This window comes from Ascaphus truei, chromosome 3 (assembly GCF_040206685.1).
Source record: "Ascaphus truei isolate aAscTru1 chromosome 3, aAscTru1.hap1, whole genome shotgun sequence".
NCBI lineage: Eukaryota > Metazoa > Chordata > Amphibia > Anura > Ascaphidae > Ascaphus > Ascaphus truei.
This window is the reverse complement of record NC_134485.1, coordinates 368,171,346-368,243,434: the sequence shown is the minus strand read 5'-3', so window position 1 is coordinate 368,243,434 and position 72,089 is coordinate 368,171,346. Positions and strand designations below refer to the sequence as shown.

The 72,089-nt window shown below is 46.2% G+C and overlaps 1 long non-coding RNA gene across 1 annotated transcript; it reads left to right on the top strand.

The window, feature by feature from the left end:
• Nucleotides 1–34,645: 34,645 nt before the first annotated feature.
• On the top strand, nt 34,646–62,740 carry LOC142491149 (uncharacterized). Its single transcript, XR_012800309.1, has 3 exons — nt 34,646–34,693; nt 35,930–36,168; nt 62,296–62,740. It is a non-coding gene; the product is annotated as an uncharacterized LOC142491149 (long non-coding RNA).
• Nucleotides 62,741–72,089: the final 9,349 nt, after the last annotated feature.

The following is a 72,089-nucleotide window of genomic DNA, read 5'->3' as shown; positions in this document are numbered from 1 at the left end:
AGAAGCGAGATAGAGAGAATGAGATGAGGTGATGGTCAGAGAGAGGAAAAGGGGAAATGTAGAAATCGGAGAGAGAGAAGTTTTTAGTGAAAACCAGGTCTAAGCAGTGGCCATCCTTGTGGGTGCTGGCTGCAGTCCACTGTTGAAGGCCAAAAGAAGAGGTTAGAGAGAGAAAGCGGGAAGCCCAAGGGAGAGAGGGGTCATCAATGTGGCAATTGAAGTCCCCAAGAAGAAGAACAGGGGAGTCTGAGGAGAGAAAGAAAGAGAGCCAGGATTCAAAGTGAGAGAGAAAGGCAGAAGGGGGATGAGTAGAGGTAGGTGGACGATAGATGACCGCCACATGGACAGGGAGAGGAGAGAAGATCTGGACAGTGTGAACCTCAAAGGAGGGAAAAGCAAGAGAGGGGGGAATAGGAAGGGTTCGGTAACGGCAGAGAGGAGAGCAGGAGCCCCACGCCTCCACCCCTGCCATCAGGGCGCGGAGTGTGGGAGAAGGAAAGGCCACCGTAGGAGAGGGCAGCTTCCAGAGCAGAGTCAGACTGAGTGAGCCAGGTCTCAGTTATAGCAAAGAGAACAGGGAGTGAGAGAGAAAGAAGTCATGCACAGAGATGAACTTGTTAGAGAGGGAGCGAGCATTCCAAAGGGCACAGGAGAATGGGAGAGAGGAGGGAGGGTGACAGGGGGTGGGTAGGAGGTTAGAGGGGTTAACACCAGAAGGAGTAGAAGTTGCATGTGGGAGGCGAGGACGAGAGTAAGTAGAAATAAGGCAGGGACCAGGATTGGGAGAGATATCCCCAGAAGCAAGGAGGAGAAGCATGGAAAGAAAGAGAATGTGTGAGGATGATTTGTAGGGGTGTGTTTTAGTGCAGGGTGTATAACTGTGTGGTGACAGAGGGCGCAGGTAAGAAAGGAGTTCATGTACACACACCTTCTCTCACCCACCTTTCCCTGCTAATGGTGTTAACCCATCTAATTTAATACCAACCAACATTAAAACTCACCTCTTAAAGATGCATCTCAATAGCCTGCACTTATGGCTACTGTTCCACACTCACTGTCCCTCCTATGGACCATTGTGGCCAAGCACTGCCATCTACAGCATTTACTGTATTCCCTCACCAGCTTTCTCTGTAAATTTCCCAACATATCACTTGCAGTGTAAGCTCTCTGGGGCAGTGATTTACTTTCATATTGTCTGACTTTGCTGCGCTTATTGTATTATTATAATTCCCTCTACTGTATTGTCCTGTAAAGCACTGAGTACACTGTTGGCACTATATAAATAAAGATATACATACATACATACATTCCTCCCCCTCTGTGATAGACTGAGCGGTCTCTCACTCACCCAGGAAACTGAAGGAGGGATTTTAATGGCAGTGGAGACAACAAGGAGGGGGGACAGGTGAGATGAGTAGGAGAGGGGGGAATGTAGTGTGCACAGAGAGGAGCAGGGAGTGCAAAGAGCAGAGGAGAGAGTGCAAAGAGGAGCAAGCCATGATGGAGGAGAGAGGGGAGGAGAGGCAGCAAGGAGAGGAGAACAGTGTGCGCATCGGCAGGAGGGAGTGCAAAGAGCGGGGGGAGAGACAGCAAGGTCCGTAGGGGGAGGAAACAGACAGCAAGGAGTGGAGGAGACAGATGAGATAAGTAGGAGAGGAGGGAGTGTAGTGTGAGAGTAGTGTGGATAGAGAGGATCAGACACAGTAAGGCATGGAATGCAAAGAGGATCAGGGTATGATGGAAGAGAGTAAGGTAGGGAAGAGGGGACAAGACAGTAAGGAGTTATAGGGAGGGGTGAAAACAAAGAGTAATTAATTAATTTATTTATAAAATGTTCTACCAGGAAGTAATACATTGAGAGTTACCTCTCGTTTTCAAGTATGTCCTGGGCATAGAGTTATGATGACAAATACATGGTTACATTAAGTTAATGTTGAATGAATAATCTTTCAGATCTCCTAGATCGGCGTATTGCCGGGTACAGCTAGTAATTTATATTACACTAGCTATACATACAAAAATATACATAATTCTCTTTTCATTTAAACTGTATCAATTATGACGCAATGCAGCAACATTTATTTCAAACAACAAACTGTTTCATATGTTTGATGCCTTCATACATATGACGCACATTTTATGAAAGTTTGTACTCTGGTTTGTCGCACAAAAAAACTCATATGATCTTAGTACATAAGCCCATGTTGCAGGTTGTTTATGTGTAGCCAGGTCCCCGTTCTTACCTCCGGTGAGCGCTGCGAGGTTACAAGGGGGACGGCTGTGTCGCCAAAGGCTCCTAGCGCTGTGTGACTCAGAGCACCGCCATCTTTAGGGCTCACGCATGCGCAGTAAGTGCGGTGTGCAACGGAGCCTGCAGACAGCTTGCGCATGCGCAGTGGTAAGGGCCCAAAGCTGGGCCAATCCTTTGGACACTATGGGCAGGAACTACATATCCCATGAGCCTCTGAGTGAGTCACCTGGCATGAGATAGCCAATAGGGTTAGGAGATCCCTGCTGACAGGATAGGGAAGTGATCAACGGAGACCATGCTAGTCAGTGGATGCTGGGATAGCAAGGGGAGAGGAGGTGTGTGTTCAGGCGTCAGTGATCCACTGCATTAGGCCAGTATTCCCCCCTAGGCCCCAGTGCAGGCCCTGTGACACCACTAGTTTGTGGCTGCTGCAGGGAACAGCCCTTTAGATAGGGACCTTGTCTGGTTAGTGATTAGTACCAGTCAGGGACACAGTACTGTGCTGAGGATCCTGTTACTTGTAGTCTGGGACCAGACTACGCTGCGGAGTCAAGGCACGTTGGAGATATCCCCTGCGGTGGGAACTCATCGTGAGAGACTGCGCTGGATCAGCGGATCCTTTTTGAAGTGTCAGCAGTCCGGGTGGTGGAGCGCCCGGCAGGTATTTCCATAAGTGCACCAACATACCGGTACCTTACGGGCGCTGATCCCTCATTGGGGGGGGGGGTTCCTTGGGGACACTCAGGGGTTAAGTGACCAAGGGACTGGTCCGTTACATTGGACACAGTGTGGGAAATACACGGTGGTGGGACAAAGCCTGCACGGTGAAGTGTGGCCGGGGCCACTGGTGTCAAAAGGTTATCTATGTTTATTTGTGTAACATATACAATAAAGGTTATCATTATAATCTGTGAGCTATTGTTACTGTTCTTGTTCTGGGGAATCTCACACTTTGGTGATCCTGGCCAAGTGGTGGCGCTGCTAGTTATTACATTGTTGCCCCAGGCTCCCAGTGGCGGAGGCTCAGATCTCTGTGAGACAGCAGGTAAAGCCAGCACCAGTAGACCCTTCTATGTCAGAGGGAAATAGGGCTACATATGCAAGGATGATGTACAGTATGCACACAGTTTTACTATTTCTATTGATTAAAAAAACTGTTTTGCAGATAGATTTTTGGATTTTAGTGACAGAAATTTTTTTTTATCAGAAACCCACAAAGTGAATTATGATCTTAATCTGGAGAAGTTCACATGGCTTTCAGTTAATAACAGTTTGGAAATAGAACTCATTGAACTCCAAGAAAATACCCTCTGGAAACAAAAGTTTATTTATCTCAATTTTGATCTTGAAAGAAATTGAGCTTGACAGATGCAAAGACATGAACTACTCAATTGCAGAAACGGTATTGTCGGTGTATCAAACTCTTTAGCAAACACTTTTCCTTCCCTGATACGTCAGTTATTTTGTTGACAATATTTGGATTCGAATTACACATAAAGAAAAAGATCTCAGTTAGATGAGCACTCAAGCAGCCCTTTCTGTAGAAGATGTAGATCAAGTGGAAATACTGTAAAACGTAGTATTTTAATTATTAATAGGTAAAATAAAGTATAGTGAGTAGACAAACACTAACCGGTGAACTAACACGTTGATTCAGCTAATTAAAATGTTGCCAGTGTCTGTGTTATATCAGTATGTAGACACAATATGTCACTTGATGGGTTAAATGGCTTCGTATAGGTTTTCGGGCTATAGCCAGTAACCTATGAATTCGTACTCTCTCGTATAGTTTAACGTGAGTTGTATGTTACTTTCAGGAATAATGTCTCTCAAAATATCTCAGAGGTAATGTTCACCAAGAATTTATCAGTCAAAACTTGTTTTTATATGTTGGTAGTGTAACCCCCTGTGTCTGCAAGCAGCACAGGACATGGCCCCTTTAAGAATTACTCCACAGGACCATGTGACTATGCTCAGCCAGTTGGAGAGTGAAGAGGCTGAGGGGAATGGAGGCCATTGGGTGACTGGGGAGTTCGGCATAGAGCTAATGGAGGGAGGTTGTGTGCAGATCTCTCCTGTACAAAGGGATCTGCATGAGCCCCTCATAGAGTTGGAGAGAAGAGGAACTCTGCAGAGAATAGTTTCTGTTATAAGCAGTATGTATGGATTGGGCTTCGGTCCCGCTCCCATGATACGTCCTGTGACATCTCGGGTGTTGCGCCCCACATGCAGGCAACGTGCAGGCGAAGCGCTACCCCTTCCAGGATTGGGCCTAGGCCACGCCCCCACAACGCGTCCCGTGACCCCACGTAGAAGCTCCCCCGCTCACCTACACACCAGCATCGCGTCACTAGGGACACACAAGGGGTTAATGCAGTATACAATTATCCCACACCTGCGGTACACTCCGCCCTGCTTACCAGTGGACAGAATACGTCTGATTATTCATCCATGACAGCCTGGTGCAGCTCTGCTTTTGGCTGCCACTTCCTTATATGCTCAGCCAGCCCTCCTCCAAGTTGGCTGAGCATAAACATAGTTTTGTGACTCGTGCTTGCCTCAAGCAACCTGCTGTTTCCTTGCCTTGTGCATCCTGCCTGCTGTCTCTCATTGAACCTGACCCCTGATTGTACCTGGACCTCTGCCTTCTCTGACCCTTGACCTCGGCTTGTATTTGGACCCCCACTTTCTGTGTTCCTGGACCCCGGCTACGCACAACGACTATCCGATTTCTCCAACCCCAGACCACGGCGAATACCACACCCATCCGACTTCTCAAACCCCAGACCACGGCGAGTATTACGACCACTCTGACCTCTCCTACCCTGACCCGGCTACATGAATACGACTCTGCAATCTGGACGCGGTTACGCGGTTGTAGGTCGGTCGTCACTAACATCCCCACCCCAGCCTCGTGGTCCCGTCCTGTTTGTGGTGAGCACCCGTTACAGTATTACCAGCCCCACAAACATGGACCCCGCTGAGGTGGGTCGGGTCTTGAACCTGCACTCTGACGTTTGCCAAGTTGGAGAAGTATCTTGACCAGAATAGTCAGCGTATGGACCAACTCCAACTGACAGTGCAAACCTTTACATATCAGGCAAAACATACCGCTGTTGATTCTGTTCCCTCAGCGGGGCCTGCTCCTGCAACTATTCCCATGAACGGTAGTAGAACAAAGTTCAACAATAGTGCTCAAATGGCTATAAGTAGACAGTCTTGTCAAAATCAATAATGGTTTCTTGATTGAAGAAGGCAATCACAACAGGCCAAATCCCAGTGAAGTGAGTAAAGGATATATAGGTGGGCGTAATGTATAGACATATATCTGAAGTCCTGGAGGTGTTGTGAATGGAGAATGATTAGCTCCACCACATCACTCCCAGTAAGGACAATGTCACACACGCTTGCAATCACCTAAAGAATACCTCCCAATATAATAAAATGGTATAGACTCACATACGAAATGCCTGTATTCTTCTTGTCTTTGGGCGTGCATCCGTGGTGACAGTTGATCAATGGAGATTCCGCTCGAGGCAGTGAGGCAGAGCACAGCCATGCCATAAGGAAGTATCAGGATCACAGCGTCAGGGTAAAAAACATCTTTATTTGAACACCATTGTGTAGACAGGAATGGAGGGTAGCTCTTACGCGTTTCACGCCTGTGTGGCGCTTCGTCAGAGAGTGGAAATAGTATACTGGGTCCCCCTTGATAGAGCCCATTTGATTGAGCTAAAATTGCAAACAGCCGTTACCCCATTGGGCCGGTGACGAAACCGGATATGTGCAAACCGGAAGTGACGTGATGGAGTACATGCCACGAGCAATTGTTTACTAACAAAAGTGGTTGTCATGGATATTACTGCATCACAACCCTTTGCCGATAGGGGGAAGTTTTAATCACAACGAGGACCCAGTATAGCATACCCCGCAATACAAACAATACATAAAAAATGGTGGTAAATTAAAAACACTGGTATGTATATAACACAGAATAATCTGAGGAGCTCTGTAAACAAATGTTAATATAACATTCTCTGCATTCTGAAATATGTAATATCAAGATAAAGAGACATATAGGGCCTCATGCAGTAAGCGTTGATAAGGGAAATATGGCCATGTTATAGCCAAAATTGGGTTTGAGATTCAGTAAGCGCCGATAAGTGCTTCATATCGCCAGGTTTCGGAGCCGATAATTTGGTTATGGCCAGTCGCCTGCCGATAAGCCTGTTTTCGACACTGATCGCCACTTTTTTAAATCGGCTGGATTCAACAAAAAAAAACAGCTTATCGGGGCTGATCGGCACTACGAAATTGAGATGTTATGGCCGATTTCTCCCGCCAACTAAAGTTGGCAGTTTGGACGGGAGAACGATCGCTAAGGCTGCCGGAACGGCACTTAGAAAAAAAAAATCTTCTGTACATCAATGGAAGTCAATGGAGCGGGGACGTATAACAGTATAGTACTGTTTACGTTTCATTGCTCACAATACAAGGGGGATTTGCATTACAGTGTGGGGGCATTCCCTGCATTGTGTCACAGCTGATGTGTCTTATTTGCATAACATTCGACTTTTACATGTTTTCAGCATTTGCGGGTCACATTACTCATCATGTGATGATGTGGCAAGGGAAAATACTATACTACACTCTTAAAGGAGAACCTCACATCATAGCACACATTTTACTCAACTCAGCGACAATTATTTACATGATGTTACACATGTCACACATGTCACACATACACAGTATATTCATCTTCCTTTACATTACACAATGCTTGTAATGTGACACGCATCTTTAAACGTTCATGTACATCTGTCTTCTCATGTTTACATATACTTTTGGGTCCTCCCTATTTTCATGACGTCACTTATTGGACGCTCAATCACATTGCATGTTTACATTGTAACCGTTGCATTACAAGCACTTCAACCTAACTTATACACACATGTACAGTAATTCATCATTGGGACACCTTGTAAACTCATTCTATACCAACTATCCTCCTTACACAAATGCATGCATATGCACACGACTATTCATTGTTGCCAACATGTCACAATAACATGGATAATTACACATGTTACACAAAACTTTTCCCACGTCAATCTCAGCCTTTTTGTCTCATTACATGACTGACTCTTGCGTTCACAAGTGTTACATGCATTGCACATGCAACTATTTATTTGCAAGCAATCTTTGTACAAAGCTTCACGTCACATCATTGCCAAATATCATCATTCCCTGCAGAATACACACAACAAATACTTAGAACAACAAGTGCACACAGCTTGCCACAGAAGTACTTTATTATGTTAATGTAACACCTTGCATTTTACTATGTCACCTGACATCATCACATACCTATTTAAAGGACGCACATTACCTGCTCATTCACAGCTACTCATTTCAAAATGTTGCGAATGTTTAGGAGACGCAGGAACATTCTTTTCTATGACATGCTTGCTGATCAAGAGAATGATATAGGGCAAGGTAGGGACACACCGAGGGACAGTGACAGTGACGCGGATACGACAGGGACAGGGAGAGGGACAGGCCGAGGGACAGGTAGAGGGACAGGAGATCAGAGGAGAAGACAGAGGAGACAACTTGTGCCTCGTCCGCGTCTGTACAGGGAGAGAACCCTGTTAGATGGGATGAGTGAGGAGGAGATTGTAAGTCGCTATCGTTTGAGTTCAGCAGCAATCTTAGCTCTTTATGAGGAGATAAGGGGGGATTTAGATTTTTTCACAGCCAGAGGTCGTGCAGTCCCTGGGCTTGTTAAAATGCTGTGCTCATTACATTATCTTGCTTCCGCGTCATACCAGACAACTGTGGGCATAGTGGGCGGGGTCTCGCAATCTACATTCTCGCGGGCCTTGACCCAGTTTCTCTATGCACTCAATAGACGCGCTAGGAATTATATTCATTTTCCTACAGAGGCAACAGAGTGGCTGGAAGTCAGGACTGGCTTTTATAATATAGCAGGGATACCATCTGTGCTGGGTGCAATCGATTGCACACATGTTGCTTTGATTGCACCTAGTCAGAGTGAGCATGTGTACCGCAATCGGAAGCACTACCATTCACTCAATGTACAGGTGGTATGTGATGCCACGATGAGGATAATGCATGTGGTACCCAAGTTCCCTGGTTCCAGTCACGATTCCTCTATCCTGAGGAACTCTTCAGTCTTCCATGCGTTCGAAGAGGGACATTTTGAACCTGGTTGGCTGCTGGGTGAGTACATATTTACATGTTCTAACACAAAACACATGTTGATTTAGGAATGTTGGCATTGTACAATTTGATCACTAATGTCAGCTTATGTGTGCTCCATTCATTATAGGTGACTCAGGATACGGAATTAGGCCGTGGCTCTTGACTCCGGTGCTAAACCCTCAAACTGAAGCAGAGGACAGGTACAATGCAGCCCATATATCTACAAGATCTGTTATAGAGAGGACATTTGGCCTACTCAAGACCAGGTTTAGGTGTCTGGACAGAACTGGTGGGGCTCTTCTATACAAGCCTCAAAAAGTGTCTGATATTATCCTTGCCTGTTGCATTTTGCACAATGTTGCACTCAGGCACAATGTACAGTCAGACCTAGCTGAGGCTTTGGTAGACGAGCATCCCACCCATGTAGCTGCTGAAAATGAACAAACAGCCAGTGGTGGCCAGACACGACAGAATCTCATCAATTCATTTTTTTCTTGTAAGTACAAACTCATATGTTCCTAGTACTACTTTTATAGTTTAATTATGTTATATTAACAATAATGTTTCTTTATATAACCTTCTGTTAGGACACAGATGAATATGGGTTGCACACCTTTCTTTTCTCTGCTGTGTGCACAAAGGGATGTGGCACCGGTATGTTATTGTTGCACAGGTTATATAATCCCTCTTCAATTGTACTTTAGTTGTGTGTATGTGAATACAACTTGGGTAACAAAGCAATAATATTTTAGCATTGTGTTATTCCTTATGCTAAGACAAAACACATATTATGCCCATAATCATTCATGCTTCTAGTATGCTTACATACAATGTTATTGGTGCAGTGTAACATGTACATCCATATGATGTGTACACCAGGCTGATTTACATTTTGAATGTCATGAAATATACATGGTGTTGTACATTTAACACCAAATACACACTTTGCTGTGTTGTTTACGGTACTGAAGATGGCATGTCAATGTTTGCAATTTATATATTGTTCCTTTGCATTATAGGTATATCTCCAGTATGACTGATCATGGTATGTATATTTGCTGACATCTCTCATAAGATGTGGCTACCTCAATCTTCCTATAATTATTGGAACTAAAAACCCAACATATTGGTTTAAACACAAATGTTACATATATGTACTTTCTGTATCATGTATATGCATTTAGCTACTCTTGAGCTTTCATGTGCATTGTATAACAAAATGATTACTCACATTTCATCACATTTTATGTATGTTTCCTTATAATTTCCATTAATGTAATATAGAGGTGGTTGGAGAAAAGGGGATAACTGTACTTATTTGTTTACTTACGGGAGCACATTCATCACTAGCATAGACACACTTTTTAAGACAACTGTTTGTGTCTCTATCAATTGGTGTAGGATCCATGTATAACACCGACAAATGATAACACCAGCTTTATTATGGTAGCTTATATCATCATATTGACTATACTATGTATTTCTAAACGATTAATAAACACAGTAAACTATAGTTAGTTAGGTTAATGAAATATACACAGAAACGTACTTCATAACATGATGGTGATGTCATATTCAGAACATCATGCATTGGAGGGGACCATAACATCTGGCCAGTAACATTATTTGCTACAGTCCCAAACCATTTTATCTACATACCCATGTAACAAGAGATTTTAAAAATAAATGGCTACTTGGTTGTAAGTGTCCTTTACATTGGGAGAAGGAGTGGCTCACTGAGTAAAGACACACACTGGCACTGATAGTTTGAAGCAGGGGAGTCTGGTTCAATTCCCGGTGTGGGCTCCTTGTGACCTTGGCCAAGTCACTTTATCTCCCTGTGCCTCATGCGGCAAAAAAACATTTGTACGTTCCACGGGCCAGGGACCTCAGGCTGAAACATGTGTCTGTAAATCGCTGCGTACAACTAGCAGCCCTATACATGAACATGCTCATATTATTATTATTATTGTTACATAGTTTCGACAGTCATACGTTCCATTACATATTAGAATACACAAATGTGTTAGCAGAGTGGGAATGGTTGTTATATATAAAACACACCATGTCATAAAATGTTAGTAGTCATTAAAGAACACTCAATAAAAATTCATGAGGCACTCTTTTGCAACATCATTATGTTAATTAAGTGCTTATGCAATATAGGCATAAGGGTATCACATTTTTAATTGTTTGTTAATAAGCGCTGCAAGCAATATAAAATTAGTTCCATATGTAGTATAGTAGTCGGTGGCTCCTCCTCACAATCATCTCATATAAAGGTAGACTCTTCTGAAATCATACATTGATCCGATTGTATCTTCCCCGACATCTCTGAAATACAGCAAACACATGATGGTCAAAGATGGCACCTTACTAGATATGCATCCGTGACAACGCGTTACGCAGCTCTATATGATTGTGTAGATACACACGTCACTCACTTATATGTTAGAAGTAAAACTGTTCATCAGTATGTAATGTTTCTTTAAATTTGTAGCAGGCATAACTATGTATAAGAAGTGAACGTTGCCTGTATACTGAAAGATGTGCGCGCACATCTTTGTGTGCGCACGCACTTCACGCTTGGCTCCACTAACTGTTAGCGCATGCGCAAAACAAAGCGTACGTTGTGCGTTCAATACATGTTGAAAATACCAGTAAACATAACATCTTTATTTCAAATACAATGAAGACGAAACTACATTCGTTCTAAACGAGTACATCTGTATTCTTTTTAAACAGACGTGTTTGAACAGAAAGCACGGCCGATAACACAATGCGCAAATGCAATACGTGTGACGTCATGTTAAGCCAGCGTGAAACGCACGCTAACACTCCTCCCACTCAATTAACATTCGGCTAACGCCCAGGGTACGCCTACAAACACTGAGCCGCACGCATCACACACTGCAGTTACCGTTACTATAACAAAACATGACAGCCAATAGGCTTTGAGGCGCGCACGTCGCTTGGGGGCGGGACTTACATCACTAATCCTTTTTAAGGACGCCTTGGCCCATGACAAGGGTCCCACGTCATACGTGGTGGACCCGGTTTTCAATGTTGTAGATGTTGCATGATAACAAAACAGGTATGTGTTAGAGTAATGGTAAAATGTTGCTAATATGTTTAAATGGATAGGAAAGTACGTATATTTATTCCGTCAGCAATGTGTACTACTCTTTCAGGTTCTACTATATTGTATTAGGAAACAATTTGTTTGTGATCGCTACATGTTATGCAGTCTGCAATGTTACGCTGTATCCACGCATTGAAAGTGAAAATGGTGGTTACAAAAAAAAAAAAAATTTAAACGCAGAGTCAACGCATAACGATTGTTATATTTACCATTCTTCTAGAATTAACTCTTCGCCTGGCTGTAACTGGTCGCTCCAGAAATGCAAGGCATTTTCATCCACGCTTAACCCAACCGCTGAATCCAGTATGGCACATATCTCCTCCAGGATGCGCTCATAGGAATCGCCACTGCTTTCTTCAAATAATTGGTCGGGAGGTAGGTTCATTTCTTCCGGTTCCCATTCCAATGCATTTTCAGCTGAAAGGCTTGGTACATAATCATAGTACTTTTGTTCTTGTACAATGTGGGTTTCAGGAATGGAGGCTGCAGATATTGCAGCACGTATCGATTCAAACGGATCAGTAGTAGCGGATACATTGCTATTGCCATTAGGAATAAATATGCCTTTCACGACAATATAAGTGCCGTCTTTCAGGAGAAATTGTTTTTCCGGGGCAATCTTCCAGAAACCATAGGTGTGTTGTAGCTTATCCTGGTCACGTTCAAAAAAGTCATTACTTGATAAAGTGAATCTTATTGAGGAATTAAAATTCCGTGCATGCTTACGGTCTTGGTAATAAGGATATTTTGCTCGAATGAAATCATCGATTTGGCGTGTGCTTGCTTTCTGTCCGCGACTGTTCAAGATGGCTTCACAGATCATGTACTTATACCCTAAAAGGGGATTAATATTGTTAACGAATTCATCAGCCATGTCTGAGTAGCACAAAAGCTGTGTGCAGGTCTGTGTTATTTGCTCATCAAAATGAATGTGCTGAATGGCTAACAAACTCCTGTTTTTCCTTGTCAAGGTCAACAAAACTAACTACTTTGACTCCTTATTTCAAACGCCAATTGGATTTGTTTGTCTAATTGGGTTAACAGTTGTGGTTCGTGATATGGGACTGTGGGAGAAACATTTCTCCTTCTTTTATCTCGTTTGTGAAAAACATCCCTACACTTTGAATGCGTTCACATAGTGTTTTTTTGAAAACTAACAAAGACCAGTGTGTGAAAATATTTCTTAGCCAGGCATATCAGTAAAAACACACATGCAAAAAGAAATGTTTTTTCCCCGCTTACATTTCTGTGTGTATGTGAAAGTCTGGTTAACTCCCTGTCTGCATGAGTTTAAATACGTGTGTATATATATATATATATATATATAAATATATCTCTTATAAAAATATATATATATTTATATATTATATTTAATTTTTTTTTATATTGCAGGAGTACACACAACATTGATGGCATTAAGTATACCTTGTATGAAACCTATTTAAATGGTGAGAAACATGATTGAATTAAGTAATAAACATTTGTTTAAGCACAATACTGTTAGAGTCTCATACTTAGGATATTTCTCAAACATTAGGCCTGTATTATTAAAATAGTGTTTTCACAAGGAAGCATGAAGTGTATTAGTTTGTGTATACCAGTTTATATAGTACTATATATATATATATATATATATATATATATATATATATATATATATATATACACATATATACATATATATATACACATATATACATATATATATACACATATATACATATATATATACACATATACATATATATATACACACTCACACACTCACACTCACACTCACTCAGTGTGTGTGTGTGTGTGTGTGTGTGTGTATATATATTATTATACATTCTGAGATGTTATAGAAACGAACACACAACTGATTAAAGGACAAAATTACAATGGCCAAGCAAGGCAAAGGTTAAGTAATAATTTACACATAATCCTGCTGTACACGTACAAGAAAGATGTTTGCACTTACTTAGGTGTTTTAATAATTGCATGTGACTAATATGCATATGCAATTCTTACATCAATTAACACACCCAAATGCAATGTTTTGCTGCAAAGTCAATGGCAGCTTCTCTAAACTTAGCAACTGGCTCCTGGTGGACCATTACTGAACAGACGATTACAACATAAATATTTATAACACAATTAATTATGAGTGTTAACATTTCCAAAACTTCACGTGTACAAGAACATAGTTGAAAGTTTGGAAACAACACAGTCTTCAGCATACATACAATAGTAATTAGATAATCTGAAGTCAACAAAACAAGGCCAAAGACATATTTTCTGAATTATAACATTTATTTTTTTTGTTCCTTTTGCGAGCGAGTAACAGGCCTGCTTGTTGTCTCTTGAATTTTCCTTTTTCTTTTGCCACCAACTTTAGGCACAACAGAGCCACTTTGAGTGGCCTCTGGCACTTCACGGGCAGGGCTTGTGGCCAGTGACTGTTCACCTACGGGGCTTGTGGCCAGTGACTCACCTACAGGGCTTGTGGCCAGTGACTCACCTACAGGGCTTTTGGGCAGTGATTCACCTACAGGGCTTTTGGGCAGCGATTCACCTACAGGGCTTTTGGGCAGCGATTCACCTACAGGGCTTTTGGGCAGCGACTCACCTACAGGGCTTTTGGGCAGCGATTCACCTACAGGGCTTTTGGGCAGCGACTCACCTACAGGGCTTTTGGGTAGTGACTGTTCACGGACAGGGCTTGTGCCCAGTGACACATGTGAGCAAGTTGGTAGACACTGCACAAGTGATGGTTGGTCTGTTTCATGTGTGTCTTGTTTTGTTTTTGTCGCCTCCTTTGTAGGTGTCTGCTGCTGAATTTGTACAGATGGCAGCGGTAGGATGTCATCAGGAACCTGCACAGCAATGTCTGCTACTTGACCGGTAACATTTGGGCCTGGTGAATGAATATCAGATGAATGTGGTGAAAACTGACCTGCATGAACAGATCCTGGCTGGGAGGTGTTGAATTGTGGTACATTAGTCATTCTCCAGTAATTAGCTTGTGTTTGCTGAACAACTAATGCTTCGAATGAGGTGTTGATTTTTTGCAACTGTTTAGGCACTTCAATGAAGACTCTGTGGAGATGTGCCAATTGTGATACTGTTTCTTCCTGCAGTCCAATCATCCTTTCCAGCACTGTCATCATGTCTGAATGGCGACGATTTTCTGCGTCCACTATTTTTCCCTCTGAAGCTACAATTGCATCGTATGTGGAAGTTGATGGACGATTTGGCGGTACAACAGTTTCTATTGGCACCTCTTCATGGTCACATGATTGTATTTCAGTCTCTTCTGTGGCGTCATCCTCATCATACTCATCATCCTCATCACCATGATGTTCTAAAAAGAAATGTACACATTATTAAATGGCATGTTAATGTATGCTGTGTTACTATGTAATTGTACTGTGTCCTAAGTAACACCTAACATGTTAGCATACGTTTTATAACCTCATTAAAAACTACCTTGACTTACGAATAATGTTTGGACTCAGTATGAAATATGAATGAATGAAAAGTTGCTCTAAACTCAGAAGTCCTACATGATAATTAACATCACTAACACAATACATGTTGCCTTACACTTAATTTTCACTGACACTAAGTAATCCTATTTAAAGAAGATGTGCAAAACAAATAATGCACATGACAACATAACATATAGAAGAGCACATATTATATGGCCAGCAAATGATACACTCACCTTCTAGTAGTGTTGAGCTGGCTGACCCAGGTGAAGACACTTGTTCCATCTCAGGTGACACATGTCCTCCAGGGGCAACTATATATAACAATAACATAAGTTTTACATTTACATGTGTAAATATTGAACAAACACTTATTGTATGTTCTGTATTTATGATTAACTAACAACATCAGTTCCTTAACCGAAAATGTGTGTGAAAGTGAACATAAATAGTTGTAATAACACTGTACATGCCTGTGTACTTAGAATTTTTGAGTTCCCTAACATACAACATACTATGTTTCTGCAGTAATGCGTGAGGATAAATAGATTAAATGAGTACATAAAAATCATATGTTGTGTAGTGATATCAGTATCATAATGTACATAACTATCATGAGATGACCATTCACAATGGTTATCATGAAGGTGGTCATATTGCAAAAAGTGTTGTTTTTGGTAGAGGATATGTGTGGTACATTAATCGAAGATGTGGCACACCTGAATGTGGCTGTGACTCAACAAGACAACACATGCAGTGTGTGATAATGTGTCTTTCATAGTAGTTCAACTATAGATATGAGTGAACTAATGTGTGACGTACGCTTTGATAAGTAATGAGTTGTTGGGGCATTTAGTAGCTAGAGTTAAGCTTTCAAATGAGTGTGATTAACTTCAGTTGTGCTATTCAGGTTGTAAGAAAGGTATTCCCTTCCCCAAAAAGCCTAATCAGCCACACCTTTCAATGACTTGAAACAGGTGCAAATGGTGTGAACTAAGTTGACCGTGAAATGAGGCTGTAATTAGTGTGTGTGCTGAACCCCACCCCCTCTGTTGAAGTGTATGCTGTGATGAGATATTAATTGCAGCTGCTTTAACACAATGGTAGATGAGCTAAGTAGTCATCTGCAGTGTTTAAGTTATGAAAACAATGACATAACATATGATACGTGTGCCTCATTATGCTGTCTGTATATGACATAAAGCAAAAATGGACCTTTTCATAAGCAACTATAGATGTGTTAGTGCCAGTGATGTTTGTAGGCCGTTACATGCAATTTCTTTGATGCATGCTTAAAATAGGCAGTAATGTCATGTTTGTCGGAGTAAAATCAATAAAATACACAATAATATGATACATATTTCTGTTCTGTACCTGTAGCTACTAATAATTTCTCATGAACATGTGTTACACATGTGTACTACCCTGTTGTTCCCCATCTTCGCCCACCATCAATTGCTTCCACTGCAGCTATGCATTTTGGGAATTCACATGTAAATGAGCACGCAATGGCACGTGCTATATTAGTTACTGCTTTTAGTAGGACTACTACATATATGTCTATTTTGAGATATATATATACAGAATCAGACATATACATATATAGATGCAGGTATGCTTATATTGTGAAGACAGTATAAAAAGCAGTGTAAATATGCAAAATAAGTGTAAGCAACGACACGCCTAGTACAGTAATATTTATCACCTGCTGGAAATTGTGACGGATAAATTCCAATGTCACGGTCACCAGCCAAGCCTTCCACGACGACGGTAAGTAATTTTGGCCGAAGCAGCTCCTCCAATGGAGTCAATATGAGACGTTGTGGTGTGGGCCCACCTCCAGTGCCAGTAGCATGCACGCGTTGGTCTTGTATTTTCTTTTTCAATTTGGACCTAATATCATCAAATCTTTTCCGACAATGATACTTGTCCCTGACACTATTCCCACAGGCATTGACACCAATGACTATTGTGTCCCACATTTCTTTTTTGCTTGCTGCACTTGTCCGCCCTTGAAAAACATATAAAAGATATGAGGTAAATTAATAATAATATAAGCACCAGTTTCCTACACTGCTAGCTGTTCCAAGAGATAGCAAACATGCTGTTTTATGTGTAATATGTGCAGCACATGAGCATTCACTACTAAACCTATACATGTAAGCAAGGTTGCATTCATATTGTATGCAGTTCTGGCAAATTGACCGCCTGTGTTTATTTGTCCTTGTAAGGCATGATAAAAAGCTGTGTTTCCACACTAATGAACATAGAAAGATATTGTGTACCCATATTTGCATATGAACAAAACTCAGATGACCTAGGATCACATGTATTTGAATAATAAATGTAAAGTTACACTTACCTACTAAATGTCCATAGAGACTGTCATAGTGCTCCAGAATGCCAGTGACAAGAGCCCTATTTTCCTGGTCATTGAAGCGAGGATTACGTGGCTTCTCCACACGTTTTTTCCGAGCAGGTTTAGGGTCAGAGCTTGGCTGGTGCTGACTGGACTCTCCTTCTTCCAATGGAAGAGCCTCCAAAAGCTGGCCACCAGCAAGCACGCCACCACCAGACACCCCATCAGCAACTGCGCCACCAGCAGCACTCCCAGCACCAGCACTCCCACTCCTAGCACCAGCACTCACACTCCTAGCACCAGCACTCACACTCCTAGCACCAGCACTCACACTCCTAGCACCAGCACTCCCAGCACCAGCACTCCCACTCACAGCAACAGCACTCCCACTCCCAGCACCAGCACTCCCACTCACAGCAACAGCACTCCCACTCCCAACAACAGCACTCCCACTCCCAACAACAGCACTCCCACTCCCAACAACAGCACTCCCACTCCCAGCAACACCACTCGCAGCACCAGCACTCCCACTCCCAACAACAGCACTCCCACTCCCAGCAACACCACTCGGTGCACCAGCAACATCACTCCCCTGAACAGAACGTTCACTCCGACGCGTACTCCCACGAGTAGCACTCCCACTCCCACCAGCATCACTCTTCCCACGCTTTGCGGGCATACTTCCAGCACTCACAAAAAACAGACAAGAAATGTACAGGCAATCACACGACCCACTTCCACATATAAAACAAGACAAAGATGTAAACAAAACAACAAAGGACAAAGCTCACCCAATACACAACAAGTCTCTCAGTCAATATGCAAATCTTCAATCGTCCAGCTCTGTGCGTCTCTCTCTCTCTCTCACTCCCAACAACACAGAGAATGATTAGCAGTACACGTTGCCTTTAAATATGGCGCGCAATCAAAAACATGCTTGTTTCGCCTGATTCAGCAAGATTTGTGATTGTGCAACCTAACAGCACCCCGCCACGCACGCCGATACACCTGTGTGTGATCGGCTCATCATCGTGAGAGTGGGCGGATTTGTTTTCTGGTTGATTTTGAATGTATTCGGCACTTACTGCATACGGAGAGGGAAAAACGCCAATAACATGACTAATCGATAAGCTTGCCGATTTCACATAATCGTCGCTTACTGCATGAGGCCCATAATGTCAATGATAAACAATCAGTTCAGATTATGGTAGAAAATACTGCAATTGCAGTGGAAACCAAAGTTCTATAATCCGTATTCATATTCATTAGTAATCAAATTGATATTTATGCAGGAAAAACCTATATTGCTGGACAATTAGGATAGAGAATAATAACCAAAGCCATGTATATCATGTTCATAACAACAATTACACAAATATTGATGAAAGAATGTTGCTCATGAATAAAAAGCTGTATAAACCAAAGCTGTATTAAGGTTAGAACAATGTACATACTGTGTGAGAGAGCATTTATATGTGACAATACATATATAACCAGAGAACTACTACAAAGACATAATCATAAAAAATGTTTTAGCTCCCAATCTGTATTTATACCCCCGGGTGATAATGACCCGAGGGTATAAATCCAAAACATTTCTCTTTTGTTCAAAATTGTTTCTCTATTACCTCCTCTGATATGTTTGGGAATGTGCTCTAAAGCACTGAAGGTAAATGTGTCACTAGAGCCTTTTGGACAATTATGAAAGTGTTTGGACACAGGTAGATTAAGGTCACTCTTTTTAATGGAACGTAAATGCTCTGAAATTCTAATTTTCAGAGGCCGAATTGTCCTACCAATATAAGTACTGCCACATGCACAATTGAGCCTATACACCACATAGTTAGTTGAACATGTCATAAAATGTTTAAGTTTATATTTTTGTCCAGTGTGTTTGCTGACAACAGATGACAATGGAGTCGCATATTTACAGTAAGTATAGTTCCCACACTTATAAAATCCTTTTGGGAATTTGTCATTGGATTTGTTTTGTCCTTTAGAAAATAAACTAGGTGACAGATGATAGCCAATAGTTTTAGCTTTTTTATATACACATTTAGGGAAATTGCATGTAACAGCTGCCAAACCCCTATCTAGTTGTAATACCCTCCAATGTTTTTCTATGATTGTTCTGATGTGACTAGCTTGATTGCTGAAGGTAGTAATAAAGAGAGGGGTCTCTGGGGCAATATCAGAAGTGTTGTTGTTTTTTAATTTTTTCTTATCTGATGTCATCTTAAGCAATTCTACACGGTCTATTTGTAACGCATGTATAAAGGCAGAATAGATATCTTGGTCAGAATAACCTCTACTTCTAAATCTATCATTTAATATTTCCGACTGTTGTATGAAGGCTTCTTCGGTGGAAAAAAACAGAGAAAATACTGTGCGCTACTATCTAACCCAGAATATGGAATATAAATAAAGTGCAGTGACTAAACCACATAGATAAGTGAACAAGAAATAAATCACAATAACCACAGTGAGGGTGTATATAAGAGGAAATTATATCACATAACCGTGTATTGGTAGAGGCGTCTGCTGCTATAAACACAGGGGGTGGCTCAGCAACCCCCACACTCTAAGAAAAGGAAACAAAAGAAACAGCGCAAATAGTGAAGCAAGTATTGCTATATATTAGTAATTACAGGGTAATAAATCTGCGTACATCAAAACAGTGGAATAGGTGCATTTAGTGTGTTTCACACAAGTTACCACTCAGCAACTGTTGTCAGAAGAGTCTGGAGCTTGCTTCTCTCAGCGGGGGCGCTACGTTGGTTCAGGAGCAGGATTAATGTCAAAAACCCCTCATCCCGCAGTACATCGCTCCCAAGGGGATTTCCCTTTACAGCAACCAGGCTCCGTTGCAGGTATTGGTGCTTGGTGGGACCGCTCGCGCTTCCAAGCCGTCTGGTGCAGCTCGTGTAGCTCAGCGAGCAGATCCACTGTGCGGGGGTGGGACCTCAGCTCTGCAAGGGTACACTCGGCGTGCCACATTAGATAAATTAAGAAAGTGAGTAATTGTTGAGATGCCCAGTTGGTGACTAATAATTGTATATAAAGATGACACATCTAATGTGACCCAAAAATAATTGTGACACCATGTGATATTTTTTAACATACTTAATAAATGTATGGAATCTCTGATATAGGAGGGGAGACCTGTCACCAGGGGTTGTAAATATACATCCACGTACCTAGATACACCATCTCCCAAAGATCCAATGCTAGAAATGATTGGTCTACCTGGTGGTCTACCTGCCTCGAGCGGAATCTCCATTCCCATGAACGCAGCCTCCGAACCCTGACTTCCTACACCCAACCGCTGTGGCAGTGAACCGTTTGGTTGCCGCGGATATTTCAATCAAAGTTTTATACAGTTCGAATTGATGCCCTCCCGTTTTTGTCCCAGCGATCCAACATAGCCTATATCATCTCCCTGCTCATTGATGACGCCTTGACGTGGGCTTCACCCATCTGGGAACAAAGGCCGGACCTCACCTGCATCATAGCCCGCTTCACCAAAGAATTCCGCAGAGTATTCGACACACCCGGACGCAAGGTAACAGCTGCTTCATTTCTCTTTCATATAATCCAAGGCTGTCGTCCTGTGGCCCAGTATGCAGTTGAATATCGGACCACAGCAGCAGAGACCGGCTAGAATGATGAGGCGTTAGCGGCAGCATTCTGGCAGGGTCTGTCCAAGACAAAACAAAGTAGGGGGAGCGAGGGATAAGTAGATGCACAGATAAAACAAATACAGACAATTTACCACAGAGTGATCCCAGTAAAGGGGGTAAGTGGGACGGTGAAAAATTAAAATAGATATGTACTATATAATAAATGCTTACACGGCCGTGTGTAAACCCAATCCCAAGATGGTATCTTTGTGGTAGATGGTGACCCTTCCGCAGTTGAGTGCAGGAGGGGTCGTTGTGGTTTACAATATAAATATAGAAATACTCACACGGCCCAGTGTGAGTAAAGTCGCAGGGCAGTTGTCTTTATGGTATACACCTAGGTTCCCCGTCAGAGATATTCCCAGGGGTGTTGTGTACGTTACTGCTGGCGGGCAGGGGGTTCAATGCAGGTCTCTATTTCAGTTCCCCCGTTCTGGGCTTCTTCCCCTCCCCGTTACAGAGAGGGGCGTGGGTGAGGCAAAATAATGTATTTGGATCAACAGTGCTCTTTAAAACTTCAACGTTTAATGCACATAAATAAAATCCACAATAAATGCACTCACATAGTATTACAATATGCTGGTGTGCTCCCGTGGCTGCGGTTTGCACCGGTCCCCGGCCACTCTCTCCTCCGCGTCTGGAGTTGGAATTGATGTCATTTCCTGGCGCGGCTGTATATACGTTTCTATAAGGGCTTTGGATCATCCCTTTATTAGGGGTAGAAGCAAAAGGGATCGCAAGAACAACTCCGCATCATTAGCAAATAACCACAATAATTGGTTTCATCGCTCTTCTGAAATTCTGTCACTTAAGGTAAGCGCCTGGTTCTTCCATAGGGTCTGTCCAAGAACCTTAATGATGAACTTGCCGCATTGGAACACCCCATAGAACTAGAGTAACTCATCAGCCTATGCATCCGAGTGGATCTGAGGTTACAGGATAGAAAGGCCGAAATAAATCATGGTAAGCAAGGGATGCAATCTCTCCACGACCATTACACAGGGGCCTTTAATCCTCCTTTTACGGACTTGGAAGAACCCATGCAGCTCGGAGGCAACAAACTTTCGCCCGGTGAAAAACAATGCAGACGTAATGCCGGACTCTGTCTTTATTGCAGTAATGTCTGATACCAGGTAACTTCCTGTCCCCATATGTCGGGAAACGCCAAAGTTCCTGTGAGACCCAGGAGAGTCACACTGGGAACTCTATCTGTCTCCCCTCCCAAGATGCCAAACCATGCTTCTGATACCCATCACACTTACCGGTGATACTTTCAAGGCCTCCACTCGGGCCTTTCTGGACTCTGGGTCAGGTGGGAATTTTATTGACCAGGGATTTGCAGAGAAAAATAAAATCCCTTTGGTACGCAAAAGTCACCCAATAGGTCTGGAGCTATTGACGGCCGTCCCTTACAACACGCCTTTATCTCTCTTCAAACTGTTCCATTCCAGTTGCACACAGGAGGACTTCATACCGAAAGGATCTCATTGGATGTCATCCATACTCCTACCGTCGACATCATCCTGGGACTCCCGTGGCTTCAATTACATAACCCTCGGATAGACTGGACAGAAACACAACCTTTCCAATGGAGTCCTCACTGCCTGCAGAACTGCTCCGTGCCATCCAAAGGCCTATGCGGGGCCTCAGTACCCAACCAGGTAACTGCTCTTCTACCTACAATTTACTCTGAATTTCAGGACGTATTCAATAATGCTCAATCCGAGGTGTTGCCACCCCAACGGCCATTCGACTGTCCCATTGATCTACTGCCCGGCTCAGCACCACGGCAAGGATGTTCCTACCCATTGTCACTTCCAGAGACCAAAGCCATGAAAGAATACATCCAAGAGAATGTACAAAGGGGTTTTATCTGGAAGTCTTCATCCCCTGCAGGTGCAGGGTTTTTCTTTGTTAAGAAAAAAGATGGATCTCTCAGACCATGCATTGATTATCGGGGACTTAATAAAATCACAATTAATAACCGGTACCCTTTACCACTTATTACCGAAATTTTCGACAGATTCCAGGGTTCCACCATTTTCACCAAACTATACTTACGAGGAGCTTACAACCTGATAAGAATTCGACAGGTTGATGAGTGGAACACATTGTTTAACACCTGGGATGGACATTACGAATGCCTTGTCATGCCGTTCGACCTTTGTAATGCCCCGCAGTATTACCGGACTTTGTTAACAAGGTTTTTAGGGATCTTCTCGATCAGTACGTCATTGTCTATTTAGATGATATACTAATCTTCTCCAAGACGGCACACGAGCATCCTGGCCACGTCAAACAGGTACTACAACGTCTGTGGGAGAATCACCTATTCACAAAATTGGAGAAGTGTCAGTTTCACCAGACCACAATGTCCTTTCTAGACTACATCATTTCTGACACAGGTCTGGCCATGGACCTAGCCTAAATGAAAGAGGTTATAGATTGGCCTCTTCACGCAACCCTGAAAGCCATACAACGGTCCCTAGGCTTCGCCAATTACTATCGGAGGTTCATACAGAACTTTTCGGTGGTAGTAGCGCCCATTGACGCAGAAAGGAGCCGACCCAGCACTGTGGCCTCCTGCAGCCATCCACGCTTTTGAGAAGCTGAAACAGCCTTTTTATCAGCCCCCATGCTTGTGCATCCTGATCCGGGGTTGCCCTTTACCCTTGAGGTGGATGCTTCTGATGTCGGAGCCGGATCAGTGTTGTCCCAAAGGAAGACTCCACAAGCCAAACTATACCCTTATGCCTTCTTTTCCAAGAAGTTCTCACCCGCCGAACAGAACTATGACGTTGGCAACCAAGAACTATTGGCCATCAAAATGGCCTTGGGGGAATGGAGACATTTGCTCGAGGGCACTGAAAATCCTGTTACTAGTCTGATGGACCATAAGACCCTTCTCTACATTGAAGGTGCACGTCGCCTAGGGTTGCGACAAGCCCGATGGTCACATTTTTTTTCTCGCTTCAATTTTATTATTTCATATTTACCAGGGTTTAAAAACATGAATAAACGTAAAGATTGACGCTCATACAAGTGTATAGACTCACAAGCTGTATTTCAGCATATAAGTAGATGGGAACTGCTATGAATAATTCCAGCATGTATATAATACTAGGTCAAGGGGGGACATGAACATGGGACCTAGCGGTCAGTCAGCGCAACTACCGCAGATATGGTTTACCCTGCTTACCCCCCTTCACATATACACTTCCCTAAATAGGGACCAAGGTAACATTGAATGAGGGCTACTGCCCATTACCTTTCCATTGAGTGTATAGGGAAACGAAATCCATCCAGGCGAAGTTCCACTGCGTGCAGTCCTGATCAGAAGAACCAGAGTGTAGAGAAGCAAGGAGCACAGCTGAAGTAGAAGTCTGCAGGGAGAATCCTGTAGAAAAAATGAATGAAGGGCACAACTCCGTGCTAAAACTGAGGGTGATTTATTGGATAAATGCACAGGGACAGAAACACAGCCCACACACCGACATGTTTCGTCCCACAGGACTTTATCAAATCCTGTTACTAGTCTGATGGACCATAAGACCCTTCTCTACATTGAAGGTGCACGTCGCCTAGGGTTGCGACAAGCCCGATGGTCACATTTTTTCTCTCGCTTCAATTTTATTATTTCATATTTACCAGGGTTTAAAAACATGAAGGCAGACACTCTCGCTCGTCAATTTCTCATGCAAGACAAGGCTGAGGACCGAGAAACCATACTTCCCCCATCTTGTATAATCTCCGCAAATACTTTTGACGCTTTAAAAGATATCGCACAAGGTCAGTCTGATATTCTGGAGGGCAGGGCTGCCAACAGCGGGGGGAGAAAGGGCACTGGTGTCCCGGGCCCCGTGGGTCAGGGGGGCCCGACCATCTGGCTCCCCTGTGCGGTCAGGCGCCAGTTAATTAAATAAATAAAAAAATATAAACGTTTTAAAAAAAATGGCGGCAATTCCCCCGCAGTCCCGGCGCGCATGCGCAGGGCAAGCAGGGCCTGCTCCCCTCACGCTCCCTCCCCCCACAATGTGGGATGGAGGAGGAAGGACCAGCTCCTCGTGCGGCCCGCATCTCCCCCACCCGCTCCCGTGGGACGGAGGGGGAAGGACCAGGTCCTCGTGCGGCCCGCATCTCCCCCACCCGCTCCCAACGTGGGACGGAGGGGGAAGGTCCAGCTCCTCGTGCGGCCCGCATCTCCCCCACCCGCTCCCAACGTGGGACGGAGGGGGAAGGACCAGCTCCTCGTGCGGCCCGCATCTCCCCTACCCGCTCCCAACGTGGGACGGAGGGGGAAGGACCAGCTCCTCTTGCGGCCTGCTTCCCCCCCGCTTTCCCCCACAGCCAGCTTTCTGCGCTCCCCCCGAGCCCACCTCCGGTGCCGCCCCCTCCCCTCCGAGCCCACCTCCCGCGCCCCCAAGCCCACCTCCCGTCCCGGGCAGCTGCCGCGGGGATATCGGGGGCAGGAGAGGAAAGCGTCCAGCAGCAAGCTCCACCCACCTGGTCAAGGTAAGTCACCCCCACCCACCCACTGTCACTGTCACCCACTGTCACCCACCCAGTCACTGTCACCCACCCAGTCACTGTCACCCACCCAGTCACTGTCTCCCACCCAGTCACTCAGTCACTGTCTCCCACCCACCCAGTCACTGTCACCCAGTCACTCTCCCACCCAGTCACTGTCTCCCACGACCCACTGTCACCCTGTCAATGTCACCAAGTCACTCTCTCCCACCCAGTCACTGTCACCCAGTCACGGTCTCCCTCCCACCCAGTCACTGTCTCCCTCCCATCCAGTCACTGTCATCCACCCACCCACCGTCTCTCACCCACCCAGTCACTGTCTCCCACCCACCCAGTCACTGTAAAGTAACCCACCCACCCAGTCACTGTCTCCCACCCACCAACCCAGTCACTGTCTAAGTCACTGTCAAGTCCCTGACAGGTCACTGTCTCCCAAGTCACTGTCTACCCAGTCACTGTCTCCCATCCAGTCACTGTCAACCGTCTAGTGTCATTATCTATCATGCCCACCCACCCAGTCACTGTCAAGCCACTGTCTCCCACCCACCCAGTAACTGTTTCCCACCCACCCAGTCACTGTCAAAGTCACTGTCCAAGACACGGTCTCCCACCCACCCAGTCACTGTCTCCCAACCGTCATTCACCCACCCACCTTCAACATTAACCCACCCACTGTCATTCACCCACCCACTGTCATTCAACTGTCATTCACCCACCCACCCACTGTCATTCACACCCACTGTCATTCACCCACCCGCCCACCCACTGTCATTCAAACCCACTGTCATTCACCCAACTGTCATTCACCCACCCACCCACTGTCATTCACCCACCCACCCACTGTCATTCAACCGTCATTCACCCACTGTCATTCCCCCACCCATTGTCATTCACCCACCGTCATTCACCCACCCACTGTCATTCTACTGTCATTCACCCACCCAGTCACTGTCATTCACCCACACACCCACCCAGGCAGGCTGTCACATGTCTTTTGTTGAAAATATAAAAATAAACAGGTTGCATTGCAATGTTTTTTTTGTATCACAATAAGAAAACAGTTAAGTAAAAGTTGCGCGCTAAAAGATATTTTTTCGTGGTAGGTGCGCTATGGGTTCGGGGGGGGTGGCCTGCTCCTTTCATTTGTCCCGGGCCCCATGATTTCTGTTGGCGGCCCTGCTGGAGGGTCTCGAAGTTCCAGCAAGGTGATGGAATGGGGTCACTCATCTGAAAGCTCCGGACACCCAGATACAATTAGAACTATCAACCTCCTGGGACTGACCTTTTGGTGGCCCGGGATACGTAAAGACATAAAGGAATTTGTCACCAAATGTTCGACATGTGCCCAAAACAAGACTCTCCATAACAGGCCATCAGGGTTGCTGCAACCCCTCCTGATTCCGGATCGCCCATGAACTCATCTTTCCATGGATTGCATCATAGAATTACCCGTATCCAAAGGCAGGAATACCATTCTGGTGGTGGTCGACCAGTTTTCTAAGCAGGATCATTTAATTCCCCTCAAGGGCCTACACAATGCCCTCAAATTATGGAAACTTTTCGTCAAGGAGGTCTTCCGTCTTCATGGGATTCCCCAAGTTATTGTGTCGGATCGAGAATCTCAATTTATTTCTACATTTTGGCGGGCCTTTTGCAAACAGTCGGGATTTCTCTTCACTTCTCTTCCGGCTATCATCCTAAAACTAATGGTCAGACGGAGCGGACAAACCAATCACTTGAACAGTTCATCTGCTGCTTCATTTCGGATACCCAGGGCAACTGGACTGATCTCTTGCCTTGTATGCTTAGTCAGCCCTCTTCCAAGTTGGCTGAGCACAACCATAGTTTTGTGACTTGTTCTTGCCTCAAGCAACCTGCTGTTTCCTTGCCTTGTGCATCCTGCCTGCTGTCTCTCAATGAACCTGACCCCTGACTGTACCTGGACCTCTGCCTTCTGTGACCTTTGACCTCGGCATGTATTTGGACCCCCACCTTTTGTATTCTTGGACCCCGGCTACGCACAACGACTATCCGATTTCTCCAACCCCAGACCACGGCGAGTACCACGACCATCCGACTTCTCCAACCCCAGACCACAGCGAGTATTATGACCACTCTGACCTCTCCTACCCTGACCCAGCTACACGACTTCGACTCTGCAATCCAGACGCGGTTACGCAGTTGTAGGTCGGTGGTCACTAACATCCCCACCTCAGCCTCGTGGTCCCGTCCTGTTTGTGGTGAGCACCCATGACACAGTAGCAGTAAGCAGTAGCAGACAGAGCAGCAGCCACAGCAGTAAGGCCTTGCCCCCGCTGCCTACTACAGCGTGCACGAGAGCCCTCCCCGCAATGGCGCCAGGCCCGCTGCTAGGGGGGGCCGCAGCGCTCGCGTGAGAGCTACTCCTGCTCTCAATAGAATTGAGAATTGAGAGCAGGACTCGCGTCGAGCGATTAGGCACGCCCCCCGACGGTTCAGCCAATGAGGGCGAACCTGCCGGGTGACGTCATGGCCGCGCCTCCGTCACTCCTCCGCCACGCCCCCCCCCGGTCTCTCCTCCTGCAGTGAGCTGCAGACCGGGGAATCGGCTGAACGCGCCGCCAAAAGCGTGGGCGCGCGTTACAGCGGCGTGACCGGGGCCTTAGCCTAAGCAGCAGCAGACAGCAGCTGCAGCAGCAGGCTGGCCAGTCTGAATACAGGCTCTTTGAGCAAAGTATCAGGGGATCATCAGCCTCTAGCCTAAGGCCGCATTCACACTGGGGGCTTGACGTTGCAGCGTGAGCGCCTCTGTCTGCTGGGTGATGTGTGATCATCCCCAGCAGACGGGATGGTCCGACAGAAGGCTACATCCTGTACATGTCATATCCTGCCTTCATAGAAACAAAAACAAAGATGGAGGTGCCGAGTGAAGTAAAGATGGCATTGTTATGTTGCATGGACAATGTGTACTTTAAATGTGCTCTTATGTCTAGACGACAGATTAAGCGCCACCCCATTAATAGAAACCGCGCTAAAATGGGAGAATTTGACACTTGTATGTGAACTTGCGTCAGCATGAATGCAAAATTTCTGAATATATGCGAATGAAACCAGCAACATTTGATTATATATTGTCAAAAATAAAAGACCAAATTAACTCTATCCAGAAGAATTTTGAAGAACCAATTCTCGCACAAGAAAGGCTCATGTTAACATTGAGGTTGGTTGTGATTATTATATGTTGCTAAATGTAATTCCATGTGATGCTCAAACTATGGATCTATTCAAAGTATAATCTGTCGTAATGTGACATACGAGGGGGAGAGTTTGTGTGTGTATCTGTACCTGTGTGTGCCTATCTATAATTGTATCTTTCTTTGTCCACCTGTGTACTTGTAGCTGTATGTGTCTACTTGTATGTCTGTCTTTGTTTGTCTGTGTCTATCTGTACGCATCTATCTGGTATTTTATTTTTATGTACCAAAGGTGTTGGGGGGAAGGGGGGTTGAGAATAGGAGATATACAGGTGGCACAGCTTGTCAAAATAGAGGGGTAGTTGGAGGAGGAGGGGGGGAGATAAACAAAAGGGGTGGTTGAGGAGGAGAGAGATGGGGAATGGTGATTTGTGTAGTGTTGTATAAAATATTTAATTATTTTTGTTTTAGAACCAAAAAATAATGTGCAAAACCAGTGACCTATGTAATCTATGTACTAATGATGTAGACAATCCTTGATAATTTCATGAACCTTGTTTGTTTTTCCTTTTTACAGGTTTCTTTCTACTGGAACGTCATTTCATGCACTGGCTTTTTCTTTTATGATGGGTAGCTCTACCATAGGAAAAATTGTTTATGAGACCTGCGATGCTATTCACAATGCATTACAAGCAATACATATGCCATTTCCCACCGTTGAAAACTTGAGTGCAGTGGCCAAAGATTATTATACCACCAAATTCCAAATTGTGTTAGTGCTATAGATGGTAAACACATCCGCATTAAAAACCCCAAAAATGCAGGCACTATGTTTTACAATTACAAACACTTTCATTCTGTAGTTTTGCAAGCTGTAGCAGACACAAAATATAAAGGTATAGCAATCGATGTGGGAGCTTTTGGGAAACAAAGTGATGGTGGTGTTTTCAGAGCGTAATTATTGTATAAACTCATTAAAGCAAGACCCTAGAGTTGCCTCAGGACCAAAGTTTGCCACAAACTACAACAAACATCTTGTTGCCGCATGTACTGTTAGCGGATGAGGCCTACGCTTTGCTCACATACATCATGAAGCCCTACAGCAGACAACGAATATCCAAGGAACAAGAAATATTTCATTACTAGCTGATATACCCGGCGTTGCCCGGAGGCAGGGAGGGAGGGCGTGAAAGGCAGGGGGGGCGTGAAAGGCAGGGGGGGCGTGAAAGGCAGGGGGGGAGTGAAAGGCAGGGGGGGGCATTAAAGGCAGGGGGGGCGGGCGTCAAAGGCAGGGGGGGTGGGCGTCAAAGGCAGGGGGGGCGGGCGTCAAAGGCAGGGGGGTGGGCGTCAAAGGCAGGGGGGGCAGGCATCAAAGGCAGGGGGGGCATCAAAGGCAGGGGGGGCATCAAAGGCAGGGAGGGGGGGCGTCAAAGGCAGGGGGGGCGTCAAAGGCAGGGGGGGCGTCAAAGGCAGGAGGGGGGCGTCAAAGGCAGGGGGGGGCGTCAAAGGCAGGGGGGCGTCAAAGGCAGGGGGTGCATCAAAGGCTGGGGGGGCGTCAAAGGCAGGAGGGGGGGCGTCAAAGGCAGGGGGGGCGTCAAAGGCAGGGGGGGCGTCAAAGGCAGGTGGGGGGTGTCAAAGGCGGGGGGTGTTAAAGGCAGGGGGGGCATCAAAGGCAGGGGGGCGTCAAAGGCAGGGGGGGGCGTCAAAGGCAGGGGGGCGTCAAAGGCAGGGGGGACGTCAAAGGCAGGGGGGGGGGCGTCAAAGGCATGGATTCCTCCCCCTGCATTTCCTTACCTGCCAGCATGCCGCGCTCCTCGGGCTGCCACTGGTTCTCTCCCCACTCGTGGCCTCCGCCGACTCCCGGTGGCACAAAGGAGGTATTAACTCCCTGCCGCCCTCCTCCTCGGGGATGTTGAGCCATAGAGAGCGTGCTCTGGGGGGAGGGGGGTAGTGGGAGAGCAACACACACGCGACACCTACCTCTACTTCCGGGCGCCGCCATCTTAGCACTCGGCACCGCGAGGGAGGAAGGGGGTCCTTCCGTGCACCGTCATCTTAGGTGCCGCGAGGCAGCTGCAGGCTGCCTGGCCACTGCCTGTTCCCCCGCCGGGAGGGAGGTGAGTGGAGCGCCGGGGAGGGAGGTGAGTGGAGCGCCAGGGAGGGAGGTGAGTGAGCGCCGGGGAGGGAGGTGAGTGAGCGCCGGAGAGGGAGGTGAGGGAGCGCCGGGGAGGCAGGTGAGTGAACGCCTGGGAGGCAGGTGAGTGAGCGCCGGAGAGGGAGGTGAGTGAGCGCCAGGGAGGGTGGTGAGTGAGTGTGATGGGGGGGGAGAGTGTGTGTGTGTGTGTGTGTGTGGCCGAGGGGGAAGACAGTGGCAGTTGGATGACATCAGACCCACCAATCTGATTGGCCAGAGGCTGAGGACCAATCAGATTCACCGCAGATAGCACTAACCTTTTGATTTTATATATTAAGATAGACTTTCCAGAGCAAGACGGTGCGGGGAGTGGGAATTCGGCATCATGACTGCGAAATGGAGAATACTGTTGAAAGCTATAGAAACAAATGTGCCAAATGCTAAGAGAATTGTTAATTGTGTGGCTACTGTATATTACATAGATTTGGAAGGCAGTCATGAAGGCGTCTACTGCTCCTCCTTCAGCTAACCATCTTCTCAGAAACAGGGTAAATAATTCAACTAGTGGTATGGCTAAAAACGTGCGCAATTCTTTTAAAGATTATTTTAATGGTGATGGCGCTGTACCATGGCAAACTAGTATTTAGGTATATTACAGGTAGTCTGTTTATGAGTCTCTGTAACAAGAGTTATGAGAATGTAAGAATGTTAGGGAATTTCGGTTTCTTTAAATCACTTAATAGGAACGTCGTCCTTCTAAATGTTCTTCTGTTGAATCTGTTTGACATATGTGATTGACTAAACTGTACTACTCCAATTGCTTTAAAAAAAGATTGAAAATATGTAATAAAACTGTTGTATTATTTATATACTGTATTGTAAATAAAGTCTTTTTTAGTGGCATCTACATATTATTAACATCTGACATTGACAAGGATAATCAGTTGCGTTGAAACAAAAAAACAAAACGTAATTGATGCCACAAGAGCCCATCAAATACGTCGGTGGGTGGAGAGGAAAGACAGTGAGTGACACACACACATACTGAAACACACACAAACACGCAGACTCACAGACATACTGACTGACACACACAAAGACTGACAGACACACATACCGACTGACTGACGGACACACACACACTGACGAACACACACAGACTGACAGACACACAGACCGACTGAGTGATACACACAGAGACTGACGGACACACAGGCCGGTTGACTGACTGACACACACAGAAAAATTATTATGTATACTATTGAGTTCAATGTTTACATATTGAACACGTTATGTAAAATAAATTGCACATACAAGTAATGCAAAATATAAAAGACTTTATTAACGCAAAACAAATTAGAATGCAAATGTTGAACTTTACACTCACACAAAACAATTCAAACTTTTTAACTAGGTGTTCTTCAAAATACACAAATTACAGGGGTTTCAAAAACTCCTCCTCCTCTTCTACTGCCATCAAGACATATGCTTGCAGTTCCTGTCTGAGTCGCAAATTTCTTGCAGGAGACAGGGTTTTCATAAATGGTACTAGGCTTTTAACAAAATCCATGTTGGAATCTAATGGGCCTTTGAACACATTTTCCATGATTTTCATCTTGTTTGGCGAGCATTTCCTTGTTAAAATTGCTTGAAACTTTCTTCTTCTTTGCCGTTGGCGCGCTGGAGGAGAAGATTTCACATACAGCGTCAGACACCTCACCCCCAGTACTCGTGTCCAAGGATGTCTGAGAATACATAATGGAATCCTGATCCACTTCAAAAGCATCTTCAATGCCCTGGGAAGAACTTGAAGGGCTAGACAAAGATGGTGAATAGACCGTAATCTGAGTTTGGGGCGGTGGTGACGGTGATGATCGCTCAAGGTTTGAATCTGTGACTGCTGGCGTCATCTGTTCCTTAAGGAATAATCATGCTGGGAAAAAAAAGGCCAGGAAGATGGGCGATTCATGCTGCTGGGTCCTGCATCACCAGAACGCACTGGCCTGATCTTTTTCAATTCGCGCCGGAAAGAAACACGCAGATTCTTCCACCTGGACTTCAAACTGTTAACTACAACAAAGATAACAAAAAATAAAATATTACATAAAGGACACGGTTGAACACTATTTGACAGAAATACATTTGAGAAGATGTATTCTTTGTTATGAACGCAGTATTTAATTTACCTTACATTTCACAGTTGAGATTACACCATGTTTAATCTGAGTCAGAATGATGGGTGAATGCGGGGGGCCCTGTGGCACGCCACAGCCCACACCTAGTGTCCACCACACCCCACCCCACCCACCTCATGCACCCACCAGCCACACCAGAGACCACCCCCTGGGTAAATGTGATTTTGATATGTATTTCAAGGTATATTGCTATAAAGTATTGTGCATCTTTTACCATTGTGTATTTTTGTAAAAGTCAACAGTCAACACTTTATATATATAATCAATCAATAAAATATAGACTTACTTGGCATGGACAAAATCTCTGCAATCTCTCGCCACAATTTGTCATTAACGTAACGATCATGGTAAGCACGACTGCGCTGGTTCCACAACGCATCACGCTGATATATCTCCGATATCAGTTGCTCGGTAGCAGAATTATCCATTGTAAAAAAAAAATATTACAGTCAATATGAATTTTTTTCAAAATAAAAAAAAACGATATTTAGACAGCTATAAAATATATATAGTTATAAACTGTAGTAACTATAATAATACTATGTATGTATATAAATAGTGACAATAATAAATCGTCTTAAACAATTCACAATTGCTGCTTTCACAATGAAATGAATACACAATGTGAGAAAGTTTATTTTGTGCTCTCGTGCAGACATGGGTTGGGCCTTTCAATGTTTACGTTACATTGATTGGCTGCTGAAATACACGTCATGCTGCTGCAGCCAGAAATCACAGGTTCACATGTCTCCCGCTAGTGCAGCCGCGTCAACGCTGTACTTCGCCGCCACTGGTAGTTTCAAGACTGAACACTACCATTGGCAAATGGGAAACTATGAGGAACGTGTGCGCGCATGTAAGCACGCGCACGTCGTGTAGTGCGCAGTGTGAGCGGGGCCTTAGGCTATGATTATACCAAGAGCTTCAGTGTAGCAGCGCTTATCTGTGGCTTATAAGTAGTGACGCTGCAGAGCTACATGTGCACATGCACAAGAGATTTAGCAAGCGACTGCAGGGGAGACATGCTCAGATTTCACTTCCTGTACCACACTTCCTGTTCCCCAATTCCTCACAGGATTCAGCAAAACAAACATGGAGAATCAAGAGAACATGATGTGGCTGTGGTTCATGGAAAATCCGTTTGTACAAATGATGACTTTTGGAGGTACACAAACAAATGATAATTAAAAATAATTTAATTAATTACTTTTTTATTTTTTTAAATAATTAATTAAGTCAGTCAATTATCTATGTTCTTCAATGTGTATGGTATGTTCTTCAAGGTATTTCCTATAAAGGCTTTTCAATAAAGAAACTGTATTTTGTATAAAATCCTGAGGTAAATTTTTTCTAGGATTTTCATTGGTTAGATTTTGGAGGAACATGATTGGTGTACTGAACTTCACTGTGATTGGACGGCTGCGTCATGTGACGTGGCTGTCGCTGTTTGAAAACAAATTTGCCTGTCTCCTCAACTGTCTCCTGCTTTGCAGTAGCAAGCGGGGAGACAGTTGAATTTGGTATAAGCAGTTTTCAGGTATGTATAACACTTGTTTTTGAGCGGTGTGGTGTCTCTACAGGAGACACCACGGGCGATTTTTGGTATAATCACAGTCTTAGGAAACAGTGAGTAACTACAAAGAGGATCTTCATCACCAAGACAAGTATAAGGGGTACTGAAGCTTTTGCGAAACACAGGCCTGCCACGGTACCACACTAACCACCATGAGCTCCAACGTTATGTGCTAGCACATATACCAGGATTCTCTATGACACAGGGTTGTCAGGGGTAACATAAGACTCTCCAATACTAAGAATTGTGCAGAGCTGGGGGTTTACTGCAAGTGTAACAATTGTGCTGTGGTGATCCACAACCAGCGAGGGTCACGTGATGGTTTAAAGAGTTGTGTTTATACCTGTTCTATTGTTCATAAAATTATTATAACTACCCTGGTGTTGTGCCCGGTTTGTCTGACATATGATCACATGTTCAGCTGGTAAATACACGCAGCACTAAAAGGGAGTAGAACTCAAGCCCCCGCCTCAGCAGTAACAGGATAGTCTGAGGTAGTTAATGGAGGGGTTACAGTAGGAACAACCCCATATGCTGACTGTGCTTCTTTGGGTGATCAGGCACACCTTTGTGAATCCTAGGTTGTGCGGTGTCCAAGTGTGGATGGACCGTACATCAGTATATATTACAATACCACTCACACAGGTATAACACCTTGCAGTAGTTAAGGTTGGATGAGGTCTGTGTCCAGATCTCAGGATGTTTGTAGGTGGATAGATTAAACTTTGATAACTATATGATATTTTGCCACCATTTAAAGTATATTACCTTGCAGTGCTGGAGACTGAAATAATATCCCAAATCTGGTCAGTGAAATAAGTTGTCAGACCTGGATATTGCATGCAATCTTTCAGCAGTATTTTTACTGAAGTGACAGCATGAGCGATACATAAGTGTCAGCATATAGTATATGGATGTAGACTTGACAATTAGTTACAAAGTATCAGCCGCCTGATACTATGTTAATTCAAATGACTGGCCTCCTAGTCTATTGGAGGTATGCTACAGGCCTCAAACGACCTTTATCCTCAGACCCTCCGGGCAACCGACATACAAATTAAAAAGAAACAACATCTAAAAATGAACAGTGACAGAGCTTGGATGTATGAGAGTTGTAATTCTATAATGTGGTGACAGGAACCACTTTCCTCGTATAATCGCAAAAGTATATTACTGACATCCTTTCTACTATTTGTTCAGTGCCTCAACATGCCGATGTACGTTCAGCGCATGCGCGCTTTCTCAAGGCTCTGATTGGTGACCAATATTTGGCTTAACCTATGCACATGAACCACCTCAATGAGTAAACTAGCTCAGCATGCATTGCATTTCATCATACTACTGATAGACCCAGGGTCACGGATTTGCAGAAACCATGCCGGAGCAACTATTGCACAAGAAAACAAGGCAAATAAACTCTTCTGTCAAAATACCTCAAGGTAAGCTTAATTTTTGGCACTCTTTGCTCAAAAGGTTTGTCATCACTGTCTAACGCACCCTGTTCTTACTAGATAAATTATCTATTTAATTAGAAATTAATAGTAGGCTGTACTTTTCCTTTCAGCATGAGGTAACGTTTCAAAATAATGTGAGTTCACGGCTGAGCCATTGTGAAAATGATGTGTAAAATCAGGTGACATGATGAGAAAATCCAGGCGGTTATGTAACTGGACAGGAAACATCTAAAAAGCAAAGTTTGTCTGCGTGTATCAAGAAGACCAGCCTCTTCAACCATATGCAGATTTCTTTGGGGATTTCTTTCTGGGTTGGTCCCAGCTCATGCGAAGAAAGATGAAACTACCATTCCTTGTTTTAAACACTTTATGGTACCTCATCTACTGTTGGTATTGTAAGTCTGAATTATCTACAGTCTAAGGACAGGATTGTTTTCTTCATACATTTCAAAGGAAACTAATTGAAATGAACCAGATCTTTCTGGTCTGACTTGTACTATGTGATGTATAGAGAATAATAGAAACTTCTAACAGTCAGAAGTGACCTTGGTCCCATTGAGGTGACATAGTCAGCATTATCTCTTGGCCTATCAAGTCTGTCCTTCCCACTCCAAGGTGAAACAGAGACAGGACCTATGTAAATAGAGCATTGCTGTTGAATTGAAGGGAAACCTTGTGTCATAAAGGTGGATGGTCAAGATTACCCTATTTAGCCCCCTCTTTGGGACTACTAGGGTTGTACAGGGTTGATTGCCTTAATAGGTTAACTCTGTGTGCTAACTCAGGTTACTCTCCCCCTTCCCATCATGTGATGTATGGTGTATAGCAGCCCCTTATGTTCTAGAAGAAGGTTCTTCAGAGTTCTGATGTGGGTGCTCACTGTGGGTGCGATGCACTAAGCAGTGATAACTGCTTTAATAGCGCAAAGAGGCTTTTAAGGCCGATACAGTCTGCTGCTCGATTCACTAAGCAGTGATAACAGCGCATTATCGGCCTTAAAAGTCATTTTTTCAGCCCTGTGAGATAAGCACGTCCGATAAGGCAAAAACCGGCAAAATGCGCCGTTTTTTGCCAGTCAGCGGGATTCACTAAACAGGGATAAGTCTTTGTTTTGTCGAAAATCTTTGTTTACCTTTTTCCAAGGACACCATTAATACAACAGGCCAGCTGATCCCCACGGGAGTCCCCAGGTGATCCCTGCGGGAGTCCGGGGCCCTTAGGGTGATCCCTGCGGGAATCCGGGGATCCCCGCTGGCCTGCGGTACTAATCGTGTGCCCCACAATAAATAAACAATACTTTAAAATAAATACACCCCCACTCCCCAACACATACAGTACAGTAATGGGCAAAATTACTATTATCCAGATATGAATAATAGTGCATTTGCCCATTAAAATACAACATTAAGCAGCATAAATAAAGTAAATAAATCTTGCAATCACCCCTGCCAGACTGCCACGATGAAGGCCGTCCTCATCCTCATCACCGTCCATGTCCTCCGTTGCTACAAACAACACAGAACAATAAAAAAAGACAATCTAATGTCCCCTAACCCCTTAATCACCTTAGCGGTTAGTAAACGCTATAGTAATTAAGGGGTTAATCCACCCTCCCCAACTACCCACCCGGTAGGCCTAAACACCCATCCTTTGGGACAATACCCCCTTCACCCACCCCCGCTACCCACAATAAAAAAAAATACACAACAGCCCCACTACCCACCTCTTAGGTCCCCAATAAACCATTATAATATTTAATAAACACCAATACACAACCCACCCCCTATGCCCCCACATAAAACCAACATTTATTTCTTTACACACAGGATTAATATTACAGGCCAACGGGTGTCTCCGGTGGTCACCACGGGTATCCGTGGGCCCCAACGGGGTCCCCGGGTCATCCCCTTGGGTGTCTGGGGGCCCTCGGGTGGTTCCCATGGGTGTTTGGGGGCCCTCGGATGGTTTCCACAGGTGTCTGGGGGCCCTCGGGTGGTCCCTGCGGGTCCCCCACAGCTGTGGGGCCCCCGGTTCTTCCCCGCAGGTGTCCGTGGGTCCTCAGGTGGTCCCCGTGGGCATCCGGGTGGTCCCCGTGGGTCCTTGAGTGGTCCCCGTGGGTCCCAGCTGGCCTGCGGTGCCATTCCTGTATTTAAAAAAATAAAACATGGACTATATTTCAATAAATACACCCCCCCCCCCAAAGACATACAGTACAGTAATGGCCAAAATAACTATTATCCAGATATGGATAATAACCGCTATAGTAATTAAGGGGTTAACCCACCCTCTGCCACTACCCACCCAGGAGGCCAAACCACCCTCCCCAGGCAACTACCCCCACCCTTCACCCATTCATTGATACAGCGGGTGGGTACATCATGCTCATATAATATGGGCATGATTTACCAATGGTGAAGGATTAAAAAAACAGGCCCAAATAAAAAACATTACATAGCACAATTTGCCTTGTAGCGTTTAAAGCCCCCAGTCACGTGACGTGGGACCTTTAAAAGCACAGGGGATACCGGCACTCCATAACGGGGCCTTTATCTCATGAAGTAGGGGTTCCCCGAGCCTGAAACTAATACAGTTCAACTCAGGAGACCCCCTACACATGTACACTATTATAAAAATGTATATTTATGCTTCACGAGCGCCTGTAAGAGCCGTGCATGGAGATGCAGCATCTCAATGCAGTTCTTACAGGTGGCTTTTTTTTCTATCAGCTATCGCGCTTTACATGTTTAAGCGCGATAGCAGGGGGGGGGAAGCTCGGGCGATCAGGCATATTGTAACGGCTGAGCAAAAATATTCCAAGCGGGCGCAAAAACGTGCTGCTTAGTGCATAGCCCCCTAAGACTTGCTGCTCAGTCGAAAGTCGGAATACTTGGACATGCAGAGTGGTAGCAAAGCTGGAGACTCGGTCACAGGCTGTATAAGCTCGTCATGAGGCCGAAAGATGGATCCGAATTTCTCCATAGGAGTTCCCGAGTACGAAGTAAGAAGCAGAGGGTTGGTCAGAATCATAAGGCAAAAGTTATAGTGAAGTAATTTTATTACTCTGATCAGCATGCAAACGATCATAAGACTGCTCTGCCACAGGTTGAATCTGGTCAAAGGACAGTGAGTGAAGGGGGCTCTATGAAAGGCTCAGATACAATCCTCTTTTCAAAGTCTAGTCCAGTTATACATAGCCACTTATATGTGACAGTTGAGGTGACTAAATAGTTTTCTGCCATTGGAATGGCCACAAGTAGGAGGCTAGTACCTTGGGGCAGTTGGGTGTCTGGATGCATCAATGCAGATGCCAGGGAATTTGTGAGTGACAAACTTGTCTTTGAAGTGGAGGGCATAGAACCAGCAAAAGATGCATCAGATACTGCAGGGAAATCAGAAATACAGTAAGTGCACTTGTCTTTTAAGTGGGTGCCATAGAATCGGCACAGATTATATCAGGTACTGAAATGCTTGTCTCTGAAGTAGGAGGCTGAGAATCAGTAATAGATATACTAAAAACTGTGGGAACAAGAAAATGGATATCAAACTTTGAAGCAGAAATCTTGGACTCGGAAACAGGTATAGCCTGGTTGGGAAGTCAGTGAAAGGTGAATCTGTCTTTAAAGCAAGAGTCTTAGGGGCCTATTCACTAAACATTGATAAGTGGTTTAATGTTTGATAAATGCCCTTATAGCGTGATACTGCCTGCTTTGCTATTCACTAAACAGTGATAACAGTGCAGTATTGTGCTATAACGGCTTTTCAACGACCTTTAACACTCTGAAGCAAAAAAGTAATCCGACAAGCCAAAAACGCCCCAAATCGCATTTGTTATGCCAGTAATAGCTATTCACTAAACAGTGATAAGCATATCGAACTTTAAAATCTTGCAATATTTTGTCCCCAGCTACACCCTGGCACTAAAGACATTGCAAGATTCATAAAAGCCTTTTCTTTCTGTACAGGATTGATACCGAATGCCGGCGGGGACCCCTTGGAGATCCCCAGTTTTCGGGTCTCAAAAAGTCAGACTGAAGTATGTGTTGAAGGTCAGAGAGGCTATGGCTGTGTGCATATAGGATTGTGTCATCTGCATACATGTGTATTGAGGCTTCCTTACAAGCTGTGGGAAGATCATTAATGAACACTGAGAAGAGTAGGGGCCCCAGAACAGAGCCTTGCGGGACACCACAGGTGATATCCAGGGGGTTGGAGTTAGAGCCTGAGATAGCCACATGTTGGGATCTTCCTGATAGGTAGGACTGAAACCAGTTTAAAGCATGTTTCCCTATTCCAGAGCTCTGGAGTTTGTTAAGCAGGATAACATGATCAACTGTGTCAAAAGCCTTTGCAAAATCTAGGCTATCTAGGTTAGTGGCTAACCGCTAAGGTAATGAAACGGTTAAAAAGGAGGCACTGCATCGTTGTTGGTACAGGGGGTGGGTGAAGCTTGTAGTTGCCCCAGGGTGGGTGTATAGGCCTTGTGGGATGGTGTCAGTAGAAGACAACCCCTTCATTACCTTAGCAGTTGCAACTGCTAAAGTAACGAAGGGGTTAACCCCTCACGCTACCCTCACGCAAGGCGTAAATACCACCCTGGGGCAACTACAAGCTTCACCCACCCTCTGTACCAACAATAGGAATGGGTAAAAGTGCTATTAACCAAATGTGGCTAATAGCACTTTTAATGGATTTATTATGTCAGAACAGCACGACGTTTCAACCTGCTATGAGGTCTTTTTCAAGTGACTGGTCATGCCAGTCACTTGAAAAAGACCTCATAGCAGGTTGAAACATCGTGCTGTTCTGACATAATAAATCCTTTGAAAAATCCGTAGTGCCCTGGATCATCAATTCTTATTCAAGTTTACATGTGCTGCGTCACACTGGGGACAGGGATGTGTACTGCCACAGCAACCCGTGAACAACTTAAAGAAGGTAGAGAGAAAGGAACATAGCGTAATACGTTTTAATAACAATAGGTAGATAAAAAAGAACGCACTCACAAACGGCTCATAAAAAATGCATAAGTGAATAGCTTCTCCGTCTTATTCTTATCCACTCCAGCTCTCCCACGTCTCTCCCTCTGCCCTGTCACTGTCCTTGTCCTCCGTTGGCAGCATCATAATAAAAAAATACAAACTAATGGTCACTAACCCCTTAAGTGCTGTTGCTCCTGCCCTGAATTTGTATCCTCTCTATCTGCCTATATAAACGTCCCCTTGCTGCTACTCAAGTGCTTGTTTATACTGGTTTTAACTGTACGTGCTACGGTTCCTGTTTTGTCCCTGAGTCCTGTCCCAGTCCTGTTCCTCTTCCTGCCTTTGACCTCTGCTTGTAACCCTGATGATGTCACTTTGCTCTCTGCTTGTGACATGACAACGCCACTTCGCGACCTGCCCTCAACCCTGCTTGTGACCCTGTTTACGTCTTCACTTTTGCCTCACTATTCCGGCCACTGGGACCCACTCCGGCAGTAGCTCCCCTTTTGACACTTCAGTAATAGGTATACCAAATATTGTGGGGCATTTTAAGGTAAGAGCCTTAGGGACCTATTCACTAAACTTCGATAAGTACATTTCTCCCAGGGCTCTAGGTTCTTTTTTTCTTGAATCGATAGGTGCATTAATGCTGGTTAAGTGCCATTTTCAAGTGATATTGCATGCGCAGCTATTCACAAAGCTTCAATAACAGGGCAATATTGATGTGCGTAGCCGAGGTCGAGGTATAGAGAACATGGGAGTCCAGGTACGAAGCCGAGGTCAAGGATACTAGGAGACAAGACAACGTTAGTAGAATTCCCCAAGGCAAAACAGGACACGGCAAGCGAGGTGCTTGTGGGTAGCATGTGGCTAATAGTGCTTTTGGAATATACTTCTTTTGGTGGTAATACCGCATTTTTAGGTTACTGCAGTTTGATGTATCCGGGCCTTAATTTGTGTGGTTTGTGAACAACCTATGCCCGACAAATCTAAAAATAAATATGTTTGGGCTGTGTAAAGAAGATTTCAGAAGAGAATCTTAATGTATTCTACCAAATCTACTAAATTTAACTAAATGTATGTGTTACAAATACAGTATGTAAAGGAGGATAAAAGCACACTTGTATTTGGGTCGAAGGTTCCTGAGCTTTCCTTGATATATGAAGATATTGAGGTACTATCTTCAGAAGTTTAAGGGGAATATTTTGTATATAATGTAGAATCCTCATTAGACGAAGAAGGCGAGTTAAAATCAGCCCCCCGATGAACTCACATCCAGTGTCGAAACGCACAGGGCGTTCTCTCCCTCTGGTGATCAGTTTGTTTTACCATCAAACTGTTATTCTTCCAATCCTTGAGGTTCACTGCTGTACATATACTCTCTGTTGTCTGGCCTTATTACTGACGATGTGCACGATGGTGTAGCTCTTGCCAGGACTCTTGCATGGAGCAGGAGCAGCCTGCTACACTGACTTTCCAACGCAAGGAGTATTAAGTGAGATGATAAGCATGGCAACTGGTTTTATTAATGAGTTTTTATATTCCCTCAGTATTGTGAGCGCAATGATTTTACCTTTTTTATATTTATGAATTATAGCGGAATTAATCTACGAGGCATGCGCTTTTTTTCCTCTAATTCCTAAGGTCCACTATTTATGTATGTGATCGATTCTCTGAAGCCACAAGGTAGCTCTATCCTGAGATTTATGATTTCCTTTGAGCATCTAACATTTCAGCAATAGCACTATTTGGTTTCCTTTGTTAAACCTGTTCAACTTTATGGTCTAATTTATGGACTTTAACACTGTGCTTAACTATCTAAGAAACAAACAGCACTCTGATCTCTGACAATTTCAGAGTAATTTCTTGTCATATGTACACTTATTTTGCTCACTGTTTAGATTTTTTTCGTTATCCCTAATCAATTTTTATTTTGAGCTTTTGTGGTTTCTGATATAGACGGGGGCAGCTGAAAATATAAAATACTTAGAGCCATTCAGAATTTTTAGAAGCCAGAGTTTTGTTAGGCGCACGCCATGGGGGAAGGGCGTTCCGGCTACCCCACTACCCCTCCCCACCCATCGTCAGCTCTGTGTCACTATGTGTGTATGTCACAATGTATCTGTGACACACTGACACACACATACAATGATAATCTCGCACACACACATTGATACTCTCACACAAACACACTGACACTCTCAAATCTCTGCTCTCAGCTCCGACGAGCCCTGCTCTCCTAACTGAGCTGTGCAGTGACACACACACACACACACACAGAAACTGACACTCTCTCACACAGACACACTAAATGCTACATATATCAACATGGCTGAGGAGGATTCCACCTCTGCTGCTGCTGACCTGATTGCTCGAAGGATCGGGAACACCAAATTTACGGAACAGGAATTAGGGATCCTCATTAATGGGATGGTGGATAACCACTCCAAGTTATTAAGGGTCCTGTGTCTAAAATTAGCACAGCTGAGAAAAAAAACCAACCCAATGTAATGCCCTAGGCCAGGGTTTCCCAAACTTTTTTTTCCGTGACCCGGTTATTTTTTGAACTTCTCCTTCGTGACCCACTAAAAAATTTATCGCCTATACTGGCCTATAGGGCCTGCACAGACACACACACAGCCACTGATACACACACACACAGCCACTGATACACACACACACAGCCACTGACAGACACGCAGCCACTGACACACACACTGATACATACACACAGCCTCTGATACACACACACGCAGCCACTGACACACACACGCAGCCACTGACACAAACACGCAGCCACTGACACACACACACGCAGCCACTGACACACACACACGCAGCCACTGACACACACGCAGCCACACAGATACACACGCAGCCACACAGATACACACACACACACACTCGCTCTCCCCTATACCCACACACACTCGCTCTCCCCTATACCCACACAGACACAAACAGTGAATTACAGGCAACGACGGATGTGAGTGACTGGAGAGGGGGCCAGGGGCACTTGGGTGGGAGGGAGGGAGGGGGCCAGGGGCACTTGGGTGGGAGGGAGGGAGGGGGCCAGGGGCACTTGGGTGGGAGGGAGGGGGCCAGGGGCACTTGGGTGGGAGGGAGGGGGCCAGGGGCACTTGGGTGGGAGGGTGGGAGGGTGACCAGGGGCACTTGGGTGGGAGGGGGACCAGGGACACTTGGGTGGGAGAGTGGGAGGGGGACCAGGGGCACTTGGGTGGGAGGGTGGGAGGGGGACCAGGGGCACTTGGGTGGGAGGGTGGGAGGGGGACCAGGGGCACTTGGGTGGGAGGGTGGGAGGGGGACCAGGGGCACTTGGGTGGGAGGGTGGGAGGGGGACCAGGGGCACTTGGGTGGGAGGGTGGGAGGGGGACCAGGGGCACTAGGGGGACCAGGGGCACTTGGGTGGGAGGGTGGGAGGGTGGGAGGGGGACCAGGGGCACTTGGGTGGGAGGGTGGGAGGGTGGGAGGGGGACCAGGGGCACTTGGGTGGGAGGGGGACCAGGGGCACTTGGGTGGGAGGGGGACCAGGGGCACTTGGGTGGGAGGGGGACCAGGGGCACTTGGCTGGGAGGGTGGGAGGGGGACCAGGGGCACTTGGGTGGGTGGGAGGGGGGACATGGGGCACTTGGGTGGGTGGGAGGGGGGACATGGGGCACTTGGGTGGGTGGGAGGGGGGACATGGGGCACTTGGGTGGGTGGGAGGGGGGACATGGGGCACTTGGGTGGGTGGGAGGGGGGACATGGGGCACTTGGGTGGGTGGGAGGGGGGACATGGGGCACTTGGGTGGGTGGGAGGGGGGACATGGGGCACTTGGGTGGGTGGGAGGGGGGACATGGGGCACTTGGGTGGGTGGGAGGGGGGACATGGGGCACTTGGGTGGGTGGGAGGGGGGACATGGGGCACTTGGGTGGGTGGGAGGGGGGACATGGGGCACTTGGGTGGGTGGGAGGGGGGACATGGGGCACTTGGGTGGGTGGGAGGGGGGACATGGGGCACTTGGGTGGGTGGGAGGGGGGACATGGGGCACTTGGGTGGGTGGGAGGGGGGACATGGGGCACTTGGGTGGGTGGGAGGGGGGACATGGGGCACTTGGGTGGGTGGGGGGACATGGGGCACTTGGGTGGGTGGGGGGACATGGGGCACTTGGGTGGGTGGGAGGGGGGACATGGGGCACTTGGGTGGGTGGGAGGGGGGACATGGGGCACTTGGGTGGGTGGGAGGGGGGACATGGGGCACTTGGGTGGGTGGGAGGGGGGACATGGGGCACTTGGGTGGGTGGGAGGGGGGACATGGGGCACTTGGGTGGGTGGGAGGGGGGACATGGGGCACTTGGGTGGGTGGGAGGGGGGACATGGGGCACTTGGGTGGGTGGGAGGGGGGACATGGGGCACTTGGGTGGGTGGGAGGGGGGACCAGGGGCACTTGGGTGGGTGGGAGGGGGGACCAGGGGCACTTGGGTGGGTGGGAGGGGGGACCAGGGGCACTTGGGTGGGTGGGAGGGGGACCAGGGGCACTTGGGTGGGTGGGAGGGGGGACCAGGGGCACTTGGGTGGGTGGGAGGGGGGACCAGGGGCACTTGGGTGGGTGGGAGGGGGGACCAGGGGCACTTGGGTGGGTGGGAGGGGGGACCAGGGGCACTTGGGTGGGTGGGAGGGGGGACCAAGGGCACTTGGGTGGGTGGGAGGGGGGACCAGGGGCACTTGGGTGGGTGGGAGGGGGACCAGGGGCACTTGGGTGGGTGGGAGGGGGACCAGGGGCACTTGGGTGGGTGGGAGGGGGACCAGGGGCACTTGGGTGGGTGGGAGGGGGACCAGGGGCACTTGGGTGGGTGGGAGGGGGACCAGGGGCACTTGGGTGGGAGGCAGTGACTGGGTGGGGTGACTTACCTTGCCGCCGGACGCTTTCCCCTGCTGCCCCCGATATCCCCTGCTGCCCGGGACGGGAGGTGGGCTTGGGGGGACGGGAGGTGGGCTCGGGAGGGGGTGCCACGGGAGGTGAGCTCGGGAAGCTGGCTGCGGGGGGAAGCTGGCTGCGGGGGGAAGCTGGCCGCGGGGGGAAGCGGGCCGCAGTAGGAGCTTGAACTTCCCCCTCCGTCCCACGTAACGTGCGGGACGCAGAGGAGCTGGTACTTCCTCCTCCGTCCCACGTTGGGAGCGGGGGGGGAGGAAGGGAGCAGGCCCTGCTTGCCCTGCGCAAGCGCGCGGGACCGCAGGGGGAAATCGCCGGCATTTTTTTTAAATTGAGCAGGGGGGACGGGAGACACCGCGCGGCGGGTGGGAGGGGGACCAGGGGCACTTGGGTGGGTGGGAGGGGGACCAGGGGCACTTGGGTGGGTGGGAGGGGGACCAGGGGCACTTGGGTGGGTGGGAGGGGGACCAGGGGCACTTGGGTGGGTGGGAGGGGGACCAGGGGCACTTGGGTGGGTGGGAGGGGGACCAGGGGCACTTGGGTGGGTGGGAGGGGGACCAGGGGCACTTGGGTGGGAGGCAGTGACTGGGTGGGGTGACTTACCTTGCCGCCGGACGCTTTCCCCTGCTGCCCCCGATATCCCCTGCTGCCCGGGACGGGAGGTGGGCTTGGGGGGACGGGAGGTGGGCTCGGGAGGGGGTGCCACGGGAGGTGAGCTCGGGAAGCTGGCTGCGGGGGGAAGCTGGCTGCGGGGGGAAGCTGGCCGCGGGGGGAAGCGGGCCGCAGTAGGAGCTTGAACTTCCCCCTCCGTCCCACGTAACGTGCGGGACGCAGAGGAGCTGGTACTTCCTCCTCCGTCCCACGTTGGGAGCGGGGGGGGGAGGAAGGGAGCAGGCCCTGCTTGCCCTGCGCAAGCGCGCGGGACCGCAGGGGGAAATCGCCGGCATTTTTTTAAAATTGAGCAGGGGGGACGGGAGACACCGCGCGGCCAGCCTCGCTGCGACCCGGCAATTTTGGTGCCGTGGCCCGGTGCCGGGTCGCGACCCACCGTTTGGGAAACGCTGCCCTAGGCAACACAGCTCGAACAGTGGACATGCTGAAAAAAAAGATGGGCTGATAGTAAGCGCAAGGTGAAATAAAAAATGGCTGACCATGCTGCACACACATGGCGCACTGGAGGGGAACCACCATCAGATTGCCAATTGATGGATTTGCAGGCCTGGTGTACACCGAAGATCTTGCACAGGATCAATCTGGTAAGTCAAAACATACTACATATATGTAACCCTTTCCCTATGCCCTAAACTGTGAGCGATAACGTGTGCTGCTGTTAACTGTATGCTTGCAGGAGGCCTGAGCCTCCGCTTCTGGGAGCCTGGGTGAGCTCTCTCTCTCTTTGTGCAGTGCCTCCACCTATGTATGAGGGATCCCAGCTTTGGTGGGATGATTCCTCATAAAACTCAATACACTCAGTAATAATAATACCACATATAACCCCACAGTATGCAACAACGCAATACACAAATACACTAACACACTGATACAATACCCCTGTGTGTCTTCTTCAAAGTACTGAGGGTGCCCTGGGCACCTAAACACCCTGTGTCCGCAGAACAATTCCCACCCAAATGTGAGGTAGCGCTACCCCCTTTGAAGTGGTGGTTCACGGTGGGTATCCTTCCTGGTCAATGGCCTAACCAGGGAATGCTTGATAATGGTGTTGGATCCTGTCCCACGCAGCAGGGCCTCCAACACAATTCCCCTCACACCTTATCCAGGAAGCGGTCTGCGGTGAAGTCTCCAGCCGGAGGGTTCCACCTCTCTGTTGCCACGTGCAGCTCCTGTCCCAGGCCGCAGGTCACCGCATGGACGTCCATCCACCTGCGCGGTAAGGTCTAACTGGGGCCTAGATGGCAAGGTCTGGCCTAGTCCAGGAAACTAATGCTTCCTGGACACTACCTTCCTCCTCAGTGCCTCCGTCAGCCTAGTTCGCAGGCTCTCTGCCTGCAGAGTATATCCTGCTATTCCAAGATGGCCGCCGCTCTGCCGACACTCCGCATGTGCTCCTTGCCACAAAATGACCGCCCCCACAAACTCCATTGTTATGCGGCGCTCCGCCAACCAGCTGAGCAGCGGAGCAGTTACTCCTCACCGGAGGTAAGGAGGGGGGACTCTGCTACATATACAGTGTATATCAAGCTCATGTATTCATGTAACATACCTTGGAGATTAGAACTAAGATTACTGTATTATTTGCACTGCAGTCAGTGGCGTAGCCAGACATGCGCGGGCCCCCAGGCAACATTTTTTTCAGGGCCCCATTATGAGTGACCATATTCTGTAGATTTAGCAGTTTCCATCGAGCCCCCCCCCCCCTCTTTTACACCTCCTCACGTATTTCTCCCCCCCTCGCTTACACTCCCTCCCTCACTACCCGTTTCCTCTCACACCCCCCCCCCCCCGCTATCACTCAGTAACTCCCCCCTGTCACGAGAGAACAGACAATATATAGAATAACCGGGCCAGATTGAACAAGATTAGGATATAGTAAACTGAATGAGTTTATTTCTTATGAGCAGAACAGACAATCCATGAAGCAAATAACAATACAGAAATATTCACACTTACTGGGGTTGGACAAGGAGATATTCAGCCGAATAGCAGCTCCTTAGTTGTTACAGTCACGAAAAAGCACAGGAATAGGGGGTGCAAGCAACTATATAGATGCAGGCCCCCATTCCTAAAATGGCAGTTCAGTTATTGGTGAACAGTTACCTTGTCCCAATCACAGGTTGACAGGTAACGCGAGAAGCAGGGTTTACCCAGCCCCTCATTAATACACCCCTCCCCTGTTCCTACTTGGCCAGCCCATTTATAAAAAAAATATGGCCACAGGCCTGGGTGCCGTTCTGTCTAGCAAAATGCTTATTGGACAGAGACCGTTCCTGAAAGGGTGTTATATTTAACAGGTCACAATGGTTAGTATCCATCTGTGAGAGCTGGCTGCATATGCAATGAGGCGAGTCACCTCCATTGATGTCAAGGTCTTTTCTCACCTCTAACTTCTCCACAGGGGACCTTTCAAGTATCTTCCTTTGATTGTACAATTACATATCAAAGCTGTCATCTGGCAAGCTTTTTGTCCTATGTCCAAAGTTATAGTAAAAACAGCGATAACTCATAACTATATTTCACATGTCATAAATCGGATTAACGATATGTATGCGACCTGTGTTCTTTGCATAGCAAAACATATCCAAATTTCACCTTCGTAGCATGTATATAGCAAAAGTTATAATTTTTTACACTTTATCCATTGTCAGGGATACAATACAATTCTCCTCCTCCCTCCATGTTAATACATAACATAGCAATTAATTCTGCTGAAGCGAGGAAATGCAGATCCACATATACACAATATGGTTAACACTTTCCCTCCCGACATGATTTATACACATACAGGAATATAACACAGACTGCTGGAAAAATAAATCTAAGACCTGGGACGATTCTGCTGAAGCAGGGGGATGCAGATCAACATATACACAGATCCCATTAACCCCTCATACCCCGATCATGACACCCCCCCACGCTCAATCCAGCTCCCTAAATCCTCCCCTCCTCACATTCATTTCCCCGTCACCCCTGGCCACACACTCATACAAATCCCCCCCTAAAATACAGTACCACCTTCCCGCCCCCACAATACACGTCAGAATAATCCCCTACACGCACACTACAATAACCTCCCCGCCACATACAAACACTACAATAACCTCCCCCCCACATTCACAATGCAACAACCCCCCCCCCCCCCCACATGCACACTGCAATAACCACACACTACAATAACCTCCCCCTCACACGCACACTACAATAACCACATGCACACACACACAATAACCTTCCCCCCACATGCACACTACAATAACCACACACACAACAATAACCTCCGCCCCCACACACACTACAATAACCACAAAACACAACAATTACCACTCACTCCCCACACGCACACTACAATAACCACACACACACACACTACAATAACCTCCCTGCCACATGCCACTACAATAACCTCCCCGCCACATGCACACTTCAATAAACCACATGCACACACACTACAATAACCTCCTCCCACACGCACACTTCAATAAACCACACACACACATGTAACCCTGCTTCCCCCCCTCCCCCAGACTCTACGGTGGTGTCTAGGGTGCATGACGCAGATTACATGCGGTGTGGTGCGTACCTGTGAGGAAAAGGAGGGCCTGAGCTTCCCGCGATGTTGTGGGGGAGCCAGGACTGGGCTTCTGGGGTGGTAGCCTCCATGATCTCTTAGTGGTGCAGCGCCTCCATCTTCTATACTCCCAGGAATATGGGACAGGACCGGTATAGAAGAACCCATTGGGTCCCAGGGTAGTACTTTCCAAGTCACACACAGTCTTTACGGATGAAGATTAGTCTCTTTATTTGACAAAGCAACAATATCCCAACGACAAGGGCTTCCAACAGCCGCAACACAATAGCCAGGACGGGTTATACACCACTCGCCTTCGCCCAGATAATTCCTCCTCTCCTTCCCTCCAAGTCACTCTTCCGGCAGGATGGTCTGAGCTAGAGCTTCAATACCCCGTGGCCCACCCCCAAGGTTAGCCTCGCGGTGGGTCTTTAATTCTCCCCATCACCCCTGGCAGTGGGGTGAGGGCATTGGTCCACCAAGTCTATAACTCTATCAGCTCTACTAAAGGACGTTGATTCTTTCCGCTCTCCTTTTGCCTGCACTCTGCGCAGGGGGAACCGTAGTTCTCTCCAAATCCTCGGTCCGATCCGCAGGATTTCTTGACTCATGGCCTGTTAGCGGCACTGCATACTCCCGGCATAACTAACCGGCAACTCCAGACTCTGACTAATCTCGAACGAAGAACAAACTACTCACCGGAGTTGGCTGCTAAATATAGAGCTAGCCCCGCCCCTCGTTATGTCAACAGGACCTCCCCTCGTGCTCACGCCTGCAGCAGAGTCCAGGCCTGCGTCTATCATTCAGGATAGGGCTATTAAGGGGGAAAACCCATGATGATTACTGGTGCCCGATCTTAACAGGACTTACCACAGCAGAAGGAAGATAGGTATAGCCTGTGCTGTTTACAGGGGCTACACACACTACAATAAACCCCCCACACTAAAAATAACCTCTCCACACATGCACACTGCAATAGCCCCCTGAGGATGAGGGGGGAGGGGCTAACTAGGAGGATGAGGAGCGGGGACGGGGGGGGGAGCAGCTGAGGAACAGAGGTGGGCTCTGACTGTGCATCTGAGGGGTGGAGATAAGACCTAGCTGCTGTTGAGGCGTCTGATAATGTAAATATGCGTAAACGAGGGGAATAATTTTGTCTTTTTGCACCCGAGGCAAGTTTCACCAACTGCGCCCCCCTCACTAGCACATTGACAGACACTGAGGCACACAGAGCATACTGACAGACACTGAGGAAATACAGTACACTGACACTGAGGCACATACAGCACACTGAATCACAAATAGCACACTGAATCACAAATAGCACACTAACAGACACTGAATCACACACAGCACACTAACAGAGTGTAGCCATGCCACCTGTGGCTACTAACCTGCCCTACTCCTGGTAGTAAGTCCTGGTACAATCAGGCTGCCAGTAGTCAATATGGGTTTCCCCCACTCACTGGAGCTGCACTTGAGTGACAGTGGGAGGCGGCGACATCCGGCCTGAGCATGTCCAATCATGGAATGGATGTGGTGCCCTACTCCTAGCTGTACTTAAGGGCAGTGTCGCCCCAAATTCAGTAGTGCCTCTACCTACTTGAGGGAGGCAGGTCACACAGCCAAGAGCCTGACTATTGGGCCTTCTCTGGTCCTCTTTCCCTCGGTGGAGAGTGAGTGTGTACCATACCTCTGCTCCTGCTAGAGGGGCAGAGAAGAGCTGGGACTGCTGCGGGTGCCCTTGGCCTGTAGTGAAGGTCCAGGGACCATACTTCAGTGAGAAACTGACAGTTGCTGCATTGGGCAGAACCCTGCCATGTACTGTGCTGCACAGAGAAAGAGAATAAACTGTTCCTGTTGTTATACTCCCGCCTAGTGTTTGATCTTACTGGGTGAGAGGTGACAGTTCTACTGTAGGAGATCATCTTCACCTACAGCAGATGGAGGCGCTGCACTGCTAGAGAACCATGTGGGTAATGTACCCCAGAAACGTGATCCTATGTCCCCACTACCATCGGCGGACAGCTCAGCCCTCCTATTACCAGCAGGTATCATGCACCACACGACCATAATGGCAGAATATCCCAGAGGGTGGGGGAAACACCGTTACAAGAGCAAACTGTAACTGGCAAATTTACACACAAACATACAACATACTGACAAACTGAAGCACACTGAGACTGACACACACACAGCAAACTAACACACAAATACACACACAGCAAACTGAAACACAAATACACACAGCAAACTGACACACAAATACACGCAGCATACCTTCCCACAGCAGCACATGCAGTAGTATCTCCTCCCCCTGATGTCAAGCAGAGCAGGGGCGTGCAGAGCTCGGCCTCAGTTCCACCCCCAGCTTCTGCTGCCTGCTCTCTCTCTCCCGCCGCTCACAGCTTCCGATCCAGCTTTGATGTTGTGCTGTGAGCACTGACTGAAGCTAAGTCACTGCCAGGAGTGGGCCTGCCGGCAAGCAGCTATTAAGGGGCCCGGAGGAGGAAGGGGGTCCTGACTTCAATGGTCGGTCGGCTACACAGCTGGGCCAAATGTCCTGGCTCTCCACCCCTGTCAGCGGGCCTCCCAAGAGTGCTTTGCCCTGGCTGTAGCTACGCTCCTGACTGCAGTTACACATACAGAGGAGACATGACTTTAGACCTCAATGTCGTTCCGCCCGAGAAGTATGCTGTTCCTGGGCCCTCACGTGCTGTACCAGCACCCTCACCTGCTATTACAGCATCCTCACCTGCTGTACCACCTCCGAGACCTCATTCTCTAGCACTGAGACCTGCTTTGCCAGCTGACCATTAAACCAGAATGGCCTCATTGTGTCGGCAGCAGCTTCTCAGGATGCATCGGTTAGCCTAATCACGAGATGAACCATCATTTGGCCAGCATGTCCCAAAACTTCAGTTGCCAATTTAGAGTGGTAACCCATCTCCTGCGGCACCACAGCACAAACGTCACCAACAGGTTGACCGAACCAACTGCGGTAGTTAATGGGCTCACCTGGGCTATTCAGCAGGCTAGAGAGTGCTTGCATGCAACGTCAATTATTAGAAACGCCAGCTGCATCCAGAAAATCGCTGGTGATAGCAGGGGTTTCACTCCTGATGTCAACTCCAGCTCCTCCTTTTTCAGTGGCTGCACTGAGCATCACACTTACCCAGTAGCCCCAGCTCCATTAAGGCATGGAAAACTATGTTGAAGGGTTCCTAGTGAGCCTGTCCCTTCTTCTGCCAAGAAGAGGAAGAGATTATTTTTCTTTTCTTTTTTCCCTGTTAATTTTCTCACAGTGATATAACTGCGTGTGAATAAATGTTACGCTCACTAGTTCTGTCTCTTGGTAATTATTGTTAAAAAAAATAAATAAAAGTTGTATTCTTATTATACACACATAATTTAGTCAGTAAACAATATATATCATATCATGGCAAGTCTCACAAACATATCCTACATTCAATAATCAATAAACAACATTCTGCAGGTTATAACATGAAGTTATTAGGTTACCACTTCAGACCTACCTTTGTTATTTTAGGCAATTCCCAGAAATAACGTAACGATAATCATTGAGTGGCTGTGAGTAATGGCTACTTTTGGTGTGACCTATTTATTTCTCTGCGCTAACATTAACGGAGGTTCATGGATCTGTGATGTTAGGCTAATGGCCAATTAGCATCTCATTTGTAAATGTGTAAGCCGTAAATTTGTAAACGTCCATCTAAAGTTACTGATATGATATATTACTGGTTAACTCGAGGTCATTGTTACGTCACGATAAATAGCTTAACAGATTTGTGCTTTTGCCCCTATGTTTTTTGTGGGGCATAAAAAGTCGAGGTTTTTTCAAGTTGTTGTAGATTTATTTATTTATAAAATATTTTACCAGGAAGTAATACATTGAGAGTTACCTCTCGTTTTCAAGTATGTCCTGGGCACAGAGTAAAACAAATAATACATGGTTACAAGTACAGTTACATAAATGAACAAGGTATACATTATATACAGAGACATTGCGTGCACAGTTAAAGAAAATATATATTATGAGCGTATGAAACAGTTACAGACCAGATTAAAGTGTGAGACAGCCTTAGATTTGAAAGAACTTTAGCTGGTGGTGGATATGAGAGTCTCTGGTAGGTTGTTCCAGTTTTGGGGTGCACTGAAGGAGAAGGAGGAACGTCCGGATACTTTGTTGAGCCTTGGGACCATGAATAGTCTTTTGGAGTCTGATCTCAGGTGATAGGTGCTGTATGTGGTAGGGGTGAGGAGCTTGTTCAGGTAGCTGGGTAGCTTGCCCAGAAAGTATTTGAGGGTGAGACAGGAAAGGTGAACTTTGCGCCTAGACTCTAGTGATGACCAATCTAGTTCTTTGAGCATTTCGCAGTGATGTGTGTTATAGTTGCATTGGAGAACAAAACGACAAATTGAATTGTAGAGGGTGTCAAGTTTGCTAAGGTGGGTTTGAGGAGCCGAGCCATATACTATGTCTCCATAGTCAATAATTGGCATTAGCATCTGCTGTGCAATACGCTTTCTGACCAGGAGACTTAGGGAGGATTTGTTCCTGTAAAGTACTCTTAGTTTGGCATAGGTCTTGGTTGTCAGAGTATCAATGTGCATCCCGAATGTTAAGTGGGAGTCAAACCATAAGCCCAGGTATTTAAAACTAGTGACAGGTGTTAGGGTGGTGTTAGCGTTGGTTCTAATCAGGAGCTCAGTCACTGGAATCTTTACAAATTTAGTCTTGGTCCCAAATACCATTGTTACAGTCTTGTCAGTGTTTAAAAACAGTTTGTTTTGGGAAATCCCCAGTTTTCGAGTCTCAAAAAGTCAGACTGAAGTATGTGTTGTAGGTCAGAGAGGCTATGGCTGTGTGCATATAGGATTGTGTCATCTGCATACATGTGTATTGAGGCTTCCATACATGCTGTGGGAAGTTCATTAATGAACATTGAGAAGAGTAGGGGCCCCAGAACAGAGCCTTGCGGGACACCACAGGTGATATCCAGGGGGTTGGAGTTAGAGCCTGAGATGGCCACATGTTGGGATCTTCCTGATAGGTAGGACTGAAACCAGTTTAAAGCATGTTTCCCTATTCCAGAGCTCTGGAGTTTGTTAAGCAGGATAACATGATCAACTGTATCAAAAGCCTTTGCAAAATCTAGGAATACTGCACCAGTGAGTTGTCCCCGTTCCATTCCACACTGGATTTCATTGCAAACTTTTAGCAGGGTAGTTACGGTGGAGTGTTTGGGACGAAACCCAGACTGGAATTGGCTAGGGAAATTTGTCTTGGTGTAGAAATCGCTTAATTGGGAGTGGACACATTTTTCCATTACTTTGGATAGAATTGGGAGAAGTGAGATTGGCCTGTAGTTTGAGACAGTGTTTTTGTCCCCACTTTTGAAGATTGGGACAACTCTGGCAGTTTTCCAGGTCTTAGGGATATGGCCTGCAGACAGGATAGAGTTGACTATGGACGCAATTGGTTTGGCAATGGCTGGGGCACCAAGTCGTAGGAACCTAGATTGTAGTAAGTCGGGTCCACATTGGCTGCTTAGTTTTAGTTTGAGGAGCGCTTGTGTAATCTCCTCTTCAGATACTGGGCTAAATTGAAAATTGTGGGCAGTGTTGGGAGGGGTGGGACTGTAGGGATACTCCCAGGATGAGATTCATGTTTGGGGTTTGTGCTGCGTTTCGCTAATAAGTTAGTGGCACAAAGATATTATTGGAAAAAATTGAGTGTTGCTGAAAGAAAGATTTCTTTATATTAAAGATTTAATCAGATTTATCCCTTTCAATTAGAGGATGTGACCTAAAGTGGATGCACCTGTTACAAACCACAATTCCCTTAGAACACGGGTGCGCAAAGTTTGTGGGCTGTCCCCGCCTGCCTGCCTGCCTGCCAGCCCCAGCGCTCGCCCCCACCCCTCCCCCTTTCACAGGATCCGGCGTCAAATGATGCTGCGGGTCAGGTGACGTCACCCCAGAGAGTCACAGGGGGCTGAGAGTCACAGAAGACAGTCATAAGAAGCAGAGAGTCACAGGAGACAGAGGGGGCAGAGTCACAGGAGACAGAGGGGGCAGAGAGGCACAGGAGACAGAGGGGGCAGAGAGTCACAGGAGACAGAGGGGGCAGAGAGTCACAGGAGACAGAGGGGGCAGAGAGTCACAGGAGACAGAGGGGGCAGAGAGTCACAGGAGACAGAGGGGGCAGAGAGTCACAGGAGACACAGGGCAGAAACTGTCACAGAAAAGAACACAAAGACAGAGCAGAAAATATACAAACACACACACAACAGGACAGAACAAATACACACGACAGAAACACACAGCCTCACCTCTCTCTGTCCCGTGTTGCTTCCTTCTCAGCTTGGCCACATCCCCCAGGCTCCTGACACCTCCTCCTGATTGGCTGCTTCTGGGTAATGTAGCCAATCAGGATGGAGGAAACTGCCCAGCCCCCTAGCAACTGCCCTGCTGTCTCTTAGCTCTGGGAGACCGGGGAAATCCTGCTGCACCTTTGTAATCCTCTCATGGAACCCCAGGGTGCCACAGAACCCCGGTTCCCAATCATTGATATAGAGCTTATATTGTCTATATAACTTAGCCAGAGGGCCATGTGTGTACCGGCTGCTCTCACAATGCGAGCCAAGGTGGAAGTATGCGCAGTTTGGGGTAAATGCGCCCATGGCCATCCCTTGTAATAGTTGTTAGAGAGTACAAATTGCAGTAGATCTAGGTTTCTGTCACTTTCTTACCCACCATAACTTATTTAATTTGTGGATGAAACCTATCCCAGCTTCATATTGCAAAGCCAGTATAACTATCCTCACACTCAACTCAACTAAAAGGTCGGAGCAGCTGTCCGTGAGTAGGTTTATTGGCTACGCGATTCTTTACAACAGGCTGTGCTGAAAAGCTGTGTAAAACGGCTGCCATAAGCTTACAGGGCTCCATGTAAAATGGTGAATTTATTTCAAGATTGGCTTGTTGATATTCAAAGCACTACATGATCAGGGTCCCAGCTATCTGATAGAGCTTCTAGTTCCCTACACTACCGACACACTTTATCCTAGCAGGGCTAGTTCCGCAAGCCGGGGGATGCCCCGGCTTGCTAGCCCCACTCCCTCGGCGTGCCGCGCGTCACCGATGCGCGGTCACGCGTCATCGGGTGTCAGCGCCCCCTGCACGCACGTCCAGGGCTCCCCGAGGGAGCCCTGGTGTCCCGCGATCGCGGGACGGCGGCAGGGGGTTCCGGGGGACCCGGCGGACCCGGCAGCGGTAGGGAGAGCGCCCCGATCGGAGGGCGCTCTTCCGCTGCTTTGGCGCGCGCCCGGCACCCTCCGGCGCGCGCCAGGTTACTGCTGCGGCCGAGAACGGGCAAATGCTCGAATAAACTCGGCCGCAGCAGTACACTCCCATTCGCTCACTCTGATCTGCAAATGAAGGACTCTTAACAGTTCCCAGAATCTCCTGGACTTTCTTTGGGTCCCAAGCTATTAGCCCCACTGCTCCCACTCTCTGGAACAATCTGCCTCGTATAGTTTGAGAGGCCTCTTCTGTGGAAATCTATCAAAACAGGCTCAAGTCCTATCTGCTTACCCCGGCATTTAATTAATGAACCACAACCTGTCCAGCATTATATAGCTACAGTAACGTCCCATCCTGTATTGTATCTTTCCTTATGTATGGTCCGTTTTATAACCTTAAATGTTTTCTTTATTTTCCCTTTTTGTAACTGTAAAGCGCTTTGAGTCCCTTTGGGAGAAATGCGCTATATAAATAAAGTTATTATTATTATTAATAATAATATTATTATGTTAAAATGGATTTGAAGCAAAAGGTGACACTGTGTGCTCATTTGCATGTCATTTCTCACAGTCCCTGGCTGCAGTGGAAGCACTGTATGCAAAGAGATAATGGTGAAGAGCAGGGTTACAGATCTGTCTGAGATGTGAATGTGCTCACAAGTGATATTTTTTATTTGCAGTCGATCTAGTACAAACCCATTGTATTCTTTATAATGAGTCCCCCTAGTGGATAACAAGGAATTCACTACTCTGCATACAGAGATTCAATATCCAGCATTACAAGTAAAACATCTTGACTGATAATATAATTATTTATATTGTCTTTATGATCTTTTGGAATAATGTATTCTAGGTTGGTCAATATACGTGAATGTGAATTCATCCATAATAATTAAGCTCTTTCTCTAATAGTGCATGTAGCCATCTTTTAATTTGATCTGCTGGGTCCATAGTAAGTTTGTTATAACATATTTTGTTATTTAATTGCTTCATAACTTCCTTCTTGTGATACTGGTAACTTAACAGGACTTGTAACTTAACACGACCTTTGTCAGAGGGCTTCATAACAGTTTTCCTCATGGCTTAAATCTCTTAAAGCTTGATATTAGTTGAACTGACGTACCTTCCTACCAAATCTACATTTGAGTTGTATCACACTCATTCAAGACCATACCCACTAGTCCGCACTGTATATGTTAACACTTTGTGGGCGTTCCCATGGTGAAGAACTGGTCATAGGTTTACGTAAAGCTCTAACTGGATAGTGGGTCCTCTGCCTGTCTCAAGTTTGAGACAAGCAATGTTCTGTGCCTGTCACATGTGCCTGTCTCAAGTTTGATATCTCCCAAGTTTCCCAGTAAGTTACTTTTCCACTTATTTGTTTGAAGCCTATCCATGTTATAATGGACCCTGTTACTATGGCCCAAGTAACAATGCCCCCTTATACAAATACCTTTATTACTAAGGGCCCTGCTAAACTGACTTCTACTGCATACTGTGTCTCTCAGTCAAACAACGCAGCCACTTATTGGCCAGGAGTGGCTGCATAAGTCAGTGTACCTGTGCCATACCCACCACCTTATGAATAGATGCTGCAAGTGTTGTTTCCCATCTTTAGGCCAGATCCAGAGAGGTTCTTTAAACAGTGCTGGACCATTATAAAAAATCATTAACAGATGTTATTTTCCCTGAGGTAAAACTTCCCACAAAGCTAATTATATGCAAAAACAAGGACTGTTATATATATCGGATTAGTGTAGGCTTAAAGCCATTTTAAGGTAGCACTGCCTTGCATTCGCTTCAATGTACATGACTCATGTTAATTATGTCTTACCTAAAGGTGGCCTTAGTCCCATACAGGCCCTGAAATATAGGGTTTGTTTTCTCTCTCGCCAATTCATATTGTAGGGTTTAAATGGTACCAGTAACGGATTTCCCGTTAGGCCCGGGTCTAGGATGCCAACATTTGGGGGTGGCAAAAATGTCCACCCGCATATACTTTTGCCATGCTCTCGGGCCTGATGGAACGTCACTTAGCTGTTGTGGCTGCCTCCTTACCTGCTTCCCTCCTTCTCAACCCACATCACCAACGTGACATCACACGGTGTTTCATTGCCATGGCAACGCAATGTCGCAGCGTCAAATGACTCCAGGACATGCCATGGTAACACGACACCGTACGACATCACATTAGTGACATCCGCTGCATCATTTGACGCTGCAGTTCAGAAGGAGGGGGGGGGGACCACAACAGTGCCATGGGGCGGCGGATTTTCAAATCCACCACTGAATGGGACTAGCACCACATTTAGGTACGACCTAACTAACATCAGGTTAAATGCATGCTCTAACTATAATGGACTTCTTTGGATTTGCTTTGCTAGGGGGGAACGCCTCTTTTGCATGTTATTAGCACTAATGGCCATTATACTTAACACAAGGCCCTGTCCGGATGAAAAAACACATAACGTTTGTTTATTGATCTTTAAAGACACATTAACACATAACATGGTGTTAAAGTAGGTCAACGTCTTTGTTGTAACGGGTGCTCACCACAAACTGGATGGGACCGCGAGGCTGAGGTCAAGATGTTAGTAGCCACTGACCTACAACAGTATAAACGCACCCGGAGTGCACAGTAATGGTCGTGTGGCAGGGTCAGGGTAAGGAGAAGTCTGGATGGTAGTATATGATCGCCGTGGTCAGGGATTGAAAAGAATAGAATCATCGTTATCCGTAGCTGTGGTCAAGGAGGAGAGAGGGTGGAAGTCAAGAAGCGAGCTGAGGTCAAGGGGTTCAGAGAAGGCAGGTACGAGCTGTGGTCAAAACGGGAAGCAAAACAAGACAAGGCAGTAAGTTGCTTGAGGCAAGCACATCATACACAAACCTGAGTTTATGCTCAGCCAGTTTGTAGGAGAGCTGGCTGAGCATTTAAAGGACAGGCAGCCAATGGAAAGGCAGCACACAGGTGCAAGGTAACGAATGTAGGACATCCGAGAGCTGCAGGGTAATGAGTAGTTAGACGTATGCTGTCCACTGATAGGCCATGGCAGAATACACTACAGGTGTGGAGCAGCTGATGAGAGTGTTAACCCCTTGTTTGCCTGTGTCCGCGCGGCGCCTGCGTGTAGGTAGCATGCGACGTGCGTCGCCCATGTCGTCACGGGGCGGAGCCTGGGACCGGTCCTTGGTGTATTTTCTTTCCAAGTGGTGCGGCGCCTGCATGTAGGTTGTAGCTGACGGGCGTCACCCGTGACGTCGCGTGGTGCTCACGGAGACTTGGCCGTAGCCCGATCCTGACACTTGTTAAGTAAATAACGGATCTCTGTGAATCTGGGCCTTTGTGCCTGCTGCAATTCCCACCTATGAAATGAACATGTCTTTTAGGTTTATTTGCACAGTTAGAGAACCAAGACCTAGATCTACAAAGCTCCATTATGTCGGGTCACCTAACGATCCGTTATCAAACTCCATAATGGATATTATTTTCCCTGGGCTTAACCCAAATACACAAAGCTAATTTTATGCCAAAACGACATCTGTTAGTTATCTTATTAGCATAGGCTTAACAGTAAATTTAAAGGCTTCTGCGCGAATGTGCGTTAAACAAGTTAGTGTTAGCATATGCGTTAAACCATAGTTCTACACATGCGCAATGACAAAATTCATTGCAATGCCCGTTAACATCTAGTACAACCCATGTGCAATAAAAATAGTAGTGTGCAAGCGCGTTATCTTACTTTAATGCACATAGGCATTATGTTACAAACAATCAAGCTGTGCTAATTCAGTATAAATAGAAGTTATAGATGTTTAGGCAAGATGTCACAGGCAGCATCTAGTGATCCCTCTAAGCAGTCAGGTAAGATCAGGATGCAGAGGTTCACAGCAGAGGAGATTGGTAGTCTCAATCAGCATAGTACACAACCAAGCAAAGCTTTTTGGGGAGCTATGCTATCGCACTGTACTGTACCTCAGAAACAAAGTGGGATATGGAGGACTATCCTGGAGGAAATAAATGCTCTGGGCCATGCTGTGAGGACAAAAGATATGCTGAAAAAGAGATAGGAAAACAGCAAAAGGAAACAAAAATTTAAAAAACCTCCGACAATGCGAAGGCTGCCAGAAGGACAGGAGGTAGTTTACCTCACTCTAGAACCCCATGAACGGCGGATGATGGAAGTGATATCCAGCTCCCAGTTGGTCAGTCTGCTCAATTTTATAGACACGTCTGACATGCAACAGGAGGAAGGTGGTAAGTGATCTAGCAATAAATATGAATTACAATGACCTATTCACAATGTCCTAATTTACATAACATTGTAAAATGTTAGGCCTGCATCAACTATTTATTTAGAAGCTTTTAGCATGCCTCTGGCAACAATCATTTGAATGTGAGTAAAGGCGTGTAAAATCTTAACACAGTTTAGGTCAGCTTTGGCTCATTGTTAAAAGCATTTTATGTTAAAAAATAAATAAATATATATATATATATATCTATATATAGATATATATAGATATATATATATAAACTACCGTTATACACATGAAACCTCTTTTCTGCATGTCATATTAACTTTTTAATGGCATACTATTTCTAACGAATATTTATTTCATCTCTCTATATAGGTCCAACTCACAGACACCCAGCTGAGCCACTTGCCTCAGAGGGAGAAGTGTTGGAAATGGAGACTTCACAAGCAGAGGCTGAGGAGTTTTCAATTAAAATTTGTCTCAGATGAAAACTCCTTCTGTTGCACCTTCAGTCCCAGCTGTGGTGCCTCCGTCTGTGGCCCACTTGTTGTTGCTCTTGGTGTGGCTCCTGCTGTATCTGTGGCCCCTCCAGCTGTAGCCCTACCTTCTCTGGTTCCTGCTGTAGGTACGGCCCCACCTTTCATAGACCCACGTGCTTTTGCTGTGGCCCTACCGACTCTTGCTGTGGCCCCATCTGCTTGTGTTGTGGCTCCTGCTGTGGACCTCCCGATGTGACCCCATCTTCTCTTGTTGTTGCTGTTGCCGCATCTGCTCATGCTGTGGCTCCATCTGCTCATGCTGTGGCTCCTGCTTTCGCTGTGGCCCCTCCTGCGTATGCCAAGCAAATTGTAATGTATTTCTATATCAATCAAGTGTATTATAAAAAATAAAAAATTAAATATCTTCACCAATTCCTTGACTGATATTGTGAAATGAAAATGCTAAATTGATTTTTTTTTTAAGGTGAGTGCATATATATATATATATATATATATATATATATATATATATATATATATATATATATATATATATATATACCATCACGTTTTAAGTTATGGTGGGTGAAAAAAAAAGATCACTTGTGAGCACATTCACATGTCTTAGGCAGGTCTGCAACCCTGCCTTTCACCATTATCCCCAGCATACATTTTTAATAATTAAAAAGTTAGCCATATAGAGTATATAAATGTTAGCCAGACACATGCTCTTTAGACTCCTGATGAAGCCTATGAGGTGAAATGCATAGAGTCTAAGCACAGCTGGGAAAAGACAGTTATAATTGGGGTAGGCCCATGTATGGGTAAGCCAGGATTTTAAAAAGGTATAAGTGTTTTATTCTGTGTGTATTGAGGCAGAGCTTCTGAGAACCATGAAGTGATATCAGCAAGAATACAGCTCTCCACTCATGACTAATATTACCTGTAAATAACTATATGATGCTTTCTATCTGTCTTGGAATAAATACTGGAACAAGAATCCGTTCCGTTGAATTATTGACTGAGATAGAAATACCCATCTTCAAGGTTAAAGAAGCAATCCAAGCAATATCCTAAGTGGTTTTTTTATTAATCAGTGCTGTAGTATTAGATAATACTTACTATCTTTTTTATTTTAAAAGTCAACTCTTTATTCCATTTTAATGGGTTTTAATATACTAGAATCCTTTGATTTCTATAGCAGGTTTTAGAAAACCTCCACAGCAGTGCAAGATCTTTGTAACACTTTCCTGTTTGTGATAATTTGTTGCCAATGTTCCCAGTAGTTTGTGCTGTAAACTGTAACAATAGATCATGTTACCTAAGTGATATAAGAATACATTATAGCTGCTGAGTTGCACTGACTGAAGGATTGATTTGAAACTGAAAGGCAACCATTTAGTGAACCCGGGGAAGCAAGATTTTGCTGATCGATCACGGGAAACCGAATCGATTGTCAGCTTAGATAATTAGTTTTCAATAAAGGTAATCAAATTCTGCATGTATCAATTATTTATTTTTTTAAGATGCTTGGATGGCCTCTTTAAGGGTCCTGTCACATTCGGCACATGCCCTTTCAAGACACCAAACAATGGATTAATTAACAACATCATCATAATATATCACACACTGCAAATGTTTTTTTTATATATATAAATGACTAACACAATTCTATCCCTCCATCCGTAATATCCTCTGCTCCAACAGGATGGGCCTCTGTATGTTATTTGAGATCTAGCTCTACAGTATGTTACCTACTAGCTCAATAATCTATTGAACACAGCATTTTCACCACAGCAGGAGAGCCATGACTCCAGGTACAGTGTTAACAAAATCTGGTCTTCATCTTTAATTAAAACCCATAATTGTGGCTGGGATCTACAAAAAAGCAGCGTGGCACCTTTTCCTTTGAAATTACATGGAGATTACTGTTTTCGAAATATCGTCGTTGTACAGGTAAAAGTCATTAATTACATTCTTTGAGTACTGAGGAAAAGGCGATTTAAATGTACTTTTTCACAGGGAAAAAATCTGTCTTTAAAAAGAAAGGTATTTTGATATGACAAGTTCTGAAGATTAGGTTTCTTTAATTAGTTTTTCAATAGAAATGTCAAGAAATTCCCAGTCAGGAAGTCCAGTTTTGCTTAATGAGTTTTACCCCTACAATGACAATATGATACATACGGCATATTAGCAATCTCTCTATCCTCTCCTGCACCTATCCACCTTTTCTCTCCCCCCCCTCTATCTCCTGTACTCTACACAAGTGGTCATGCTGCAGTCACAACAACTCCACTTCCGTCCGTCCGTTCGTTCGTTCGTGTTCGTGTTCTCTCTCTCTCTCTCTCTCTCTCTCTCTCTCTCTCTCTCTCTCTCTCTCTCTCTCTCTCTCTCTCTCTCTCTCTCTCTCTCTCTCTCTCTCTCTCTCTCTCTCTCTCTCTCTCTCTCTCTCTCTCTCTCTCTCTCTCTCTCTCTCTCATCACAGCATTCATGGGGTGCATAGAGATTATAGTTATGTATATATCTCTAGGAATAATTTTATAAATGATTTGCGTAATTTAGATTGGAATGGTTGTATTATATTATATGGTATGTTTGTGTAAAACATCTGAATATCTATAAGATGTAAGGTGGCTTGTTATGTTGGTGTATTGTAACTGGATGGTGGGGGTTGCTAATTACAATAGCTGCACTTCTGTAAGGCAGGCACATTTGGCTCATTCATTAAACTTTACATTGTATTGCCACTGGTGTAACTTAAAAAAAAGTTACGTCTTTAGAAAACAAATAAAAACATAACAGTATAACAAGTAATAACAACTATATTCACATAACAAACTATGATAACGGTATTTCCTTCCCTTTCTATCAGAGGCAGTGGATGGTCCACGGACGCCCCTCCTTTAATGCCATATGTCATAACGTTGTGTAGATGAGGACCCTATTGACGGATGGGAAGTAGCACTTGAACCCACAGATACTTCCAGTGTGCTGGTTTGAGAAGGCGGACGCATGGGTTTTACAGCTTGCTCCAGCTAGATAGGTTTTTTTTACTGCTGCTGTTGTTTGTCTCATGTAGTGATGCAGGGCTGCTTCTAGCTGTGATAGCACAGCTTTAGTTTGGCTTGCCTGATCATAGCCACTCGGCGTTGCCTGCATAGGTGAGAGGTGAGTTGCCTAAAACCTCTGGATATCAGTCTATTTCCCCATAGCAATTTATTTTGAATTGCCAATATGGCCCTATCATTATCCTCTCTGACAAAATTACTGTTAGCTTGATACTGGATACTCTTTCAGAAGGTACTCTGTCTGGGGTAGTTTGCACTGAAGATGGGGTAGGTGTGGCTGAGAAATGTGGCTCCTCTTGTATACTAACTGCTGCAGTAGAAGGATAACCGTCTTCTCCCTTTCACTTCAGGGATTCTTGCTCCTGTGGGATTTCACTGAGCACTGGCACATGTCCATTGAGATGGTCCTAAATTAAGGTAAGTATATAGTACATGTTAAAAGCAATGAAAAGAGAAAAGACAGCGCACAACTCTCATGATGTATTATTTAAAAATATATTGTGCTAAAGTGGACAAAAGTGAGTACACAGAGAGTGAAATCGTCTCATTGCCGCCGTGCACCCCAAAACTGGAACAATCTACCGGAGACTCACAGCCCCCACCAGTCTAAGTTCTTTCAAAACTAAAGCTGTCTCACATTTGAATCTGGTCTGTAACTGTCACATACGCCTATAATATACAGTTAGGTCCGGAAATAATTGGACACTGACACAATTTTCATAATTTTGGCTCTGTACACCACCACAATGGATTTGAAATTAAGCAACCAAGATGCAATAGAAGTGCAGACTTTCAGCTTTAACTCAAGGGGTTGAACGAAAATATTGTATGAAACGTTTAGGAATTGCAACCATTTTCATACACAGTCCCCTTATTTAAGGGGCTCAAATGTAATTGGACAAATTAACACAATCATAAATAAAATGTTAATTTTTAATCCTTTGTCGAGAATCTTTTGCAGGCAATGACTGCTTGAAGTCGGGAACGAATGGACATCACCAAATGCTGGGTTTCCTCCTTTGTGATGCTTTGCCAGGCCTTTACTGAAGCTGTCTTCAGTTGTTTGTTCGTGGGTCTTTCTGCCTTGTCTTCAGCAAGTGAAATGTATGCTCGATCGGGTTGAGATCAGGTGATTGACTTGGCCATTGCAGAATATTCCACTTCTTTGCCTTAAAAAACTCCTGGGTTGCTTATGCAGTATGTTTTGGGTCATTGTCCATCTGTAAAGTGAAGCGCCGTCCAATCAACTTCGCTGAATTTGGCTGAATCTGAGCAGACAATATATCTCTATACACTTCCGAATTCATCCGGCTGCTTCTGTCACATCATCAATAAACACTAGTGACCCAGTGCCATTGTAAGTCATGCATGCCCATGCCATCACACTGCCTCCACCGTGTTTTACAGATGATTTGGTATGCTTCAGATCATGAGCTGTTCCAAGCCTTCTCCATACTTTTTTCTTCCCATCATTCTGGTACAGGTTGATCTTAGTTTCATCTGTCCAAAGAATGCTGTTCCAGAAATGTCTGGCTTTTTTAGATATTGTTTGGCAAAGTCTAATCTGGCCTTTCTATTCTTGAGGCTTATGAATGGTTTGCACCTTGTGGTCAACCCTCTCTATTTGCTCTCGTGAAGTCTTCTCTTTATGGTAGAATTGGATAAAGATATGCCTACCTCCTGGAGAGTGTTCTTCACTTGGCTGGATGTTGTGACTGGGTTTTTCTTTACCATGGAAAGGATCCTACGATCATCCACCACTGTTGTCTTCCGTGGATGTCCAGGCCTTTTTGTGTTGCAGAGCTCACCAGTGGATTCTTTTTTTCTCAGAATGTACCAAACTGTTGATTTGCCCACTCCTAATGTTCCTGCTATCTCTCTGATGGATTTTCTTTTTTTTGCAGCCTAAGGATGCCCTGTTTCACTTGCATTGAGAGCTCCTTTGACCGCATATTTTGGGTTCACAGCAATGTCTTGTTGTAACGGATCGGGGGACTCATGCTTCCCAGCGTGTCCCCGTCACCTCTGTTCCCACGACTTCCAATCACCCCTCCTTCCTGTGTTCTCACTCTCTCCCTTCCTTCTCTCACCATCGCTCCTCCGCGGCGTGGTTTGTGTACCCTGACGCGCGTTCGGGTCACGTGCGCGGCCCCCGCACTGCGCGCGCACATTCCCGGCCACTTGCTACCCTCTGCGGTACCAGCACCCCTCGGCGTACGCCTGTATCCCCAGCCCTCACATTACCTGGCTCCTCCGCCTCTCCTTCCCTTCCGCCTCCGATGCCAAACGTCCCACCGGCGATGCGTTCCTCGCGCCCTGTGACACGCGCGGTGCATGTGCATAACACACTTACAGAAGGCGCGCGCACCCGCTCCAGTTATTTGCCGCCCCTAAACTCTAGCTCCGACCCCCGTGGCTTACAAGCTATTTCCCTTGATTATTTCCCTGTCTCCTCCCCTGCTCTCTCAGACCTATCCCTGCAAACTCTCACTCAAGCCTCTGCTCCACCTCTCTTCCCTATTGGTCCTCCTTCCTTTATAACCCTTCTCCGTCCTCTTAGTCATTGCTCTGCATAGCTTTCCTGTAGCTCCTGTGTGTGCAGTGTTTATGCCTAGCTCCCTTGTCTATTTCAGCCCTGGTTCCTGTCCCTGCCCCTGTTTGGATTCCCTTGGTTTGAACTTGTGTACTGCTTTGGATTTGACTACTCTACCTTCTCCTGCCCTTGAACTCTGGCTTACGGACATCACTACGCTGCTCTCTCCAACCCTTGAACTCTGGCACAAGGACATTACTCTCCGATCTCTGGCACCCCGGACTCAGCAAGTATACGTTAACCCTTTCTTACTAGGCCCGGCAACGCATTACAACACTCCGGGCATGCCCTCACTGCTGTGGGTGCGTGTTATACCCTTACCCACCTCAGTACTGGGGACTGGCCAGGTCTGCGGGCATACAGGCATTACATTATGCAGAGCCAAACAAATGCAGACCCCCCTGAGGTGGGCCCAGGTGTTTCCGTGGAACATTTGCAATTTGTAAGTAACCAACTTACCACTGTGTCTCAACAACTTGCTAATTTGTCTCTCCGGGAAACCCCAGTTGCCCCGTCTCCCTCAGCTCCAATGGCTATGAGTAATCCGGGACCACGTATACCACCTCCCAACCGGTACGATGGGGACCCCCTCGCTTGCCGAGGATTCTTGAATCAATGCGAAGTTCAAATCGAGATGTCCCCCTCCCTCTTTCCCACTGATCGTACCAAGGTGGCCTATATATATGCCTTACTCACTGGCGACGCACTCGCTTGGGCTTCTCCTCTCTGGGAACACACACCTGAATTAACCCAAGATTACCCCCAAGATCAGGTGTGAGTTCCAACAGGTGTTTGACACACCAGCATGTAGGGAAACCGCTGCTTTTTCATTGTTCCATCTCTCTCAGGCTCGTAGGTCAGCTGCAAGATACGCGGTGGAGTTCCGCACCATCGCCGCAGAGACCCGCTGGAACGACAAAGCTCTTGCCGCAGCATACTGGCACGGTTTGTCTGAAACTCTTAAAGATGTCCTCGCAGCTCATGCTCGGCCCTCTTCCCTTGAGGAACTCATTGCCCTCAGCATCCGAATGGATCAGCGCACCAAAGAACGACGCCACGAGCGTCACTGTTCCCGGTCTCTCCCGCCTCTGTCTGTTTCTCACAGGTCACCTCCTTCGGCCCTACCTGCGTTGGATGCTCCTGAACCGATGCAAATCGGTAGCCAACAGCCTCGGGCTGCTGAGAAAGCATGACGTCGTGAGGAGGGTCTCTGCTATTATTGCGGTTCTCCAGAGCACCGCCTCCGAAACTGTCGCCTGAAGCCAGGAAACGAGAACGCCCAGTAAAGGTAGAGGGGCTTCTACTGGGTACTATTTCTCCTTGCCCATCTCTCCCTAAGGAACTACCTAAGAAGATAATGCTCCCTGTAACTCTGGCGGGTCCTGATCTTCAAATAGAAGTGAAAGCTTTTATCGATTCCTGGTCTGGTGGTAACTTTCTTGATCACGCCTTCGCTTGCAAGAACCAAATTCCACTGGTCAAGAAAAAGTCGCCCATTGGCCTGGAGGCTATCGACGGACGACCGCTCCAACCAGCCTTCATTATTTGGGAGTCTATTCCACTTACCCTGACCACCGCGGATGGTCATACCGAGGTAATGGTCTTCGATGTTTTTCACTCCCCTACTGTCCAGGTTATTCTAGGATTGCCATGGCTCCAGCTTCACAACCCACGGATAGATTGGACCAATGGGCTGCCCATCCAATGGACTACCACCTCTGAGAAGACAGTTACTCCTCCTCCTGCTGCCGTGCTCGCCAGCCTTGACACCACTTCATCTAACCTTCTTGCTCTGCCGACGGTGTATCACGAGTATTTAAATGTCTTCAACAAGGTACAAGCTGAGGTATTACCTCCCCATCGCCCCTACGATTGTCCAATTGACCTAATTCCTGGAACCATTCTCCCTAAATCTAAGTCGTACCCCTTATCTGTGCCAGAGACAGAGGTGATGACGTCTTATATCCAGGAGAATCTAGCAAAAGGGTTCATCCGCAACTCTACCTCCCCCGCCGGGGCAGGCTTCTTCTTCGTGAAGAAGAAGGATGGCTCTTTAAGACCCTGTATCAACTTCCGTGGGCTTAACAAAATTACGGTTAAAAACCGATACCCTCTCCCTTTAATTTCTGAACTCTTCGACCGTCTACAAGGAGCCTCTATATTCTCCAAACTCGATTTAAGAGGAGCCTACAATCTTATTCGAATAAGAGACGGGGACGAATGGAAAACCGCGTTTAACACGCGTTCGGGACATTATGAGTATTTGGTGATGCCATTCGGCCTGTGCAATGCCCCTGCTGTTTTCCAGGAGTTCATTCGCCATACCAAACTGGTACTCTCTAGGCTTCATGCTAATCGCCTCTATGCAAAAATGGAGAAATGTCTCTTCCATCACACTTCCACAGCCTTCCTAGGCTATATTATCTCAGACCAAGGCTTTACCATGGATCCCGAGAAATTGAAGTCTGTACTCGACTGGCCCTTGCCGAATTCACTCAAGGCCATGCAACGCTTCCTTGGCTTCGCCAATTACTACCGGAAGTTCATCCGTAACTTCTCTACCATCGCTCTGCCCATCACCGCCTTGACCAAGAAGGGTGCTGATCCGACCACTTGGTCTTCCGAAGCCATAGAAGCCTTCGAATTCCTCAAAAAAGCCTTCGTGTCTGCACCCATCCTACGGCATCTAGATACTTCCCTTCCCTTTACGTTGGAAGTAGACGCCTCTGATGTGGGAGCTGGTGCAGTACTTTCTCAGAGATCCACTCCACAGGAGAAACTCTATCCGTGTGGATTCTTTTCTCTGAAGTTTTCTTCGGCTGAGAGAAATTATGATGTTGGGAACCGTGAGCTGCTGGCCATCAAAATGGCTCTCCAGGAATGGAGGCACCTTCTTGAAGGTACCAAGGAACCTATAGCCATCCTCACCGATCACAAAAACTTATTGTATATTGAGGGGGCTCGTCGTTTGGGATCCCGTCAAGCTCGTTGGGCACTGTTCTTCTCCCGATTGAATTATACTATTTCTTATATTCCCGGCACCAAAAATATCAAGGCTGACGCTCTCTCTCCCCAGTTCTCTACAGAGAACTGTTCTCTAACGAATCTTCAGGGACAATTCGCCCCGCCAAATGTATAATTTCCGCCAATAACTTTGATATTTTGGATGAAATTTATAAAGCCCAGGTTCACATCCCCAGGAGATTTAGAGTGCCAGAGGGACGCTTGTACGCAGCTCCACGTTTTCGCCACAAGATACTTCTATGGGGGCATTCTTCGAGATCTGCCGGTCATCCAGTCTTCAAGAGGACAACAGACCTCATCAAACGGACCTTTTGGTGACCTAAGATGAACAAGGACATTTTCAACTTCACCAGTGCCTGTCCGGTCTGTGCCCAGAGCAAGTCCGCCCGTCACAAACCCTCTGGACTTCTCATGCCTCTTCCCATTCCGGAACAACCGTGGAAACATATCTCTATGGACTTCATTGTGGAACTCCCCAATTCTAAAGGGATGAATACTATTCTCGTTGTAGTAGATAGATTTTCCAAGCATTCGCACTTTATACCCCTCAAGGGTCTTCCTAATTCAGCTACTTTGGCCGACATTTTTTCTAAAGAAATTTTCAGATTACACGGTGTACCTATTCCAATTGTTTCTGACAGAGGGTCTCAATTCATTTCTAAGTTTTGGCGTTCTTTTTCCCAGAGACTTGGGATTTCCCTTCTATTTTCCTCGGGTTATCAACCTCAAACCAACGGTCAGACGCAAAGAATGAATCAGACCCTGGAGCAGTATCTCAGATGTTTTGTGTCCGAATCTCAAGACAACTGGGTGGATCTATTACCTTGGGCCGAGTTTGCCATTTACTCGTTAAAAAATGAATCTACGCAAGAGTCGCCTTTTTTCATTAATTTTGGATTCCATCCCAGCAGTCTTCCCCTCTCCTCCCTCCCCACTGGTGTTCCCGCAGTGGATTCTCATGTTTCTATTCTGCAAAACTCGTGGAGGAAGATCCTAAAAACCTTG